Source organism: Tiliqua scincoides, chromosome 4 (assembly GCF_035046505.1).
Source record: "Tiliqua scincoides isolate rTilSci1 chromosome 4, rTilSci1.hap2, whole genome shotgun sequence".
NCBI classification, from domain to species: Eukaryota; Metazoa; Chordata; class Lepidosauria; order Squamata; family Scincidae; genus Tiliqua; species Tiliqua scincoides.
In genome coordinates this window covers 208,058,437-208,130,525 of record NC_089824.1, presented here as the reverse complement: position 1 = coordinate 208,130,525, position 72,089 = coordinate 208,058,437, and the positions used below count along the sequence as shown (strand labels likewise).

General features: G+C 43.2%; 2 pseudogenes; both read right to left on the bottom strand.

Annotated features, from left to right (window-relative positions):
* Positions 1 to 35,772: 35,772 nt before the first annotated feature.
* LOC136650808 (5S ribosomal RNA) lies at positions 35,773 to 35,889 on the bottom strand (annotated as a pseudogene).
* Positions 35,890 to 59,514: 23,625 nt separating this feature from the next.
* On the bottom strand, positions 59,515 to 59,634 carry LOC136650176 (5S ribosomal RNA; annotated as a pseudogene).
* Positions 59,635 to 72,089: the final 12,455 nt, after the last annotated feature.

Sequence of the window (72,089 nt, the reverse complement as noted above, 5' to 3'; positions counted from 1 at the left end):
AAGGTCTGGTCTAGATGGTAGAGGCATCATTAAGCCCGAAGACAACATCTGAAGGTTGCCAGTTCAAGAATACTGGAAGCTTCCGTGTGTGTTGAGATTTGAAGCTGAACTGAGCCTTCTTTAGTGAGAGACAAGAAGCTGGATGCAGCTGTTTCTCAGTGTGAGAGGCAACACAGCCAGAATAAAGACTAAACAGATAAAGATCCACCTGAAAAGTAGTGTGTTCTTGAAAGACAGAACTTCTTTATTTATTGGGGAAAAAACCCTCAGGGGTTTAGAGAAAGCCTGCCCATGTAAACCACCTTGAATAAAGTCAAAAGAGCAATCCAATGGCCAGAAAGGCGGTATATAAATACCAGTATTATTATTATTATTATTAGTAGTAGTAGTAGTAGTAGTAGTAGTAGTAGTAACTGCCCTTTTATGTATTTAATGAAGAGTTGGATTTTAGTACATTTTAAAAATATCAGTAGATTAAGAGAAACTGCTATTGAGTTTGCCCAATCAGCTGGACCAAGAAATACAACTGTTGCAACAGGTAATACAGCTACAGGAAGTACTAATTACTTTATAGTTTCAGATTTACAATCATGTGTACATTGAACAAGGAACCAGCGCATATGCCTATAACATTCATGTTTATGGAGAAAGATTTGTCACATTCACACTTCAACATTTTTAACTAGCCAATCTTATACCTGGGGAATGCCAGCCCACCACTAGATGCACCAGTGCAAAGTCAGCCCCACCATTCCAGTAACCCCTCCACAGGGACTGTGGCACAGATGCAGTGGCATAGCTAAGAGGGGAAGGGGGTACATTTCTCTGGGTACCATGCCCTGAGGGAGTGACTTAGAGTTCTCTGAAAGGCACTTCTGGTTTTCGCCTAAGACACCCCCTCAATGTGTGGTACCGAGGGCCTCTAAGATGGGAGGTGTTAAAAACTGGGGAAGCTGTTTTGGGGGTCCGGAGGGGTGTTAAAAAACTTTCTGCCCCAAAGTGCCAGATTCCTTAGCTATGCCACTGCACAGATGTCAATGCCGCAGTCAGAAACCCATGTGCTCCAATTATTTTTTAAAAGTTATTGACTGTGTTACACCTCTTTAAACTGACAGGATATGAAAAAAACGTTAAGGCTTTGCTAAAGATCCATTACTCCTGCAGAATAAATATCAGGTTAGCGGATTGCATCAGCAAGGTATCCTGTCATGCAATCTGCCCAGCTTCTCTCAGAAGTAACACTGTTACTTCCTGCTTCTTAAATAAAAAGGAGGTGTAATCAATGCAAAAGGACTTCCTTGCAGAACAGCCAGTCAATTTATAGTAACCTTATTGCTGTAAGATGCTGTGATCTCCAGCAGAATTCTAAACTGAATGAAAACATGGGGTTTGGGTCTATCCACGGTTAGCCAAAACCACATCAGTTTTCAGAGACTGCCTATAGTTTGCAGGGATAACAGGAGAAGAGGAATATTAACTGTTGACAGGAAAGCAGTGGGGAGTTCAAGGGAAAGTGAATTGAGTTTCACATATTGATTGGAACTAACTAGCCAAATATTTGGCTGCAGGTATAACGTTGAAGCAAATGATCACGTGCATTAAGTGCCCAACAAAATTCAGATCTACAGTTATCTTGGTATTTGCCATCCACAGGGACACTGCTGGTAATGAAATTTTAAGGAGCAATGCTTCTTTGATAGAGATCAGGTAATAATAGTCAGCAATCATGGACCTTCTCTGCAATTCATTAGACTGGCAAACAATTAGTCTACTGCTAGTTAATGTGAATGTGTTAAAGATCTAACCCAAAATTGCACATGTAAATACCATAAAAAGGCTGTGCAGCAGCAATTGGAATGGGAAAGAAAAGTAACAAATCCAATCCCATTTTAGAAGACAACTTCACATGTTTTTGTGTTTATGTTAGTGAGATCAGTTTTGTGTTTATACTGTACTGTCCCATTTCCTTGTGTGTGTGTGTGTGTGTGTGTGTGATTTTTTTTATCCTGTCTTCCCCTCACCACCATGGATGCCCAAGGCAACATAACATAAAAGCAAACCATGTTATTATTATAAAACAATTAATTTAAAAAATATATAAAAATGCAGCAATAAAACAGCAAAAAGCCAGAGGCAGCAGCACAGAAGTCATAAAAGCATCTATAGTCGGTTAAAATCTAAAATATAGAAATATAAAAAAAAATAGCAGCACAACAGCACACTATATTTGGACTGCTATGAAACAACTTACTATAGTGTTTGTGTAGGAGTGTAGTACTACAGTCGTAGTAGGCTGCCATGGCAAGGAGAAATGTTTGTGTTCACTGCACAAGGAGAATTATCAGAAGACCAGCTAGAGTAGGAGCCCCAACAGTGGGCAGCTCACTACCAAAGGCAGAGGAGCCAGGAAGCCAACAGGTAGGAGGTAGGTTGGTGGAGGGAACAGTTTCGGGAATGCTTCAAGTGGAGATTGGGCCAGGGATCAGGCCAAGGGGTGGCTCTCAGTGACAGAGGTATAGTCAAGGAATTATGTCCCTGATCCAGGCCTACCAGATGTACACCAGCAAAACAGATGACATGGATCTGAGTAGGCCCATTGGGGGCAGTAGCATACCTACCATTGAATGAGCAGGGCAAATGCCCCAGGCGCAGAGTCTCGTGCGCTGCTAGGACCGCGTGGGAAGCCTTCTGGGGCTCCTGACACAGTCGGAAACTGTACTTCCAGTTTCCCAGAAGTACAGTTTAAGAGTCCGGTGAAGCTTTAGTAGGCTTCCCCAGTGCATCCTGGAGTCGAGCAAGGCTCCATGTGCTCCAGGTAAGTGGGGCGGGGGCAGATTTGTGCGTGGGGGGGGGAGACAGCATCCCACAGGGGGTGCCATCGCGAAACTTTGCCCTGGGGCACAGGGCAGGGGAGGTCCACTACTGATTGGGGCCCAGGAAACAGTGCAGTAGTAAGGAAAAACTTTATTTACTTAAGTCTTCACTACTGCCTGTGTCCCGGCCAGCTCACAGGATGCAGCGGAGGCTGTTTTGGCCAGGTGTAGGCTGACCCTGGATAGGATTGGGCCACCAGGCTCAGTTTTTCCCCAGTCCTACCACCTGTTCTTTTTAATTGGAGACGCCTGGGATTGAAGCATGTGCTTATTGTTGAGCTATGGGGTCCCCCATGGTCCACAATGTAGTCTGGGTGACATACCATGGATTGGTTGTCAGGGGCTGAGGTGTGGAAGATTCCACCTTGGGCCCATGACTCGAACTCTTTGGGCTCTTTCCAGCCCTTGTGTTCAACTACTCACATATGTGGTTGTTACATAATGTTACCGCTGACTGTGAATCATCTCTGCCCTGCTCAGCATTACAACTGATTCATCCTGAAACAAAGGAAAATCTTCATATGCTCACATACACCCATATTTCACACACAGAGTGATAAAATTGTATTTTCCTTTGAAAAGGAGTCGAGTAGAAACATTTTGACATTTAATTCTTTTCAGAGCAGAAATTGGCATCCAATTTCCAAATCTGTCTACAAAGCCCCCAAAATGAAGGGGATGGCAAGAAAGCATGGCTCCAGGGAAAACTTTCACAGCTGCACAGAAGAGCAAGTGACCTGTACAGGTATTCCAGATCTCATCCAGAACTGTAGCCCCAAGAGGACCTGTGGGGGGCTTTCCCCTCATTAGGGAGATTCCAGGCTTGCTTCCTGAATTTTTTAGCTTCCATAAAAACATACGTGTGCACACACAACTGTAGCCCTTTTACTTATGGCGATATAAGAAAAGGCATGAAGGTAGGACTCCATCCACCTGCTTATTAAGAAGTAATACATCCAAGCAGTGGTTCCCAAACTTACTATGGTCCCGGCACCCTTCTTTCATGGTATCCTCTTCTTCCGGCTCTCCCAGGTACCGCCATCTTGGAACGCACAAAATCTCACAAGAATTGCATGAGATTGCTCACACTCCAAAAAGGTGGCTCCCAGGGTGCCACAAGGAGAAGCTGCCAGGGGGTGTGCCCTCGAGTGCCATGGCACACAGTTTGGGAACCAATGCCCTCAAGTATTCTGACCAATAAGTGAAAAACCCCTCGGAAGGATGATTGATGAAGACTTTAACACCTAGGTTTAAATCTTGTAAAATGAATTTTACTGTTAAATGAATTTTAACATAGTTAAATATATGTAAACATTTGCAAGTATTTGTGTTTAGGTTCTGGCTGCTCTGCATTCATCATGTTCCCACAACCATCACCTGTAGGCTTTTTTGCAACAATTTCTGGCTATAGGTTCAATCCCATGTATGCTTTAGGCTATATCAGGGGTGTCCAAAGTTTTTGGCAGGAGGGCCACATCAGTTCTCTGACACTGTGTCGGGGGCCGGGGAAAAAAAAGAATTAATTTACATTTAAAATTTGAATAAATTTACATAAGTTTACATAAATGAATATATTAAAGATGAACTTATATGAATGAATGAAGGTCTTGCAATAGCTCAATGCCTATAAAAGGCCTTGTACAAAGCAAGGCTGGCCTTTCCTTTGCTGCCACTGCTGTGTCACAGATGTGAAAGAGCAAGCAGTGAAGGGAGCTCTCATCCCACAGCTCACACGAGAGGTCAAACAGTCGCCCTCAAGCTGAGAGAAGTTGCGTTGGGCCAGTGCAGGCTTCAACAAATCTCCGGAGGGCCAGAGGCTCATTGGAGACTGGGGGCTCCCTGAGGGCCGCATTGAGAGGCCTCGAGGGCCGCAAGTGGCCCCCGGGCCGGGGTTTCGGCACCCCTGGGCTATATGATGGCACTTCTTTGGGGGAATTTTTTATTATTATTAAATGTAGCCACAAGAGAGATATTCCACCTTGCATGGTGCCAGCTGGGTGCCAGGCTGAATACTTCTCATTGCTCAATGTATGTGATATTTCCCTGAAGAATTCCATAGCTCAAAATCTACTGAATATTTCTGTAGCTCTTCAAATACTCCGTGCTGCTCCTACAGTTTGCTGTTTACATCAGGGATGGTCAACTGGCAGCTGGCAGGCCAGAACCAATCAGTAAAGCAGTGTTTCTCAAACTGTGGGTCGGGACCTACTAGGTGGGTCGCGAGCCAATTTCAGGTGGGTCCCCATTCATTTCAATATTTTATTTTTAATATATTAGACTTGATCCTACCATGGTATGCATACCATTGCATGCATATGCATGGACTGCATTTGGGGAAAAGTACAGACTTGTACTTTTAACAAGCTACTATGTATATTATTTTAACAATGTTAGTAAATGGGACTTACTCCTGGGTAAGTGTGGGTAGGATTGCAGCCTAGGATTGTCATGACATCACTTCTGGTGGGTCCTGACAGATTCTCCTTCTAAAAAGTGGGTCCTGGTGCTAAATGTGGGAGAACCACTGCCCTAAAGTATTTTATCTGGCCCCTGGTAAAGTAACCAAATTTCAACCAAGCTGCGGTAGTCAGTTTGGCCATTGTTCTCTCACAATTATCTATTTCTAACAGCCAGTGTAGTGTAATTTTTAGGGTCAAACTCATACTTTGAGGAGTGGGGAGACCCAGCTCCAGTCCCCATTTCATCAGGAACATCAGTGGGTGGTTTTCAGCTTGTCACCCAGCCTCAGCAAACCTCACAGGATTCTTGTGAGGACAAGATGGAGTGAGGACCATTCTACAGCAGCCTGGGCTCCTTGGTAGAAGGGTGGGATAGAAATGTATTTAGTGAAATCATTTTCAACTGTTTTAAGGAGTAGCTAGAAAAACCTTGTTGATAATACCTAGGATCATGTATTGCACACTACACCACATGGTACAACAGCACATGGTTTCCAAATTGTATTTCACTAAAGCATGATCTACTACCTGGACATATGTGTGCTTTGTAGTTAGAAAAGTTTCACAGAGGTAAAAGTTTGTCAGCTAAAAACAGCTCTAGGCTGACATTTGATTGAAGGGGTCAAAATAATTCATACATAATGCAAGTCTCAAAAGCACCACTTTACATCACAGACCTGTATGTGTAGACCCAATAATTTAATGTCTAAGTATTTTGATTTTTAAACTGATGTAGAGATCAGGCACAAAAGCATGTTAGACAGGAAATTATATTAAATATATGAAATCAATGCAATATTCTGATTATTTGGTCTTAAATCAAAATAGAGACTTTTATCCTTAGGCATAGATTCCAATTTTATATTTATTAAGGGTGTATCCAGCCAAAGGTGAGCACTTTTGAGTCCCACAGATTAAACTAAGCGTTAAGCTAAGCTTAGCTTTCTCTCACTAATGGCCCAATCCTACTCCTCCCCCATCCCCGGAACAAATGTTTCTGGGGGCAGGGCATGCTTTCCAGCCATCACAAATTATCTTCCAAAAGTGCATGGGGACTGTACTTCCGGAACGCTGGAGATGAGGCTAGAGTGGCCTCATAAGCTACGGTGGGATGAAGGAAGTCCACTAATGAAGTTAAGTCAGTAGGAGAGGTGGGGCAAGGTGGGGAAGGGTGGAATGGGACTTCAACAGGGTGGGGGAGGGCAACTCAGGGTCAGGAAGTGGGTGGGTTAGGCGGTAGCAGCAGCTCTGGAATCCAAACCCCCTTCCCAGACCTGATCTGGCAGCCCAGGTCCACGTGGATCTGAACCATCAATTTTTGTCTCATGCATAAGACAAAAGAGACAAAAATCACCCCTGCATCAATGCAAGTAGTAGTTGAGCACTTTTCAGCTGCTGTGTGTCTCCTGGATATCACAGAGCTGAAAATCATGTTCTCCCTACATCCTTCTCTCTAACTGCTAGGAAGCCATTTTTCTTAGTTGGCATCCTTCAGTCTCGGAAGACTATGGTATCGTGCTCTGAATAGTGGTTCCGGAACAGTGTCCTCTCCAGTGCGCGAAGCCTGGCTAAGGTAGATAGGGAGGATAGACTGTTACCCATGCAGCAAATTCCCCCTCTCCGTGTCGCTGAAATGGTCCAATGGAAAGGCAGAGGCCAATACGGTTGGTTCCAGCGGCGTCGCAGGAGTTGCCAGAATGTGACTGTGTTCAGCCATGAACTGCCTCAGGGACTCCGGCTCCGGATTTTGCCTCAAGGTTGACTCCTGAAGCCTTTTCCATAACTGGATGTAGCCACAAGGCAGTGGACGTTTGGGATCAGAGTTTTCCTTCTCTCAGATGAGCTGCCTTCCCAGGCTAATGAGTCCCATCTACTCGGTGGCTGTTTAGTCGCCTCTTACGACAAGTACAGCCAAACTGAGGGCCTATTCTTATCCCCAGCCCCCAGGGGAAGGCCATATATATACAAAAAAGCTTCAAGTAATTAGACCAGTGGTTCTCAAACTTTTTAGCACTCACTCTTTAGAATGACAATCTGTCAGGACCCATTGGAAGTGATGTCATTAACCTTCAAGGGATGCCATGGCCGGAAGGAATTGATAATGTCACTTCCAGCCATGACATCACTTCCAGTGATTGTGAGGAGCTCCAGAAGGATCTCTCCAGACTGGCAGAATGGGCAGCAAAATGGCAGATGCGCTTCAATGTCAGTAAGTGTAAAGTCATGCACATTGGGGCAAAAAATCAAAACTTCACATATAGGCTGATGGGTTCTGAGCTGTCTGTGACAGATCAGGAGAGAGATCTTGGGGTGGTGGTGGACAGGTCGATGAAAGTGTCGACCCAATGTGCGGCGGCAGTGAAGAAGGCCAATTCTATGCTTGGGATCATTAGGAAGGGTATTGAGAACAAAACGGCTAGTATTATAATGCCGTTGTACAAATCTATGGTAAGGCCACACCTGGAGTATTGTGTCCAGTTCTGGTCGCCGCATCTCAAAAAAGACATAGTGGAAATGGAAAAGGTGCAAAAGAGAGCGACTAAGATGATTACGGGGCTGGGGCACCTTCCTTATGAGGAAAGGCTACGGCGTTTGGGCCTCTTCAGCCTAGAAAAGAGACGCTTGAGGGGGGACATGATTGAGACATACAAAATTATGCAGGGGATGGACAGAATGGATAGGGAGATGCTCTTTACACTCTCACATAATACCAGAACCAGGGGACATCCACTAAAATTGAGTGTTGGGCGGGTTAGGACAGACAAAAGAAAATATTTCTTTACTCAGCGTGTGGTCGGTCTGTGGAACTCCTTGCCACAGGATGTGGTGCTGGCGTCTAGCCTAGACGCCTTTAAAAGGGGATTGGACGAATTTCTGGAGGAAAAATCCATTATGGGGTACAAGCCATGATGTGTATGCGCAACCTCCTGATTTTAGAAATGGGCTGTCAGAATGGCAGATGCAAGGGAGGGCACCAGGATGAGGTCTCTTGTTATCTGGTGTGCTCCCTGGGGCATTTGGTGGGCCGCTGTGAGATACAGGAAGCTGGACTAGATGGGCCTATGGCCTGATCCAGTGGAGCTGTTCTTATGTTCTTATGTTAGGTTAATGACATCAATTCCAGTGAGTCCCAAGAGATCGTCATTCTAAAAAGCGTGCCCTGGTGCTAAAATGTTTAAGAACCACTGGTTTACTGTATATGTAATGTACGGAGAGATTGTTAGCAAACTGATGTCTAAAGTTCACAAGCTGGACTTCACCATGTTGAATAAAATAAACCACAGAAGTTTTGCCAGTGGACTTCAAATGACATCTTAGTAGCGCCAATCAATGCAGCAGCTTGGAGCCTTTTAATCAAAAATGCACTGCCCAGAGAAAGGCAGAAGATACTTCCCTACAATATCTGATCATTTTTAGGCATAGCATGTGCTTGAAAAATGAACATGGACATCTTTACAATCTCTGTGCACTTTATGATAAGGAAGCATTGTGGTTCTTCCCCCCCCCCCACGTAAGTCACGCGCTGAACAAACTGAAATAAAACCTCTTTCCTTTTTTTTATACAAGCAGCCAAGATAAATAAATACCATCTTTCTTGTTGAGGATATAGAGTTTAGAAGTAGTCAGCAACCGAAACAACCCTTTTCAAAGATCTTGAATAATTTAGAAATTCAGATTCAGATGGTACCTGAACTCACTCCCTACTCCAAGGGTGGCCAACCTATGGCAGTCATGCTGCTAGTGGCATGTGGACACTTTCTAAATGACACACTGTGAAGCCTGCGCTGCTGTTCTGGCTGACACGAGGCCTGAGGCATGCCACTAGAGGCTGCCCGCAAGAGCGAGAACTGATGCAGCGAGGCCCCAAGTAGACCAAGGGTTTCCAAAACGATGCTTGGGCCACAACACAGGAGTGTGACACAGCCCAGCAAGACACTAGAGCCAGACACTAGAATGAGCCAGGCACTCAGAGCGCCCAGATTGACTGACAAAAAAACTCTCCCTGCCTAAAGCCAGAGAGAGGGACCAAAACCAACAGTGCAGACATGCCATGAGAGGGAAGGAGCAAACCTGTGTGCTCCTCTGGAGCAACAGGACATGTGCTGCTGGGGCCAGTCTCAGCAGCACATTCAAGATTCTACACATAAAAAGTGGTTTGTGGCCTGCTGCAGGTTGGCCGTCCCTGCCCTACTCCATTCCAAACAAAACCCTTACCCAGCTAGTTTTCTTATAGCTCAGCCCTATCCCCCACCACCAGTACTGATGCAACCATGACATGGTACTTCAGCCTAGGGTGGGGAGCAATCAAGAGGGCTCCTTGGGGTAGCCAGCTGTCACCCTATGGGTCAACTCAGACATGCGCCAGCTCTTGGGCTCAAAAACAACCACCAGTGATGTGCTCTGTGCATCGTTGGCAGCCAATTTATGACTGTGGGACAGTGTCCTGCTGTGGTAAGGCAGGGGACAGAACTGGGCTGTAATTTCTGCTTGGCTAGGAGTTAGCAGAAGCAAACAAACTTGTACCATTTAAACAAAGCCTCACAACCCAAATCTGTGCCTGTTTACTCAGAAGTTTTTATTTCTGATGCAGCAACTGTTACCCTGCACATGCCTGATCTTGTCTGATCTCGGAAGCTAAGCAGGGCCAGGCCTGGTTAGTACTTGGATGGGAGACCCCCTGGGAATACTGGGTGCTGTAGGCTTATACCATAGTCTTTCGAGACTGAAGGTTGCCAACCAATTTTATTTCTGATGTTCATGCTGCTTCCTCTTGTTGGGAGGTCCTTATAGGTCCAGCACCCAATGAGTGTAGACTATTTGGCCGTGACAAGTCATGTTGCCCGGGGTGCACCACGAGGAGGCAAGTCTACATTACACCCCAGAAGAAAATCTCACTGACTTCAATGGTTCTGCTTCCAAGAAAATGTGCCTAGGGCTACAGCTTGAATGACAACAGCTTTAACATACAGATTCCCCATAGCATTGCACTATGCCTACTTACTTATGGTACAATATGCTGACTTCCTATGATTAAAAGTTTGAGAAACACTGCTATATAGGATTTCCATTTCCAATGAATATATGATTTTTGAACCTAAATAGGAACTGCGTTAGAAGGAGACATGACCTTGTAATTAGGACAGGGTTGTTAAACCTGCAGGATTGGCCAGGAGTCTCCAGGAATCAAAATCAATCTCCAGATGACTCTTGAAAGCAAGCTTGGAGATTTTAACAGGGACTCTTGGGCTTAATGACATTCCCTCATATTGAAGAAAAATATCTTCAGGAATATTTCCATCCGAGCTGACAACCCTAAATTAGGGTCATGCATGGGGACATTCTAGAAAAATCCTTTCTTTTTTCCCATAGAAGCTGTAATTACTCACAGGAGATCTCATTTGAGCACCTCTCCTTAAAAATCCTTCCACTAAACTCACCTTGTTATCAGCTCTTTGCCATTTCAGTGCTGTTTGCACCAATTCTGATACACTGTATGTGCTTCTCATTTCAGGAAGTGGCCTGCCATGTGCGGAGATTCTTTTGAGAGTGATGGTGTGTATAAATACACACCTACAAAAGCAAAAAGGAAGTCAGGGCAAACGACTCTAGGTTTCTTCTGTTCTGCCAGCTAGCGTCAAGGAGAATGAAACATGGACTCTTTTAACTGCAAGGTTCCAGAGTAGGGAACAAAATGTTTTCATGCCCTCCACCTGGTGACATCACATTGCCCAACCCAGCCTCTGTTCAGGCAAAAGCTGCAACTTGATTGTGCTGCTGCAGCTTCAAAATAATTGTGTTTGTCCCCGGATTATCCCCTTGCAGTTCTCTCCAGTGGTTGCTTCAACTTTCAGTGACAGACCAACCACCTCTCCCAAGGTTGTCCTGCAGAGGCAGCAACAAAGACATTCATACTGTACCATATAAGAATAAAACCTGATTTTACCATAAACTCATATGTCTGGAATGGGGAGGGAAATAAAAATAATTGAAGGTGTAGAAGGGCTAGAGAAAAGTCACCAGACAGCCCGGAGACAGTTTATCTCTTTGATCAACAGGTACTGGTTTTAAATCACGGGTTATCGAGCCTCACCAACATATATGGACATTTAAACTTCATGAGGAACACAACAAGTATTTTCTCGAGAAAGTGAAACTGGGAGATTAAAACGAGAGTTGATTAGGTGTTTCGGAGTGCAAGATTATGCTGTGTGTACCACAGCTACCTGAGCCATTTATTAGCATGCGGTGTTGGATAACTGGCAGAAAAGATATTGAATGTAGGGAACAATCTTTCCTGGGAGTTGCTGTGAAAGGCATACAAGTGATTTTGATAGCTCTTTGCCCAGGCATGCAGTTTGTCGAGTTTGCGCAGGGAATTCTGGTGTGCCAGATGTCTCCCATTCTTCAAATGTTACAGAATTGCCCGTCTATTGCCATATGTCAGAGCTCCACCACCAACATTCAGAGCACCATAATAGGCTGCCTAAACAAGAGTATTCTGAATGAGGCTCTTATCATTTCAGAATTGGCAGGTGGAAGGAGAAGAACACGGCAGGACTTTTCCCCTTTCCCTGCTCTTTAGGCCCCTTTGGACCACAACTGGAATCACCCTGTTTATAGGCATAGAGCAGGGGTGCCCAAACATAAGAACATAAGAACAGCCCCACTGGATCAGGCCATAGGTCCATCTAGTCCAGCTTCCTGTATGTCACAGCAGCCCACCTAATGCCCCAGGGAGCACACCAGATAACAAAAGACCTGCATCCTGGTGCCCTCCCTTGCATTGGCATTCTGACATAACCCATTTCTAAAATCAGGAGGTTGCACATACACATCATGGCTTGTAACCCGTAATGGATTTTTCCTCCAGAAACTTGTCCAATCCCCTTTGAAAGGCATCCAGGCCAGATGCCATCACCGGCCCTGGGGCCACTTGTGGCCCTGGAGGACTCCCAATCCGGCCCTCAGGGAGCCCCAGTCTCCAATGAGCCTCTGGCCCTCCAGAGACTTGCTGGAGCCCGTGCTGGCCTGATGCAACTGCTCTCAGCGTGACGGCCATCTGTTTGACCTCTCGCGTGAGCTGTGGGATGAGGGCTCCCTCCACTGCTTGCTGTTTCACATCTGTGATGCAGCAGCAGCAGCAAAGGAAAGGCTGGCCTTGTTTTGTGCGAGGCTTTTTATAGGCCTTGAGTATTGCAAGATGTAAATTTATTCAAATTTGAAAAGTATATTAATTCTTTTTTTTCCTGGCTGACGACAGTGTCAGAGAGATGATGTGGCCCTCTTGCCAAAAAGTTTGGACACCCATGGCATAGAGCACTGGTTCCCAGCTCATGGTCTGTAGACCACAGCTGGAGTTGCGTGGCTACCATTGAGCTCCCTGGGGTCAATGCCCCAGGCACTGGGCGCTGGGACCCCGCAGAAGCCTCTCTGAGACTCCCGATGAGGGTAGAAACTGTGCTTCCAGTTCACCAGAAGCATGGTTTATAGCGCCAGGGAACCTCACAGAGGTTTCCCCTGTGCGGGAGGAGGTCGCGCGAGGTTCTGTGAGCCTCTGGTGAGTGGAGGAGGGCAGATTTCTGCGCAGGGGGCCATCACGGAGCTTTGCCCCAGGCATGGGGCTGCTGAGGTCCGCTACTGCACAGGTGGTCTGCAAGATCCTAAGCAGTGGTCCATGAAGTCTGAGAACAAAAAAGAAAATCACCTTTGACCTCTTCCAACATCTCACCAAGCAAGTAATGCTCCCCACCAGAGAGGGTGGAGAACAGACCTCCCACAGCGGCAGCCCACAACAAAAGCTGTAATCCACAAATCTACTCTATAAATAATAAATATCTAATAAATCTTCTCTAATTATTACAAATATAATTTAAATTTAATTGTAATTTTTGTGTGCAGTGAATGGTGGGGAGGTTGCATATGATCCATGACAATTCCAATTTTTGCCTCACTGGTCTGCAGACTTCTGAAGGTTTGGAAGCCCTGGCATAGAGGAGGAGTGGCGGCACATACATTTCCCCCCTACTTTCCATTATTCTATCATTATGGAGGGGAAGGATTCATCCAAATAGCCCCCCAACATATGTTTTAAATACGATCACAAAGTATTGTAAGTGATTCTCAAACTGTGGGTCATGACCCAATTTTTGGTGGGTTGCATAATGCAACTCGAGCTCTGCCAAGCTTCCAGGTTGCCAAACTTTCACATTTTTTTAATGTGAAAAGCCCAGCTCTTGGAGCGTGCTTACATTAGCGAGCATGTTTTTTGTCACAATGTGACTCGGCCTGAAGCAGGCCAAAGACAATCGAATGCTTGATAGTCTTCAGCCACTCCAGGCCAAGCTGTGTTGTGTTTTCGCTGACAGAAACATACTCCGGAGGCAGGCTTTTTGTGTAAAAAAAAAATTGTAAAAGCTTGGCAACCCAGAAGTTTTGATTTGATGATCCCATCACATCACCACCAAAACTTCCAGGTTGCCAAGCTCTGCACAGAAGCTGTGTCATGGGACTAAAAAAATAAAGCACCTCCCACAGAATGTGGTGGCAGCAGACAGTGCCATTAGGAGTGAGAGGTACACCCACCCACCACACTCCACTCCCATGTGCATAAACAGAGCAGTTCAGAGTATAGTTCAAACTGGTCCATTATTGATTACGTTTTTATCCATTCTCTAAGGAGCTGAAATCAGCACACATTTGCAGCCCATGTTTATCTTCGGAATAACCTTATAAGGTAGCTTCAGCTGAGAGGGAATGACCAATTCAGTGTCACCCAGTGAGCTTCATGATTTTAGCCTTTTGCAAGTATCCGATAAACACACAGAAGGGGGAACTAGAAGAATATCCATTGTCTCAACTTCCACCTGTCCATTTGGAGGCCTGAGCAGAATCTAAACATGATGCATGCACTAAACATCAACCACATGGTGTATGCACTGAACATCTGAAGAGGTTTCTTATGTCACTTATGCAAGGTCACATGTCCCTTAATTATGTAAAACAAGGGGGTGTGTGTCCACCCTGGCAGACTACAGGTTACTTAGCAGTAATCTTCTATTACATTTTTGCTAGGAAAAGCTTAGAAGAGTTGGGCTGTTCTGGAATAGTAGACAATTACTCCAAAGTAGTTTGACGGAATGTACTTTTCAGCAGTTCCTTTTACAGGACTAGGAGACATGGGTTAGAAGAGGCTGAGTTGAGGTCTGTGGGCAGGGATCAAGAAAGGGGTTGCAGGGGTTACATTGTACCTGGACCCAGGGGAGCCTGAAAACCAAAGGAGGGGAGCCAGAAATTTCCTGGGATCTCAGAAAATGTTTGCATATATTGTGTGTGTGCACGCATATATATGTATGTATACATATATAATAGTATACACACACATATACGAGACTAGCATTCACATTTTCTGCACGCCTACATAGTATTTATGTATTGTAATTCATATAAATTATGATCCATAATATTATGTAGTGTTGGGAAATGCAGAGATATAACGCATAATATTATTTACTTTTATCACAGCATCACCATATCAGTGTGATTTAACCCTGAAATGAATAAGTGGGGTCATATTCACCCCACCACTTTTCCTTTTTTCCTATATCACCATAGCACCCACTTCAGTACTTTTTTATGACAGTGTTGTCACATTTGGTACTAATTTAATCATTTTTTTAAAGTAAATAGTGAGTTTACCTACTATTTTTCCTAATATGTCTTCTGAATCTGATCTGTAGTGTAATTTTAAAAGGCTGTTTCAAAGTGAATTCTTTCTCCCTTTCTGTATTGTAGCATAAACCAAGACGTTCACAGCAAATGTGCTTTCTCATCTCTGATCCCTTTATTTAATTTGTATTTATTCACATTTATCAGAAACTCCCTGAATATTAAATAAAAATAAATAAATAAATAAAAGCATCAGAGAGAAGAAAGCACATTTGATTTGAACATCTTGGTTTATGCTACAGTACACAAACACTTATATTCAAGATCGTAATGTAGCAAATTAGCCGAGTCCTCCACTCCATCCAGAGGTGTAGTTACAGGGGCTGACAGCCCCTCCCACTCCCTGTTGAAGTCATTCCAAGCATTTATTTATAATGTCCATCATAATCTCAGGTCCTCCTTACTTGATCCTTTTCTTCCTTCTCTTCCTGTCTCTCTTGCTGATCCTCTCCCAATTCTTCTCAGTGACTATTCCCCTTCTATCACCAATTTGGTGGCGGAATTTTTAGCGGTAGTTGCGAAGGCAAAGATCAGAAGCTAATACCCCGTAAAGTTGCATTTATTTTCTGTGTTATAATGTTATTGCTTGTGGATTTCCAGTATGCCAATAAAGGTTTATCGAAGTAAGTAAGTCATTCCAAGCAGCGACGGCAACACACTGCATGTTGCCATCGCTACCCAGAATGGCTCTGATGGCAAGTGGGAGGGGCCACTTACATGGCACATTGCGGCGCCTTCAGTACTTTCCGTACCGCCCCCTATAGCTATGCCAATGACTCCACCCCTCTTCCATCTTCCATAACCTTTTTGACCTGACGGACTACAGCGCACGGCGAAAAACCCATAGTGGATAAAAAATAGTGGATAGTTTCTTTTTCTTTTCTATTTTTTGTCTTTTATGCATTTTTGTATTAATGTTGTTTATTGTTTTTCTTTTTAATATCATGATAAATAAAATAAATATATCCATTCTAAAGGAAAGTGTGTTTAAGGCCGAAGCCTCGCCAAATGAATTCAGATGGAAGGCTGCAGGCCTACCAGCTGCACTATCATCATATCCTTAATCACACAGTTCTTTACTACCACGGTTGCCATTTTATCTATAGAATTTTTATCATTGTCTCAAATCCCTAGACCAGTGATGTTGAACCTTTTGGGCTCAGCATGTCAAAAATTCAGAAAATGCTTACCGTGACTCTGCTGACATGTCACCCCTGCTCCCCAAACAAAAGAGAAACAATTCTTTGCATAATCTTTTATTTAAAAAAATACAGTCCACTCACGTGTGGTGCAATGTATTAAAAAAAAACAGAAACCTCAAATAATGACACAAATGAAATACAAGTATAATAAACGCAGACGTGATTGGGTGTTGGTGAATGCTGGCGGATCACCCAAAGAATCGTGGCGTGTCACCTTTGGCATGAGGTAGCCATCAGGCCAATGCTAAACATGGTTGACCTGAGCTAGGTGAACACAACCACAGAGACATTTAGCAGATGATATTTCAAGAACTTCTCGTGCCATTAAGATGAGCTTTGCAAGAGACCAGCTGGAGGTGAACCTAGATCAGAATGTATAAATCATAAACTGCATTAGTCATCCTTCGGAAATGGCAGGCACGATTAGGCTGATATTTTAAAAACATACATGTAGGAGTGAGACTTATAAAACAAATAGAAGCATTGAAGTTCCTGACCTAGATTTTTTTTTTCTTTATTTTCCACATGGATGAGGGTGTGGACTACAGAGTTATGGGCAAGGAACTGTAAGAGAGGGGAGTAGCTTAAATTCACTATTACAGGATTTTGAAATGTTGACAGGCATGAGTAATGTAGTGTACAATGCCATGGTTCCAACATAAAGATTTATTCTGGTTTCTCTCTGAAGCCACACCCTGCTAAAGAGCTGATTAGCTTTTGCTAAATCATGGGCTTAAGAATTGAGTAACCCCTGAAGGTATCTTAGCATAGAACAGAGATCTGTTTTTATCCTTGTGGTCCGCAGCAGTTTCTTTAAAACAAAAAATCATTTTTAGTAACAAAACTTCCACTATGTGTAATAAATTCTTTCAGTATTGTAATTACAATACTGTAAACAAGGATGCCCATCTATGGTTGTTACTGTTGTCGTTTAAGCAAAAAACAAACCCATAATCTCAGGAGATCAGCTAGTCTTTTACTGGGAAGGTTAATCTGTCATTATGTCTGCAGAGTCTTTCACAGTTATTTAATTTTAGTCTTTTATTTTTTTGTCTCATTATTCAATATGTGCTGATTTGTTTTAAATGCAAGCTAGGTGGAAAATAATTCAGTCTTTTTTTTCTCCTGCAGCAGAATACAGTTATAAGAAAGGAAGAACGGATTGAAGACTAGAAAAGATAAAGAATGATTTTTAAAAGAGGTACTAAGAATATGAGAGATGTTGAGAATTAAATGAATAGATGGGGGTGCACCTTGAGCTGATCAGTCTGAGAAGACATGTTCAGTCCTCAAACAAGAAATAATAATAATAATAATAATAATAATAATAATAATAATAATAATAATAATAAACTTTATTTATACCCCGCCCTTCTCCCCAAAGGGACCCAGGGCGGCTTACAACATGTTAAAAACAGATTAAAACATAATTTAACAAGCAAATAAAAACATATTAAAACACATTTGGTCAACATAAAATAATACATTTGTGACTGAGCATGTACAGAGTATTTTCCTTACACCACTGAGTAACTACAGCAGGTAGCCTGAAAACATCTGGAATTAGGAGGACAGGACTCCAGACCAAGAAGCATAGCCACTAGGAGGTGGTCTACAGCTCCTGCAGCAGTTTTATTTTTTGCTAGAAAAATCTGGAAAAGACTAGAAATGCTGTATCAGGATAGCAACTATGCCCTGAGCATCTTGTTGCTTAACATGATCCTACAAGAATATAGAATAGAATATATTTGTCCACAAGCTGAGCTACACCTATGGGAACACACCATATTCATCTAATCTATTTAAAGTGTCCAAATCACTTTCAGATCTAAAACAGGAGAACCTGTTTAAGTGCTTAATTGCTGCTCTGAGAAGCTGCTGAGTTAGACTTACTTTCAGACTATCCAGCCAGTTCTGATTCTGAATGACGGCAGTTCTTACAGGACTCTGGCAAAAGTCTTTCCCAGTCTTTCCCATCCTTCTGAGCTCTTTTTTCTTTACTGCGAATGACAGTAATGTTTACTGCATTTATTTATTTATCTATTACATTTGTAGCCCGCATCCATCTTGTCTAGCAAAGAGTGCCTCTGAGCATTTGCAAAATGACTGGCTCCAGATCTCCCAGTATGCTTTATAGCTAAGTGGGAATTTGAACCTGGGTCTTCCCAGTCCAAACCTGACTCTGTCCAAAGTGATTTGTGATCGACTCTTATATCACAGTACCTCTCACTTTATATCTATTTAGATCTTAGATCTGAAATTTGTGATCTTAGATATGAAATTAGATCTGAAAGCTTAGACCTGAAATTTGTTCTACTTCCAAAGAAATACCGATAGCAAAAAAAAATAAAAAAAATTGAGGCATAACATAAGCTGTACATAATCCTCTGTTGCTCCTGTTTGTTATTATAATGTCAAAACGATCTTTAAATGCAGATGTTTTACCTGGTCCTTAAAATGGTCGCCCTGTTTTTTGTGCCTACACCCATTGGAGTGACCTTGATTACAAGATGTGGTCCCTATTTCAGTTCCCTGCATTGCCACTCAACAGACTCTCAGAGCTGGAATGACCTGCCTCAGTCTTCATAAGAACATCAGAAGAGCCCTGCTGGATCAGGCCAAAGGCCCATCTAGTCCAGCTTCTTGTATCTCACAGTGGCCCACCAGATGCCTCAAGAAGCACACCAGACAACAAGAGACGCAGGCACCTCAAGAAGCACACCAGGCACCAGGACGCAGGTTGTGTCTGTTGTCTTGTGTGCTCCATGGGGCATTTGGTGGGCCACTGTGAAATACAGGAAGCTGGACTAGATGGGCCATGAGTCATGCATGTACCTATCATGACTCATAACTTCTGATGGACTTTCCCCCCCGGAAATTTGTCCAGTCCCCTCTTAAAGATATCTAGGTGAGAAGGCATCATCACTTCCTGTGGTAAAGAGTTCCACAGACGAATTACCCACTTGGTAAAGAAATATTTTGTTTTGTCTGTCCTAACTCTCTCTCTTCTGGTGTTGTGTGAAAGCAAAAAGAGCATCTCTCTAACCGCTCTATCCATCCCCTGCATAATTTTGTATGTCTTAATTATGGACCCCCTCAGGTACCTCTTTTCTATATTGAAGAGCCCCAAACTCTGTAGCCTTCCCTCATAAGGGAGGTGCCTCAGCCCAGTAATCAGAGAGATGCTGCCAATCAGGGTTGATAATACTGGGCTAGATGGACTAATCAGGAACAGCCAAAGCTGGACATGGTCCAGATTCTGCTGCCCTTTGTATTTTGCACGCACATTAGCATATGCTGTCCCATCATCTCTGCCGCTGTCTCCCTGTCTCTTCACCACTCAGTCTTTCTTCAAAACTGCCTGAGCAGGGAGGATCTTCTTTTGTTCCCAAGATTCTCTGTGCTCAGCCTGCTTTGAAGAAGCACCAGGCAGCAGAGGTGGATCGCGGGGGGGTGGGGGCATGGGTGCGTGGCCTCCCCCAAACTGTCGCACGCTTTGGGGGTTTGCTGGCCACCTCCTGCTTCTCAGGGGACATGGAAAGAGGGCTCTCTGCTTCTTCTCCTTAGAAGCCAAAGTCACATAAGTCACCTAAGAAGAGCCCTGCTAGATGAGGCCAAAGGCAGCCCACCTAGTCCAGCTTCCTGCATCTCACAGTGGCCTACCAGATGCCTCAGGGAACATGCAGGACAACAAGAGACTAGCATCCTGGTGATGCTCGCTTGCATCTGGGTGATGAGGACTAGTGACTTTAAATGGAGATTAGGTCAGCGGTTCCCAAACTTGTTAGCACTGGGACATTTTTAAACAACACTCTTATCAGGACCCACCTAGGTTTACCAGACTTTGAAAAAGGAGATCTAGAAAGAATATTAGTAGTTATCTTGCAAACTGCAGGAACTGAGCTTTTTGCAGGGTAATTACCAACTACAGTATCCAATTTTTGAAGAGCTTGAGGCAATTAGTTATGAGATCTTTTCGTCATCTTTTGGCATCCCACCCAAAATCAAGTCAAGACCCTTCCAGTGGGTCTCAACCCACAGTTTGGGAAACACTGGATTAGATAAAACTCATGGAGGGTCTGTTCATTAAAGGTTATTGGTCAGGGTGGATAAATGAAGCCTCCACTTTCAGTCTGGCCTGAACGAGCCTCTGCCCAGAGGACCAGCAGAGGACCAGAGGACCAGTGTGGCTCTAAGACAGCTGCATTGCTTAGCATTTTGTCACCACAAAACGTGATGACAAAGGTATTGTTTTTGGCCTGTGAAGCCCTAGGTCGTCTGGGCCCTCAGTATCTCAAGGAGCATAGTTTCCCATATGTTGCCACCTCCCAAACATTTAGATCTGCCAGTGAAGCCTTCTTCTGGATTCTATCCATCTTGGGTGCTAGTACAAAACAGTCCAGTATTGTTATACCCATATTGGAGAGGGAAAGAGAGTAGTATACAACAGGCTTGCAGTATAGCCCCGTGTTGTGTCCTGGGAGTTTAGATTACTTTTAAAAAAATTATATAATTTATTTAAGACTATTTAGCTCATAAATTATTAACCTAAAAGTTGAGCACTGGTACCTCTAATATTATATATATATATATGGGATTATATGGTTACATATTATTATTGTTTGGATTATATTATTACATGGGATTTTGTTTTATGTTCAGTTCCAATTCCAAATTTAGTTTAACTTATGATTAATATTTTTTCTTTGTTTAGTTACAAATAAGGTAGTGCTCATGGCCCTCCCCCCAAACCCAAATACTGGATCCGCCCCTGCCAGGCGGTGGAGGAGGTAGAGGTTGCCTGCCACTGGGAACAGAATAACAGTGGCTCTTATCTCCTCTTGCAGTGCTGGAGGTGGAGGTAAGCGGCTCAATGTCATCCTCTTTCAGGCAGTTGGGTGAAGTGCCTGGGGAAGAGGCAAGTGCAGGGCAACGTCTGGTCTGCTAGTTTGCTGTCTTTACTCAATGTGGCTGTCTCAATCAGTCACATGGATGGGCCACCGAGGGCTGGCCCAACCATGCGGCCAATGGAAGCAGTTGCCTCAGGTAGCAGATTGGTGGAGAACACTCTTCTCTGTCTGTCTACTTGCCTCCATTGCTCTTCCTCCTTCCACTCTTTGGATTGTAAAGGGGGGGGATGGAGAGGAAGAGGAAATGTAGAGGATAGTGCTGAGCTAGAACATTGGAGAGTGGGAAGAACAGAGGCTGGCTCATTATTGGGTAACGGAATAGCATTTGGCATGCCGCCCCAGGAGGTCTTGGGTCAACCATGGGGCTGACCCTGCAATTGGAGCGTACATCAACAGCTGGTATGGTGAAAAGGTCCATATCCTTAGCGCAATGACATGGTTCTTCATCTACATGTATATAGCAGAGCTCTGGCAGTTCTAGGTTTGCTCAAAGAAAACCAACCATCTTACATCCAGCTGAACATAATTATTAACAAAGTGGCACTTGGCCAGTATTCTCCACAGCCTCATCTTATAACCTGCTCAGATTTATAAGGACTGCCTTTGTGAACTATCTAGACTTGTGGGATTCATAGCCAACAACCAGAAGCCTGGTTATTGTTGTTTGTTTTGATTTCTCATTGCTACTGGGAAATTGAAACACGGCCAAACTTTATAATAAATGTGTAATAAAGTCTATGAGTCGACGATTTTAATGCTTTCACAGAGAGACTGACTTCTCTACGTTCAAGTTGTGCCAGGACCTTTTGAATACTCAGTAATAACTGGGCAGTCCAGTCTACCAGGGCTGGTCTCTGGCATCCTGTCCTGGCAACAGCTGGAGCCTCCCTGAGTTCCTGGAGGAAGGACAGTACTGTACTATACATAAACATGAAAAAATAAATGTTTTTATTTATTCAGATCTGCAGATTCTTGTTTAATATTATACTGATAAATTTGTTGTATTTATTTGAACTATTTATATTGCTCTTTTCAGGATCATATAAGGTCCACATGTATAATGGTTGGTAGTTCATTTATCTTTTATCATTTTCATTGCAATTTTATTATTTTAATTTTCTGAATAATTTTATCATTGTTATTGTTCTACCTACTGTTAATCTATTTTGTCAGGTTCTTCTTGGATGGCAGTTTAAATACTTTGAATGTTGTTGATTTTATATTTGTTTGTCACTTCGGGTTTCTGGGTAGAAGGAAGAGAAGGATAAAAATATTAAACGGAATTGAACGAACAAGATGAGAGCTTCCTGTGTTCACACGAGAGATGCTGAATCACAGCAAAGGTCGATCATTCAGGAACTGGCTCTCCTTTCCACTTTATGCTATGGAACACGTACACGTGGTTCTTTGCCTTCTGTAGCAGCCATGGGGCCTCCCTGAATTTGCAGTTCTTTGAATCTGAGCCAAGGATTAAGGGCAAGATGTAGTTGACTTAATTGAGTCTTGTCTTTGAGCTTTTGTGTCTCAGATTTGCTCACTATAGGAAGAAGAAGAAAAAAGGAACAAGACTACAAACTGTATACAGTTGTTTAAATAATTTCTAACCCTCTGCTTCCCAAACCAGCAATGGAACAGAAGCTCTGCTTGCACAAAGGGATCAGATACCAAACTTTCTGTAAGTTAAGTGACAAGTTGTTGTTGTTAAGAATAGTTATGTTGTATATCGCTTTTCACTAAAATGTTCACAAAGTGACTTACAGAGAAAATCAAATCATTAAGGGCCCAATCCTATCCAAGTTTCCAACTCTGGTGTAGCCACAATGCAGCCTCACAGTAACGGAACATACATCCCCATAGCTTGAGAAGGTCTGAGGGACTTTCCCTCCACCACAGGATGCAGCGCATACCTCACTGGAATAATTGCACCAGAGCTGGAAAATTGGATAGGATTGGGCCCTAAATTGTCCCTGCAAACAGCGAGCAGTCAGCTCTGCGGGCCAGTGGACAATGGATCAGCTCCAGTATCAGGAGGGAGTTGAAATGAGGTGGGGTGGAAGCAATGGGGTGGTGATAGGGCAGGGAAGAGAGTGGATCAGGACTGGAAAGGGGGCGTGTTTATCAGCACTGAATCCTAACCCCTTCCTGACCTCAATCCCCTGACTGGGGTCCAAGTGGACTTGCACCCGTTATGGTACTGGCGCAGGTTTGAGTAGGTTCAGGTGGCCTTGCACAGGCTTACCCCAGGGCAATGGAACAAATATTCCCTTACTCCAAGGAAGCCTCCTGATGTTGAAACTTCCCCGCAGGATACAGCAGGAAAAACTTTGGAACGCAAGGAATTCCATTGGATTGGGCTGCCAATGACTGTACAGATGTATTATACGGAAATGGGAAACCTCTCTGGAAGTGCAAGTATGGGATTGTACAAATTCCTATCCTAATTCACAGCTGCAGTCACTTTCTTCTTACAAAGCAGTGGAATGGCATTTGTCCATATTTGTCCCTCCCTTCTTCTCCCCCCCTCCCCATTGCCTATTTTAGATTGTAAGTTTCTTGGGAGCAGGGAGTTGACTATAAAGTTGCCTATATTTTATTTTGTTTAATGATCTTATTGCGCTGTGTTTTTTGTTATGTTCATCAGCCATCCTGAGAACTATTTTGATAATGGAAAGGTATGTATTTTCTTCAGTAAAGGTATAATGTAATTCTGTAAGGTACCAAGTGTGTCCATGGTATGGTGTAAATCAGGGGTGTCCAAAGTTTTTGGCAGGAGGGCCACATCATCTCTCTGACACTGTGTTGGGGGCCGGGGGGAAAAAAGAATTAATTTCTATTTCAAATTTGAATATATTTACATAAATGAATATATTAAAGATGAACTTACATGACTGAATGAAGGTCTTGCAATAGCTCAAGTCCTATAAAAGGCCTTGCACAAAGCAAGGCTGGCCTTTCCTTTGCTGCTGCTACTGCATCACAGACGTGAAACAGTAAGCAGTGGAGGGAGCCCTTAGTGCTCTGTTTATACTCTACTGGGTTATCCAGGTCTAGGGTCAAAGGTCACTGTGCCTCAACGTGAGAGGTCAAACAGTTGCCCTTACGCTGAGAGCAGTTGCATTGGGCCAGTGTGGGCTCCAGCAAGTCTCTGGAGGGCCAGAGGCTCATTGGAGGGGGCTCCCTGAGGGCCACATTGGGAGTCCTCGAGGACCACAAGTGGCCCCAGGGCCAGGGTTTGGGCACCCCTGGTGTAAATCAACAACTTGATGTGTGTTTATTTATTGGTTTTATATCCCACTCTGTGTCACGAGCTCAGAATGGCTTTAAAACATTTTAAAAATGTCCAAAAGTCTTCCAGGTTGGAGGGGAAACGGAAGGCATATATCATAGACAATAGTTCTCCAAAACAAACTCATCAGAAAACACACATATCTATTGCAACAAGTCTGGTTGTGCTGTTGGGAGCCCCCATTCTGTCAAAAATAAGAGGAGCCAGGTACAAAACTCCGTGCAGCTTGAAGTACTGTAGAAACTTGCAAGACAAACTGAACTTATCTTGTCTATGCAAGACGGAAAAATAATGTAAGGCACCAAGAATATCGAAGCAGTATTATCCAGGAGAATGAACCTCTGTGCCATTAGAAGCACCAACAGCCACAGTGATATTGCAGTAATTCAGGGGTCACAGAGCCAGTTGGGTTCCACCTGGTCTTATAAAGCTGCTGGCTTAGGCCTAGGTGACGTGAGAAAAGCAGATAAGTAGTTCTGTTGTACTGCAAGTAAGTCAACCCCAGTAATTCTCGAGCACCGTAATGAGAAGGCTTCCTTCCATCCTTTATGGCCTATGCTTCCCCTATTCTTCTATTCCATTATTTGTTAGGGAAAATGAGCATGAAATTCACAGATGTGCTTTTGATGTGTATTTATGAGAGAAAACGGAGAAGATGCCTGCTGGGATTTCAATCAATTATCAATCAGTAAATCTATCATCATCATCATCATCATCATCATCAATAATAATTATTATTATTATTATTATTATTATTATTATTATTATTATTATTATTATTATTGTTGTTGTTGTTGTTGTTGTTGTTGTTGTTGTTGTTGTTGTTGTTGTTGTTGTTGTTATTATTATTATTTATGAGAGCAAGCACAATTTCGGTCTTGTATTTCTGCGGGCATGACTGTAACAGATTCATTATTGTTGTCCCTGCTGCTGCAACTGTTGTTTTTATTTATTTATTGCCATCAATGTACACAGAGCTTTTTCCTTTGTGAGTCTTGACTTCTCTTCTTACAAAAGATTTTAGTGACTGGATACCAGCACTCTGTGCTTCCATTGTTAACAAATGGAGATGCAAATACTGTATTGTCTTCATTTCTAGGCTCCTGGAGGGTGAGTCCCATTGATATGTTAATACAGTCCTTTCTTAGATTTTCTGTAGCCTAAGAATGTAGAAGTTTTAGCATTAGGGACAGTGGAAGAGAGCAACACAAAGAAGATACAACTTCTGTATGGAAATTAGATATTTTCCACGAACAGGAACACATGGACTGAGAAGCTGGGGTGGTGGCAACAACCCACTTTCATAAAACAGTGTATTTAATAAACACATATTTGAGGTCAAGTAATAAAATGTATGTATTTATTCTGTGTTTTAACCCATTTCTCAGGCAACACGCTTCAAGAGCCTAACAATGAAGAATTAAATAAAAGCGTGAAATCCTATCACATGAGACAGCATCCATAAAACCTGCAATGGAATTGTAATGGTTGTGTCAGGATTCCTAATTAATTAATTGTTTGGAAAGGATTGCTTCAATCTCAGTCTGATAGGAAGAGACACAGAGGGTAAAATTAAACATCTGCAAACAGAATTGTACAATATATAGCCACCAAAGCATTTTTAAAAAATCTTATTTTTATGTTGTTGTTATTACTCACTAATCAACAATAGAAAGGACTAAAACAACATTGCACAATAGTAAATAGCTATTGCCGCATAAATACAGGATCATTGTGTTTTAAATGTTGTTCCTGCTATTCACCAATCAATCAGTCTGTTCTATTCTCTTCTATTTATATTTTATCCATTTGATTTTACTTTCTGTGTTTCATTCATAGAATTAAAATTGCCGCAACACTTTGAAAGCAATCAATCAGTTAGAAGACCTCACAACTATGTTTCAAACTAAGAACAGGTTAGAACAGCTATCTGACTCAACCCTTAACCAATTATTGCATATTTTTATTTATGTTTGTGTACAGTGCCATCAGTATACATGGCACATTACAGAATGACATTGGCAAAAACAGACTGGTCTCTGCCACCAAACAGCTTACAATCTGAAATAGCCAATGTGGGAAGCGACCAAAGGAGGAGGAGAAAGAGACAAGGGCAGAGAGAGGTAAATATGCGCCAATGCAACTACAGGTACAGGTGTACCCCCGTATCCCTGGGAGTTCCATTCCGGAACCTTCCACGGTTAAGTGAAATAACTGATACGGGCAAACTCTACCCCTCCGCCCTCCAGAGGCGAAGGGAGCTACACTCCCCTTGTCTCCAGAGGGTTGTGTGAGCCCAGCAGAGTACGTTCATGGCCTCTGCCAGACTCAGACTGAGCCTTATAGTAAAAAAAAAAAAGTCACTTCTGGTTTTTCAAAAAATAGAAGTGAATTTTTTTTCTACTTTAAGGCTCAGTCTGAGCCCAGCAGAGGCTGCAGACAGATGTGTGCGGCCTCTTCTGGGCTCAGATGACCCACCGGAGGGGAAGTGAATCTTGATCCTTGGATAAGTGAATTCATGGATAAAAGATTCCTGGATACAGGGATAACAAGTGGGAGTGAATGTGTGGGCTGAAATCCAATATATCAGTGGTCCTCAAACAGGTGTGGCTCCCTGGCCAGGGGAGCCGCTGAAGGCTCGTGAAAAACTTGCCACCCTATACAATGTATAGGATTGCAGCCCTAATGCGGAGCCACAGCCAATGACCCAGTAGATCATGGAAGCCAGTGCTTTTTTTGTAAAAAAAAAAAAAAAAAAAAAAAAAAAAGGTGCAGGAACTCACGACTTGTTAATCTTTTATTTTTATTTATTTATTTATTTTTAAATTGATTTAAAATTATATATATATATATATATATATATATATATATATATATATATATATATATATATATATATATAATATGTATATAAGCTGTCAGTTGAAAAGGTTTGGGAACCACTGCTATACATTTTTCCTCAGAATTAAGCCCCACTGTGTTCAATGGGGCATGCTCCGATAAACGGCAGCTCAAAGAAGTAAGCCAAAGGTCAGACTTAAAGGTAGGCAAGTTTGCAGAGGCCTTGAAAGAAAAAAGAAAGGTTCACAAAAGATTCCATGCAGAGGGCAAAAAAGAAGGAATGTCTCAGTAAGGTACAACTTTAAAAAAATAAAAATAAAAGCAGTTGAGCATTACTTGCCACATGTAGAAACAGGCCTTCTCAGTAGTTGGCATCCTTCAGTCTCGGAAGACTATGGTGTCACGCTCTGAATGGAGGTTCTGGAACAGAGTGTCCTGTCCAGTGCACGAAGCCTGGGTAAAGTAGGTATGGAGGATAGGCTGTTACCCATGCAGCAAATCCCCCCTCTCCACGTCGCTGAAATGGTCCAATGGAAAGCAGAGGCCAATACAGCTGGTTCCAGCGGCATCGCAGGAGTTGCCAGAACGTGACTGTGTTCAGCCATGAACTGCCTCAGGGACTCCGGCTCCGGATTTTGCCTCGAGGTTGACTCCTGAAGCCTTTTCCATAACTGGATGTAGCCACAAGGCAGTGGAGGTTTGGGATCAGAGTTTTCCTTCTCTCAGATGAGCTGCCTTCCCAGGCTGACGAGCCCCATCTACCCGGTGGCTGTTTAGTCGCCTCTTACGACAAGTACAGCCAAACTGAGGGCCTATTCTTATCCCCAGCCCCCTATCTATCCTATGAGCCACTACTATCTCAGTAGTGGCACCAATCTTATAGAGCAGGGGTCTCCAAACTTTTTGGCCAGAGGGCCACATCAAATATCTGGCATGGTGTAGAGGGTCAGAAAAAAATTTAAATATAAAATTTATATAAATAAGAGATGGAATTTAGATGAGTGAATGAATGGGCTCATTCATTCAATCTCTCTGGCCCTTAAAACACCCTCCAGATGCATCCAGAGCACAGCTCCAATCATGTTCGGTCAAGTGGGCCGGAGGCTTTGAGAGGAGAAGAGCCTGGCTGCGGGCCAGACAGAGCCTCGACGCAGGCCGCGTCTGGCCCCCGGGCTGGGGTTTGAAGACCTCTGTTATAGGGCCAAAAGACGTAGCCTTTTGTTCACAAATTTTTTTAAAATTAGGTGTCTGTGGGTTTTTATTGGGATGTCATAAGGATTAGATTTTATAGGCCTTGCCCTTTCTTAAAAGATGGCTGCTGCTGCTGGTCTGTGTCTTATTTGTAACACTTTAAGGTTGTTTGAGTGTTTATATCTGCAATATTTTAAAGTTGTTTGAAAGTTGTGAACCATAGTTTTAGATGTGATTTTTATGGCTCTGTAAGCCACTTTGGGTGCCCTTTGGGGAGAAAAGCAGAATACAAAATGAGTAAATAAATACCAGTATGTTAAAATTATACCTAGCAAACATGCTGGAATAAAAACAAAAACGAAGTCAAAAGCCAATGTATATACTGTATCTTTTGAGACAGCTGTTTATGTGTAACCGCTTTCCACACTACCATTTTAAAAGGATGTAAAACAATTAAAACTAGCGACATCCATTTGGAATGGTTGGAATATAAAAATTCCAATAGATATGTATGAGATTATGCATATATATCTATTTACTATATATCCTCCAATGTTTCTTCAAGGAAACACCAGCAGTGGCATGAATTAAAAAACAGTTTCATTTGCCAACTTGACATCTGGATTGGTTTCTTAATTTTGGGTTGGATAAGATCACCTCACTACCCAGAGGAAAGTGCCATTTGTATCTTGTTTCTCTGTAAATATGATCAAAGGGCTAATGAGGGAGGTTCTTGGTTTTGCAGAAGACACAGAGAGTGAGAGACAGCCAGAGGAGGGTGGAGGAGAAGAATTCACATGGGATACCATTATATCTACATGACAACCCACTAGAGGGAATAAAGGTATCATTTTTAACTTACTCTCTTTTCTGAAATTCTCCTGCGGTTGTGATGAAAAAATGAAATGGATGCATTTCAAAAGTAAACTCTGATTGTACAAAAGTATTTGTTTGCTGGTCTAATTGTTTGGGAGCCTTAGAAATTGACAGAGCTGGAGATACTGGTCATTTCCTCCTGGGAGCTATTTTTAAGTAGGATTTGCATACTGCCACGCAACAATGCCCATTGCAGCTCAGCAGTGACAAAAACCACACTTGAATGAGGCACAGAGCTGGCATACAAAGGCCATTTAGAAATATGGCAACTTGGAATGTTGATACAAATAGTGTTTCACTTTTGGGGAGAAGTGCTTAGGGGAAATCCAGTTTTAAGAACTACAACCTGATTACCGAAATATAGAAGTGAGTGTTGCAGTGACTGCCACGCTTCCCAAAAAGTACAAAGCCTGCTGCCAGGCTGAGAAAAAAGGCTATTTTGAAGAATGAAGAGTTGTCATCCTACTCAATCCTACTCACACTTACCCAGGAGTACATCCCATTTACTATCATTGCTCAGAGCATACACATAGTAGCCTGTTAAAAGTACAGATCTATAACATTTGCCCAAATGCAGTCATATACCATGGCAGCATCAAGTCTAATATATCAAAAATAAAATATTGAAATGAATGGGAACCCACCTGAAATTGGCTCGCAACCCAGTTTGAGAAGCACTGATCTACAGCCCTCCTTCCCCAACTATTTTACTCTGAATTTCAGTGTCATTTTCAGTTTTGTTTGTATGGATTGTACTGTTGTGCAATCGCAGATAAACTGAAGCTCTGCATTATGAGAAGCCTTGCATTAGCGCCAGAGTTGTGGAACAGCACTAACAGCCCAATCCTATGGGTGCATTATGCTGGCAGAATGCATATTCCGCCAGCATAATACACTTTGTGGCTGCCATTCCTGGATGCACGCACACACCAAAACCCACAGATAACACAGGCCTACAAAATTGAAGGTCAGAAAAGTTTTTCCCAAATTTTATGGTGGTTTGATATGAATTTGGGGTGCCGATTTAAAAAATGGCATCTGTTTTGCCCTATCGCATCTAGTTTTGGAGATATAGTATAGCAGCCTCATTAGTGAATGGTTCAAGCAGCTTCCTCATGAGGAAGCCATGGTGTAGTCTTCCTCATGAGGAAGCTGCTTGAACTATTCACTAAAGAGGCTATGCTGTGTCTCCAAAACTAGACGTGATAGGGCAAAACGGATGCCATTTTTGGAATAGGCACCCCAAATATACCCAGGAATTGGTGTAACGTTTAAGGAAGCAAAATGTGTGTTGGCCTGTGTAATTGAATCTATGGGCTTGGGCCATGAGGAACTCTGGACACAACCAGAATTGTCTTCTGGGCATGTCCTGAAGTGTTCTGAGGCCCAGAGAGGCCGCGCACAGCCTCTCCGGACCTCAGTAAGCCTTCTGGATCCAACTGGAAGGCACTTCCATTCCCCGGAAGGTGCTGGGATGTCCTCCGTGGGCCCTCCAGCCACAGGTGTAAAACCCGTGTTGGGTCAAAGCTGAACCCACAGATAAAGAAGACCCACTATATTGGCATTCTTACAGTTGACTTTTGTGGGAAACCTTAATGAAACAGATTAACCCTTTTACACACCAGTATCCCCCGTACTCTGATCTTTCATAGGCAGTCTGAGGAGATTTTAACTATGAACACTTCTGAACGTACTAACATGTATAACATTGTATTATCTCTGCTGTCACATTTTCACCTCAGGTTTCCTAAATGAGGGGAGCTCTAAATCCTCTACTAACACAACAGTCTTGCGAGGTACATCAACATTATCCCCACACTTCAGGTGACCCTGAGAGAATATTGGCTTGCTTGGTGCCATCTGTTTCATTAACTTCCCAAATCCAACCTTTTTTCCTTTTATGACTTTGTTTGTTGACTTTATGGTCCTTGCTCTCCGTGCACACTCAGCTGCTGCTGTAGACAATGGGCATGGAGAGGTGGAACATGGCAGTCCTGTCCATTACATCCCACACTGTCTCCTTGCTCACCCTCCATGTAGGTCTTCTTTAACCTGGAGGAGTCTTCCGCAACAGTTCTCGGCCCCAATTCAATGTGCGGCTTCTAGCCCCGTCACAAGTCGGTTGGTCCTGTCTTGAACTGCTAGTGAGCTACCACTTTGCACACAAGTCTGGAGTAAATTTTGTTATTGTAATAGAACTGCTGAGCCTCTGAACTACGTGGCCCGTGCTGTGACCTGTGTGGCTCTGACTTGAACAGCATGGGAGAGGTCTTGCTAGAGGGAGGAGAGCTTGGAACAAGGAGGAAATCAGCAGGACTAAGAGAGTGAGAGAGCGAGCCTGAGAGTCAGTTTGGGAGGTGTAGTGAAGGCCCAGCAAAGAGCTGGAATGCAAGGTTCTTACTTGCTGATGGTAGCTTGTTGTTGCGAGCCATAGAAGGGCTAGTGCACTATTCCACCTGTGAGTGCTGCTATTGGACTGGCAGCCACAGAGGTCCAGTTAAAGACTTTGTTTTCCACCCTTTGGGGAGGTCCTCATCTTACATCCCAGCCTCAGGTCACTGCAGTCCTTTATGGCTTACCTACCCTATTAAATCATCTGTGCCGTTAGCCAGGTGTCAGTGTGAGTCTGGAAGCCACCACTGTGAGCATAGACAAGACTGTTAATACTGAAGGGCCTCCAGTCTTAGTTGCACAGAAAGTCTCCTGATTTGTCCTTGCAGTACATAAATGTATTCGTCTGCCAGAAGAGAAGATCAGGAGAGATCAAGGTGTACCTTGCTCCAGATTCATGTATAACAAGGAAGAAATAAAATAGAGCGCTAGATGAGTTGGGGAAAGGGCACCTTGACCCTGAAATATCAGTGAATGGAATTATGCTCCTACAACATGTTGCCAAAAATAGTTTATAGATCTGAAATCCTTCAGGTGTTGTAGCATACCTTCCAGGGACTCTTGAAGGCCAGAGTGTGCATTAGTCCACTTCCTCTAGCAGCCTTCTCTGTGGCAAACGCATTCCACCTCTTCAGCTAGTTCTCTTGTATAGCCTTTTGCACACCTGCAGAGACCACCCAGCAGAATTCCTCACACTTGTGGGTCAAGATATAATGCAAAGTGGGTTAAGGAAGCACTCTACTATATCAAGGACTCCTATTTAGTAAAGTGATTCTACACTGTGAATCGCTGACAAGGGAGTGCTCCTGAAAGCCATTCATTTTGGAATGCATAACTTGAAAAGTAAGAACACAGGTTTATAACCTGCAGGATAGAGTTATAAAAATATGGTGTGATTTAATTGCCTGCACAATATACTGCATTCTTTACTTTTCTGCTTTACGAAGGACATCTGTTCTTCTTTATGGTAGTGACATATCCTCCAATTCACAGCTAAAAATAGGGATCCTCTTGTATCAGCTCAGTTCTCATTCCAACAAAGCTCTATGTCACCTGTGTAGTATATTTGTTTCTCAGCAATCACCAATCTTCTCCTGATTTTAACAAGCAGGTACAGTTTCGGCATCAGGTTGCTGGAAATCCTGGGGCAAAGAAGGCACTCTAAGCCTGCCCCCCAAAGGGGGCACTGGTGCTAACGCTTCAAGGGTTAGGGTCAGGCTGGCCAGGTGGGACTTCCAGTGAGTATGGGCCCTTGGGCAGTGCCCCACCTGGCCAACCTCTGTCACCCTCTGTTCAGCAGACTGCTCTTTTGATGAAAGATACATCTGGAAAACATAAATGTCCTGTAAGAGGTTATCGGCAGCTGCAGTGTTTGACATGGCAGGCTGTGCATTGTTCTTTAATGTGCATGTGCATTTATATACAGGTGCACTACTAGATATAATCATCACCCTCTCACTCCAAGATTTTGTTTCCAGAGATCCTGGGGGATGGAAAGAACCCTGAAAATGACAATTTTAAAAACTCATTTATAATTTTTTTTAACAATCTCTAAAGTCAAAAACAGAGCAAAACAACAAGACTGATTTACCAGGGACAATTACCAAAAAAAACAGGTAAATAAGGACTACACCTCCGTTTTGCTCCCCCCCCCAGCCAGAATGACTCTGAAGGGGAGGGGCTGCTTGCACGCTGCAGTGAGGCTCCCTGCAAAACTTAGTGCTTTGCACCCCCTCTAGCTACACCACTGATAGGGACACATCCAGATAACTGTTGACCTTTATACATATAGGGAGAGAACAGCTATTGCTATTGCTCTTTTTTCTCCCCAAATTGCCTTGCTGCACCCTGAATCATGTTGCTGTTGAATGACTTTAACAAATTGGTGCTGGTTTATCTAGTATTCTGCTGCAGCCTGAGATCCTTTGGCACCAGAATCTATCATTCTAAAATTAACTTACCCCTTTTAAAAGCCATGCCAAGCTCACAGTCATAAGAGATAAAGTCAGTGTGAGGGTGTTAGGAATCTTGCAAAATTCACCTTGATGACCAGACTTTGGCAGGTGAGTAGAGTCTGGAGCAATACCGCTGGAGATCAGCAATGGTGGGGGGAGACCACCCAGCACTACTTTTTAAGCCATTTCTTCCAATGTTGCATATACGCAACAGGGACCAAATGTGTACATCTATGGGCCGGGCAAAAATGGGTTAAGTAGAAATATTCCTATGTGAAGAACAAGCTCTCATGGTTTAAATGAAAATGATCACAAATTTTAAAACCTGTGTTGTCTTGAATAAAGAACAATCTTGGGTGATGGGGTGCTACCACTGCTTTACCTGGCCTAACTGCATTGCTGTTTACGTCCACAGCCCCCCAATTCACATTAACATCTCTTCACATGTTAGGAGAAGGTGTCTGCACATGAGGCTTTTTTCAGAATCCTGCTGCATTTACCACCACATGCTAGAGCAGCATATCTGCTTGTAGGAAAAAGGTTACATGGGAAATGGGCCGCAGCATGAACTTAGAATGTCAAATATTGGAGGTTCTGTATCATGGGAAAATATCTTTTGTTTGCCCAGCATGGTCAGTTTAACTCTACAATATTTCACAGTATACAATGAGGACAGTCTTGCAGAAGACCAACAGATTGCTCACATTTTGTGGGTTCCAGTAGTTTCTGAGTGTATGTCCTCCTATCATTTGTGCACACCAGTGACTAAGACATGGCCACATAGAGAAAGGAGGGTCGTCTGAGCATGACACTATTTTAAAATACTTAAAAAAAATGTTTTATTTTGGGCTGAGGGAGGCTAAAGATGTGTTCTTACTCAGCAAAAGGCTAAGAAAAAAGATTAAATACGATGCTAAACTGGCAGTCACCAAAATAACGACTTTATCAAGATTACAATTTGTGTTTAGCCATTTTTGTTAAGCACTATTGTGCAAACATTTGAATGCTCGAGAATAATAAAGGTGAAAAGGTAATTTAGTGCAAATTAAAAGATGTCTGTTGTCTAGTGTGTTCCCTGAAGCATTTGGTGGGCCACTGTGAGATCTAGGAAGCTGGACTAGATGGGCCTTTGGCCTGATTCAGGGGGGCTCTACTTATGTTCATACTGATTTTTTAAATGCTCCTAAAATGTCACCAGTGGGAAAGGTCATGGTGAAGGTGCATCAGAGTGGTGTGGTGCAGGTGGTGCTAGATTCACCCGCTTGATGGGTGCTGCGCATATTAAAGCCACACCTCCTAAAAAGACAGACACATAGTTTGAGGTAGCAGGGCAGTTCCATGCTATCCAAAGCAGGTGGGAGATGGTCTAGCTCACCACTCTCCTGTTCTCCACAGATCCATTCCACCCCCTCCTTTTCAAATGCAGTGGGAACCTTGGAGTGGTGCTTTATGTTGCTACAGAGTAGCAGGAGGGCTCAGGGGGAGAAGCTGTCTCCACTTATCTTTGCCTGATAAGTCACTGCTTCAGGCTACCACCTCAGTTCAGTTAGCTCTTAGCCTGGTCCTGACCTACAAAATCACTCTCACAGAGAGCAAGGGGAGGGCCGTTCCTGCTTTAAATGACTCTAAAACAGTATTAGGCAAATTCATGGAGGAGAGTAGGTCAGTCAGTAGCTATTAGCATGAGAGCTAAGCAAAGCCTCCATGTGCCAAGGCAGTATACCTCTAAACACCAAATACTGTTGAAAAACAACTGGCATTGCCTTCATGCCCTGCCTGTGAATTGCCCAAAGGCACCTGTCCATCCATGATGGAAACAGGATGCCGGGCTAGAAGGATCTTGGATCTGATGCAGCAGGGCTCATGTTACATTATTGAAAAGGCTGGAGCTTCCTCTCAGGAATGATTTTTCTTTGAGCAACATTTTGTACACAGTATTCTCATTGCCAGACTTCAAACAGTGTTTTTAGAAAAGCCCAGTATCCTTTGTGGTGCAATAACATGATGTAAAATGTTCTGATTGATTGGTTGGCAACCTTCAGTCTCGAAAGACTATGGTATAAGCCTACAGCACCCAGTATTCCCAGGCGGTCTCCCATCCAAGTACTAACCAGGCCTGACCCTGCTTAGCTTCCGAGTTCAGATGAGATCAGGCATCTGCAGGGTAACAGTTGCTGTTCTGATTGGTGAGGCAGTGGTTATGGTTGGCAACCTTCAGTCTCGAAAGACTATGGTATAAGCCTACAGCACCCAGTGTTCCCAAGCGGTCTCCCATCCAAGTACTAACCAGGCCTGACCCTGCTTAGCTTCCAAGATCAGACAAGATCAGGAATGTGCAGCTGTTCTGATTATTATTATTATTATACCACTTTTCAACTAAAAGTTCACAAATCGGTTTACAGAGAAAAATCAAATGACTAATGGCTCCCTGTCCAGAAAGGGCTCACAATTTAATAAGATGCAGAAAAACCAGCAGACAGCCTCTAGAAAAGACACTGCTGGGGTGAGGTGGGCTAGTTACTCTCCCCCTGCTAAAAAGAGGAGCACCCACTTGAAAGAGTGCCTCTTACCCAGTTAGCAGGGGTTAACTGTTTATAATACCAAATGTTCATGCTAGCCAATAAATGCAGACACTTGGCCTGCCTAACTAACTAAGAGACCAATCCCATGTACTGTACTATAGTAGATATAGTAGTGAAATTACTGCCAAGTAATCAAGCTCCAATTCTCACTTTGCCTGATCTCCGGGTCAATCAGAGGGCAGAGCCTTTCAACTCTGAACAGTTTCCTTTCTCAGCTGAGCTGTTGCTCAGCTCAGGCAGGCACCTCCTTAGTTGCTCTAGTTACTTTCCAGGGACATTCCAGCGAAAGTTAACCTTTTATTCTCCTTCCTTCTGCTTGGCAAATGCTGCAAAGCAGGTCTGTTCTTTGAAACACCAGGATGGGACCCTCCTTCCCAGGCTACAATTCAGTGCACCATTACTTAAGAATAACACCCATGGAAAGCAGTGGGTCTACTTCTGAGTAAAAAGGGTTGCAAATATCTCATCTCTCTGCTGTGAATTGAATTGCACACTCTCAGTTATGGGTTGTATGTAGAGCTTCTGGCTTAACACACCAGACACCTTAAAGGTGGATTTGATTCATGGTTCTCCTGCAGTGGTTCCCAACCTTTTTCACTTGTATATCCCTTGGCAGCCCATTTCCATAAATTGTACCCTTCATATTAGCAAAATGTTTGTAATTAGTAAGACAAGCCCTCATCTCCTCCATATGAAAGCCCAGACTTCATGTATTCACCACATATTTTCTCTTTTCATCTGTTTGAAGAACAGAAGACCCTGCCCTTGCACTGTTTTGCGTCAGAAGTGTGCTGAGAAATTCTGGGTGATTGATCACTTTCCATATTATGTTTCAGCTTTTTTACTGTGATGGTTTTCAATCACTGGTTCATAGATGAATTGATGACCAAAAACTAGCTATTGGTGGGGCTTTCACAGCCAACTAGCTACCTCCCTTCCTGCCTTGCTAGTCCTTGCAAGGCATTCTGGAGCATGGCCTGCCTTTTTCTGCCATTATTTCATTCTTTTTCAATTACCCCTAAAGGTCCTGTTGAGTGTCCCTGGGAGTATGTGAATACCAGGTTGGCAACCACTGTTTTACTGGTATGTAGTTTACAGTGCACTTACTCTGATAGTGTTTACAAAAAGGTGGTGGAGACCAGAAACGTATCAAAAAATGTACCAAAAAAGAATAAAAATGTATTTTATGATCTTTTACTATGTTTTTAATAAATTAGAGACTACAGTTCTTAGGTAACAATTAGTGGTAGGTTATTTTTCAGAATCTGGCCTCGGGTAAAATCAGACAAAACTGTAGTCAGACACCCCCCTAAGTTTAACCCCTGACTTATCCAAGGGTCATAGAAAATTCCATGATTGTTGGCTCAAAACCTGCCCTCAATTTATCTGTGGGGTCGACTTATAGGCAAGTGTCTGCGGTGTATCTAGTCAGAGGTAGTCCCACTATAGTCAATGGGGCTTACTCCCAAATAAGTGTGGATAGGATTGCAACCTAATTAACTTTCTTTCTTTCTAATCCTTAAAGTCAGGATTATTTCTAGTAGGTGTTACTTTTATAAAATGTTGACTGCCTTCTTCCTCTTCCCACTTCCTCTTTTGATGACACAGTAAAAAAACCCTGGACAGCAAGTAATCATTAAAAGAAGCTGCAGCTCTTAGCACATTTGTGCATGTTGTACTTTGAGAATTGTTTAACTAACAGTTCGTGTTGGATGTATATATGATTCACAAGCCCGTGCACTGCTTGTTAAATACTTGACTCCTGGTGTGAAAATAAAGGCTGTGTCCCTATTTTCCCCCATCTCCTTAATCTTCCTAGTTAGTGTTCTGGGGTGATCACATGTATGTGATGTGATCCTATTTTGCTGTTTAGAAAAAAAACAAAAATTCAGTTTTCAATTTACTTCCAAGTCATATTACTCTTCCTCTGTTCGGTTGCCAGATCTTGCATGAACACTTATAATTCTCTTGCTTTTTAACTTTAATTAGTACTAGGCTTACTACCTTTTCTTTACTGATCCTGTTCCTATGCTGTTAATTGCAGTCTGGCACAGATAAATTAATCTGATGAAGTGTCCCACCCCCATTTCCATGCCAGAAAAAGCTTCACCTGCTTAATTTAATTTCTCTGAGGCAGGAGAGCCAGTGCAAACAAAAAAAAAAGGAGGCAACCCTAATTAATGCTACCAGTATGGTATAGTTGTGGCTGTTGAATTTGGATTTTGAAAGCTGAGCTCAAATCCCTGCTGATCCATAATGCTGAGAAGTTATTCTCAACAAATCATTATCTTTTAGCTTAGCCTACCTGACAGGGTTGTTGTGAAAAATCTAATTAAGTAAAGAAAACTGTTGAGTAGTGATTTACATCTGTGGTTTCCCACTTGATGCTGCAGTAATAATTGTGCATGCATGTGAACCTTTCCATGTTCCAGGGCAGATACTGTACATGAACCAGCAATCATCCCCGCTACACACCCTCTGTATTTCAGGATACAGAGGGTGCATGAATGGAAGTCATGCAGTTGCAATGTTTAATGAATTGGGCCAGCGATTTCCAACTGGTGTGACACAGCACACTGGTGTGCTGTGAAATGTCCTGAGGTATGCCATGGAAGCTTGGAGCATAGCATTGAAAATAGCTGAAAAACTCTTCCAGGTTCCATGACTCTGTTTCTCGGGTAACCATCTATAGTAAACAATTGTCTGTCCCTCTTCCCCCACGGGCTCTGTCGGTGGAGGAAGAAGGACAGACAATTGGTCACTACATACATTTGCCCTAGAAACAGAGTCATAGAACCTGGAAGAGTCTCCTGGAAGGGACATCATAAGAGGCAAAGACCATCGTGAAGACCATAGAGGTCAGTGAGCCATGAGAGGAAAAATGCTGAAAACTGCTGAACTGGGCCCTCAATGAACACTCCCACCCCCACCCCACACATACAAATAAACACAATAATGGCCTCTCTTTTCTCAAATCCCTTAAGTCAGTGTTTCTCAAACTGTGGGTCGAGACCCACTAGGTGGGCCTCAAGCCAAATTCAGGTGGGTCCCCATTCATTTCAATATTTTATTTTTAATACTGTATACTAGACTTGATGCTAACATGGTATGTGACTGCATTTGGGGAAATGTTGCAGCTCTATACTATGATGTATATGCTTTGAACAGTGATAATAAATGGGACTTACTCCTGGGTAAGTGTGGGCAGGATTGCAGCCTAGGATTCCTAAAAAATTTCCTGTTTAATGATGTCACTTCTGGTCATGACATCACTGCTGGTGGGTCCTGACAGAACCTCATTCTAAAAAGTAGGTCCTGGTGCTAAAAGTTTGAGAACCACTGCTTTAAGTTAAAAAAAACTATTCAGCTATCAGATAGCTATTCTGTTCTTTGATATTATTATTCAACCAGTGATTTCCACCATATGAGACTTGAATTGGGGGGATTAACTTTGATTTGTGGCTGTTTGTTTAATTTTGTGTTTTGATTCTATTTTAATTGGCATAAAACGCCTTGGCTGCTGATAAGGTGGAGTATAAATTTACAAACTAAACCATCAGATAGTCTCCCTCTCTGATGTGCATCAGCATACTTAACCTTTCAAACACTTCCTCTTTCCTCAAACAAGCCTCACAAAGATTTGCCTTCTAAGCACAAAACATATGGAAGCCATAGACCGCACCTCGAGTTGAGGAAGTCACTATCTGATTATGAGCATGAAGGCTGGGAATGAAAGCCATGGTGGACAAGGAATTACTCACGAAGTCTTCATTTTTTAATAAGTTGACGTGGGATGTTGCCCAGACACCTTGGCATGGCACTGATCACTTATGCACTGGAGCTATCAGAGTTCTTTTCAGCTGAGCTATACTATATCTCATCAAGAGGGTGGGAAAGTTCCTTATGAGATTATATGGTTCTCCTTTAATAGGTCATCTGTGGAACATGAAAATGGATGCCCATTGTTTCAAGACAGCTAATTGGATCCATTTTTCATCAACAGATAAGAGAGGCTCAACGGACAGGTGTGAGGCTATGAGCCTTTTTCAACGTGTCCCAGGAAAAATCCCTCACAAAGGCAGTGGGGGCAGATCAAATTAGGCAGCCTTGCCTCTGTTCTTGCGAAAACATGAAAAATATTGATGCCAGGATCCAGTTATTGGGAGATATGATTTGCCCTTTCTCTTGAACGGTTTTAAAAGTTCTTCACTGTAGACAGGCCTATCAAAGGTTATTCCTTCTGCTGGGTTGGCTCCAGGAAGATTTGGGGGGAGATCAAGTTTCTTTCTCCTTGCTGAACAGTTCAGGGAACTGAAACCTCCCCCATGTAGGGATGTAAATGCAATTTAGTGAGAAGTCGTAAAACAGGCCAAGCCGGTTGGCCTTCCAAGGAGGAGAGCTGAAACTTTATTTACCTTACTGCTTTCCTCCGCTACTTCATTGTACTAGAGTGACTTCATTAAGAGGGAAGTGAGTTACTTAATCATGCAGCCCAAACTGTCAGTGTCATTTTCACCTTCCTGCCTTTCTTCAGGGAACTGAGACTATGTTCTTTTTTTCCTTTTTTTTTCTTTTCGCAAATGTTGATATTGCTCTGGCTGGAATACAAGTACATTGTCAACTACTTGCCCTTTGGAAACGGTCTATAAAAGAATCTCAGCCCACTTTACAAACAATAGGCTCCCTTTATTACAGTTCCATCATAGATGGGGGGGGGGAGGGAAATCTCCTTTAATGTTTTGACAATACCAACATTTCCCTTCAATAGTATTATGCATTTTATAGATCACATTATGCATTTAGACCCATTTGCACTAATCCCCAAAAAATACCTCGGAGGGAAACCTGTAAAAAAAAAATTATTTTTACCCTTCAGCAGGAGGGGTGTAAACATTGTCAAACAGATCTAATGTAGAGGACTGGAAGCCCAGTCCTAAGCTTTCCAGCACCTGCTGGAGCAGCAGCGCCAAAGCTGCTACCGTTGAATCCAGTGAGCACTGGGAAGCTGCCAGGAGTCTCCTCAGGGGAAGGGGACTTTCATCCCCTTCCCCCTGGGAAAGCCCCTGCCCCACAATGGGGCTTTCCAAGTCCGTGCTGGTTTTTCAGCCAGACATGGAGTTCAGGATCTGACAGAGCAGGGCTCCACTGGTTCCACCCCCCTCCCACCCTGGTTCATCCCCTTGCCCCCCTTGTTCTGCTCTCCTCCCACCCTCCCCCACCCCAGAGGCCATACGGCCACATGGTGGTTTCACTTACCCCCGGCGGCGGCACGTCCTTGCTTGACTGGCACAGACCCAGTGCCAGTGCTCCCTACTCCCTGGGTGCCATAAATGTGCTTTACGGCATGTTCTAGGGCTAGGGCTCAGTGCTGGTGCTGAGGGAATTTAGGATTGGGCCCTTATTGTGCTGCGCCCAATGGTATACCGGCAGTACAAGAGGTGGTGTTGCATAGTGAAAAGATGGTGGAAGTCCCCAGTTCAGCTCTTACCTCTCTCTGCTCAAGAACCCACTTGGTGGCCTTAGGTAAGCCATTCTCTCTAAAGCCCCAATTCCCATTTACAAAATGCACATCCTTAGGGTTATATTAAGGTTTTGACAAGGTCTTGTAAATTAAGTGCTTTTCATTCTTGAAAAGTCTTCATAGATGGATGGCGTATTCCCTTATGAAAGGACATTACACTGAGCTCATTGCTGTCTACTCCGGCTGGAAGCAGCACACCAGTACCTCTGAACAGGCAGGCAGACATCAGCAGGAAGTGCTTTGTTTCTTTGCTAGAACCCTACAGTAGCTCAGGGAATGCAGCCAGAAGCAAAGTAGTGTGCTAGTAGTGAATAAATTGCCTACTATATACTAGGAGCCATACAGTGGGGAGTACAAATAATGTACAAATCTGTATTTGAGATGCTACAGATCAGGGATTACGGTACAAAACTCTGACTGACTGAGATGCACAAAATCTGGTGAAGGCAAATTAATTCTCCAGTTTTACTGGTGAGGAACACTGAGGTGGATCAAGAATTAAGTAGCACAGGGCTGTCAGCCATGACACTGAATCTGTTTTTCACTTGCAATTTTATTTGCTATTGTTAAACCACAGGGATCTGCTGCAAAACCAACTACAAAACACCCAGAACAGTGTTGCTCAAACTGTGGGTCGGGACGCACTAGGTGGGTCATGAGCCAATTTCAGGTGGATCCCCATTCATTTCAATATTTTATTTTTCATATGTTAGACTTGATGCTACCATGGGATGTGATCGCATTTGGGGAAATGTTACAGACCTGTACTTTTAACAAACTACTATGTGTATTCTTTTAACAATGACAGTAAATGGGACTTACTCCTGGGTAAGCATGGGTAGGATTGCAGCCTAGGTTTGTTAAAAATTTTCCTGCTTGATTATGTCATTTCCGGTCATGACATCACTTCCAGTGGGTCCTGACAGATTCTCATTCTAAAAAGCAGGTCCCAGTGCAAAATGTGTAAGAACCACTGACCCAGAGAACCTGATCTATCTACTACACAATGCCTTTTTATAAATCATTATTCACACCATGGAATATCAGAGGATATGGAAGCAATGTGAAAAATGTAAAACACCTTTTTCTACTGGTATATTTAAAATTACCTCTACAGGTACCTATATATGCGAAGGCAGGCCCAAAAAAACAACATAGGATTCACATACACAAGGGAGATGAACCAAATCAGAAGTAGTTTAATAGCAAAAAAGAAGGTGAAATGTATTATTTCACAAACTGGGATTATTTTAAAAAAACAATAAAAAAGAGAGATGCAAATTAGAATATTGGGTTTAATTATGAATGCAAATGAGCTGGTCAGTTTAGGTTTGGTTATTATACTTCTGACTGAAGGGGATAATCAAAATGGAAAAGAAAATCCACAGGCGCATTAAAATATATATAGAAGAGTCTATCTTTGCTCTACATTCTTGTGTGCTGTTGTTGCTAGAATGCTGGACTTAAATGTGGGAATTCCTAATCCCTTAGCTCATCCCTTGCTCATCCATGAAGCTCAGGATCCAACAGTCTCAAGAGATCTGTCATTGCTCTGTCTCTCTCTCTCCCCTCATTTTATTAAAATAAAATTTGTTGTGGTGGGAGGGGGGGAGTGCTAATTTCATTGGGGAACTGACAAAGGGCTGTTTAACTCTTCCCTTCTTCCCCCCCCCCCCAATCTATGTCCACACAAGTGACTCTTTGCTTGATGTCTTGGCTGGGAAATAGAGACCTTTCTCTCCACCAGAAGGAGCAGCTTGAGGGGATCTATACAGAGCAGGAAAAGAGCCCAGAGAGAAAGTTAAAGGCTCCTCCTGTACTGCTTCTCTGATAAAATTAGCATGTCCATCCACTATGGCTGCATTTAGTAAAAGAAATGGGATGAACTAGGCAGCTGCCTAAAGGCACAGGCCTTGGGGGGGGGCAGTACTGACATTTGAGGGGCACACAGTTTTTGAAAACTGAAACTGGCAATTTGGGGGGGGAGTGGTTGTAGTTAGCCTTACCTAGGGCACAAAATAGCCTGGCACTGGCCCTGCCTGTGACGTATGTTAGGCTGATAGTGGCTGGACTAAAGTAATTCAGTGAACTGAGTGGGGTTTTAATTCTGATCCTACTTATAACCCATTAACTTTTAAACCACCCTACAAAGGTTACAGTGCTGGTGCAAAGCCCTGCACTGGGCAATGCTACCACTATGACCAGTATACACTCTCTCTCTCTCTCTCTCTCTCTCTCTCTCTCTCTGTGTGTGTGTGTGTGTGTGTGTGTGTGTGTCAAATATGGGCTGCCCAAGAATTACAGGTGACAAATACAACAACAGTTCATGTTGCAGTAAAAATAACAGTCCAGGTTGGGGGAGCAAGGAACAAAGAACAGTTCTTACATATTAAAACTCCAGTGATCTTATGTAGACCAGCTGCTCATAATGTCTCTGTAGAATGTTGCCCATGAAGTGTGCGAACACTGTGGCCATTGTCTTCTAAGAGGGCTGGGTAAACCCGGGACAATTGGCATGTAACCTTCTCTATTAATAGTGCAGACAGATATGTGAATTAGCTGAATGCTGTGGACATACGCCATGCATTAACTCAAAGGCCTTCCAATTCAAATCACAACTGGGCTAATGATTACGCCTGTAATTATTCTGTAGGGCTTGATAACATCACAGGAGTAAAAGCAAAAGAAAAGATCAATAAATAATTGGTTGCGTTGATGAATAATCGGTCAGGTAGGAACATGTCACAAAGGTTGACTCATATGGATTATTTGGTTTTTAAAGTGTATAGCTTGAGACATTTAACTGCTGCTGATTTGGATTTCGTTTTCTTTGTTTCAACCAGGAAGAGAAACTCAGGAAACCAAAGGATGACCTGAATCAGAAAGCAATGCTGATTTTCACATAAACAATTTTTAAAAAAACCAACAGATTTTGTCTAGCCTTTCCTACAACAGCTGGACACTGCAATTGGTGAAGCAGGAATAGGAGTTGTAATAGTGATAGCAAGAAAAGTACACTATATATCAGTATTCTGATCTTATTCAAAAAGTCTTTGGGCAGCTGATAGAGCATGTGACTCAGCTTTCTGGCCATATGGAAAGAAAGCAGTATTACAACACAAGAAGACGAAAGGAAGCTCAGTTTCAAAGAACTCAGAGCCCCAGAGCAGAGCAAAGGTCGGAAGTAGCAAGCTGGAAAAGTGGCTCAACCTGTCTAGGAGTGTGTTAGTCAATGTTAACAGTCTTGGGTAAACAGAACATGCTGACCTGGAATACAGGACTATACAAGGCAGGAACATCAATAAAGGACTGTTTTCTGGAAAAGATACAAAAACACCTATATGTGCAACCATTACAATGTGCTTTTGAGTGAGTGGGAGTATGTGGTGGGCAGATCTTAAAATGTTAAAGCAGTCATTCTTTTGATGGTTTGTGCAAGCATGTTTTTGTGAAGTCTACTAAGTAGTCCCTACTCCTTCATCACTGTCAAGTTTATTACGAGGGCCAAAATTTAGCACATAGCAATTAAGTGTGTTGAAACATGGATTGTCCTCATCATGTAGGAAGTGAAGGGTGTGGGCAAGATGTTAATGGCAAACTGGGTTCTTAGGTGAGGGGTGGAGAACTCTTCCCCCAACACCCAATAGTTTATCTCCCTGCAGCACCATTCCTCAAGTGCTTTACTCCCAGCTAAGAGCATGCATTTGGCATTGGAGCAGAGCTGAGAGAAGCATCAGTGAGAACAGGTCAGGTCGAGGCAGGCAGGGGATGAGTTCTCCACTCCAACCTGTGCACCACTTTTCCTGGTAAAAATGGGCTCTACTATCTACACCTTTGTATATGACTGGGCCATGGATTGGCAAAAGATTCAGGAGAAACCACATCACAGTACCACATCACACAATGCATGTCTCAGGCCTGCATGCATTTTGTTGTCATAAAAGTTTGACCCATTTTGGGTATGTCTGGGAGCTAAATCCAAAAGTGGTATTGGTTTTGCCCTATTCACTCTAGTTTAGGGGGTATGGCATAGCCACTGTATATGCTAATTCAAGCAGCTTCCACGTGAAGAAGCCATGGTCTCCGCTTCCTCATGAGGAAGCTGTCTGAATCAGCATATAAGGTGGCTATGTCGTACCCCCAAAACTACAGCCAATCGGGAAAACCGATGCTATTTTTGGATTCGGCACCCCAAAAATATCCTCAATTAGTTCAAATTTTGATGTTGGATGTTTGGCATATGTTGGATGTTTGGTAGTCCTGTGATAATTACTATATGGACTTCACTGCCACTGGCTATGCTGATGGCCACTAGATGGCCTATGGATGGATTTGAAAGATGACTAGACAAATTCATGGAGGCTAGGATGGCTGGTGGCCGATAGTTGCTTGTAGCCATGATAGCTAAACAGAATCTCTGGGCACATATGCACTATTCCTGAACACCAATTTCTAGGGAGCACAAGCAGGAGGGGGCTGTGGTCTTCAAGTTGGGGTGGCACATCCAGTAGGCGAGGTGATATGGGTTACATTAGTGGCAGATTGGGCGGGGGGCAAGAGGGTAGTGGATTCACCTGCCCTTCTGTAGAGGTGGCAGACCTCTACAGAGGTGGTTGAGGTGGTAGCAGTTGGCATTTTGGGTCATTTTACCACTGCTTCAAGCCTATTCTGTGTGTGTTGTTTTTTTTAAAACTTCATTGGAGCCAATGATCTGGTAATAGTTAAGGCACTGTAAGGATTTTGAAATAAGAATGGGTTATAATTATACCAAACAAACAAACATATTGTCTTGGGCATTGTGGAGCTGCCAAAGGTATTGCTGTGGCTTCCTACAACTGTATTCTAGTCAAACTCCTCTTAGACAGCAAACCACTTTTGCCCTTGCTCCTTCTGTGACATTACAAAGTCCTTTCATTTTTCTATGCTAATCACAGACAACAGGTACCTTGGGCAGGAGAAACTATGTATTCAGGGCTGGCCCAAACATTAGGCCAATTGAAGGAGCAGCCACAGGTAGCTGATTAACAGGGTACCCATCTCTATCCACCTACTTACCTCCACTGGACTGGAAAGGAAAGGGGAGCAGAGAGGAATTGTAAATGTGGAGAGGAGGGGTGAGCTGGAACATTGGAGAGTGGAAGGAGCAGAGGCTGACACATCATTGGATATTGGCATATCACCTCTAGTGGCATTTATTTGTTGATCAACTTGAACCTGACAGTGCATTCATACCCTAGACCAGGGGTCTCTAAACTTTTCTGCCAAAGGGCCGCATCAAATATCTGGCACGGTGTCAAGGGCCAGGGAAAAAAATTAAATATAAAATTTAAATTACAGATGGAACTTAGATGAATGAATGAATGGGCTCAAATGCCCAGGATTTCTCCAAGCATGAACATAGCCAAGGAAATAAAGCACACACAAGCACAACTCTGGTTCTGTTTGGTCAACTGGGCCAGAGGCTCTCAGGGAATCAGAGGCTGGCCCTGGGCCGAACAGAGGCTCTCCATGGGCTGCATCTGGCCCCCAGGCTGGGGTTTGGAGACCCCTGCCCTAGAGTAAGGGAAAATACACCACTGAAAGCTAAAGTATATGACATGTCACAAGCTATTTCCCTCACAAGTTATATCAGTCCAGGGAATGTATCTTCTTGTACCGTGAAAACCGACATTTACACAAGACAAATTTCCAGCACTGATATTGCTTGCTTGCAGGAAATTGCTTGTGGGCCTGTAATGTGCGATGAGGTGCGCATATGTTTATTCTGCCATGTATACATGCCTTGGGAAAGCACCACCAATCAGGGTTTCTAGTTGTGTATAGATACATGTGTGTTGCACTATTGCTATCTTAATGGTAATGAAAAGTTATTTTTTATGGGATGTAGACCTAAGGAGAACTTAATCTGATTTCACCTAGTTGAAGAGGAAATGTCTTGCTCTATGGCACATTTGTTTTTGTTTGGATTGACATGTTCACTTACCTAATGCATCTGTCTGTGCAACCAACCCCATGTTTTGCAAGACATATTTTATTTTAGCACTTGACTTGTTCCTATCTGATACTGGTTTGTGGGTATGACTTAAAATTGTAGAAAAACTAAGCATTGGTGTTTCTTTGGATTTCCTTTAAGGTAGAAGGAAAGAATCACAGTATTTATTTTTGACTATCATCAGCTATATTCAGCTGTTAGTTTCCATGGGCTCTTCAGTGAAAGGCCTGCCAGTGCAGAAAATCTGGGACAGACCAGCTCTCCTGAGTCAATAAAATAAGTGAACAAGATGAAGGCCTTTGAAACCAAATGTAAATTGGAATTTCAAAAGTCATTGATACTGAATCAGTAAGCAGCAATCATGCACAGAGGCCAGGATCAGCTCATGGATTTTCAGCACTGCATATGGAAAAATCTGTATACTGTGAGCACATAGGGTTCCATTTAACTTTTAATGTGCTTTGACTAGTGTACTTCTCTTATGAAGGCTGATTACTGTACATGTGACTGGCAAATAAATGTGTCAGTTGATTCCATTGGCTGGCAGCTGGATATGTGCACCAATTCCACTGGAAAGCAGCGCATCTGTGACGGGTCATCCACACATGCAAGTTGATACCTTTATGATTATTACTTTTTATATCCTACCTTCCTTCTCAGAGCAGCATCCATAGGATTCTCAGGAAGGAGATCTTCCCTCCAGGAACCAGAAGATTGAGGACTGCTTCATGTCAGCAAGGCAGCTGTATCATGCTCTCAGACCAGGTCCTGGGACCTAAACATGCGTAAAGATACATTATGCTTCTCACATTCCCCCTGACAGAACTGAGGAATCAAACCCCTGACCTCAAGTGTGCCAGACAGCATCACATAGCCTGCAATTGAGTTATATGTGTCAAGTTATATCACTGAGGCTGCAATCCTAACCACACTTCCCTGACAGTAAGCCCCATTGAACAAAATAGGACTTACTTCTGAGTAGACCTGGTTAGGATTGTGCCCTGAAGCCGCCATTAATAATACTTAATGTTTAGATAGCACTTTGGAGTGTTTGGAGTGCTTTACATCAGTATCCTTCAACCCTGGGGTCAGGATCCCAATGGGGTCGCGAAGCCTCAGTTGTGGGATCTCAGCAACTTATGGGAATGAAAATGGTTGAAGAGCAATGGATTAGCACACCACCTGGTAAAGGAGAAGGTTTACCTAAGGCCACCTAGTAAGCTTATGAAGGAAATGAGATTTGAATTAGATACTTCCTGATTCATAGCTCAGTCTTTTAGGGTGCAATCCTAACCCTTTATGTCAGTGCTTTCCAGCAGTGGCACAGCGGTGCCAATGGGACATGTGCTGCATCCTGCAGTTGGGTGGCACTTAGGGAGGCCTCCTCAAAGTAAGGGAATGTTTGTTCTCTTGCCTCAGAGCTGCATTGCCCTTATTGCAATGCTGGAAAGCACTGACATAAGGGGTTAGGATTGCGCCCTTAGCCACTACACTATACCAGTTCAGATGAGCGAGGGAAACACAGGGGTAAAATGCAGGAATTATGTTTCTATAGCTTTTTTCACTGTGTTTTGGCTTATTTTCACAGCATGTGCGTTTCAGTCACCTGATCTTTTATGTGATGGATTTTTCCTCCAGAAACTTGTCCAAACCCCTTTTAAAGGCGTCCAGGTCAGACGCCATCACCACATCCTGCCTTCCTAGGTTCTTATCCTCCTAATTCAGTTCTCTTAGGCTGGACTGTTTTTTAAACTTCAAGCTAATTTTTATTTGAGTTTGTTTGTTTATGTGTTTGTTTATTTAGTGCTCTCACCTAGATCCTGTGTTCCAGTTTACTGAACTTTTAGATTATGTTCTAACTTAGATTAAGTTTAACTTGGGTTAAGTATAGGGTTAATTTAAACAAAGTAGAAAAACTTGCTTTCCACTGTATCCTCCTCTGTTTTATTTGTTTTTCCATGTGCCTGACCCTTGGGCCCTTACTCACGAGTAGGACTCTGCTGCTGCTCAGAGTAGACCTATGTACACACTTATGTATTTATTTTTATTGCCCTAACCTAGCTCCTGTGCCCCAACTTGCTGGACCTTAGATTCCCTCCCTCAAGTTAGATTAGGTGTTCACTTAGGTAAAGCTAAGCTAAAGGTAAAGCTAAATTTCAATGCTGATTTAAGGTTGATTTAAAGTTAGAAGACAAAGAGTTAGAAAGACGAGTTAGAAAGAGTACACTTACCTTCTCCTTCTCGTTGTCGTCCTCCTCGCCTCTTCACAACTCAGAGAGTCCTCCCTCTCCTTCTCCAAACCTCAGAGGTCCACTTGCCTTCTCCTTGCACAGAGGCTAAACTCGCTGTGCCTTACCTGGCACTTTGTTCCAGAGGCACTGCTGAAAGAAAGAAAAATGTTATACAAGGACGTTAGGCTGCCTGTTGCCTTCTCCAGAACAGCTTAGCTGACTTGAGCAGAAGCGTATTTGTCAGAAGGTTAAGAGGTAGGCAAAACTAATACAGACCTGTCCTCCTAATGCATGGATTTGAGACCTGCGAATTTAACTCATCATGGCTTCTGAAGCTGCAGTGGAAGGCCAGACCAGGGCTCCCAGAAGTGACTGGAGATGTTTTCTGGTCACATCTGGGAGGATTTCTGAGGGCTGGAGAGGCTATGCACAGGTGCCAGAAAGGCACTTCTGGTTTTTATGAAAACAGGAAATGCCTTTCCAACAGCTCTGGTGGCCTTTCTGCAGGACTCAAAACACCTCTGGACACAATGAGAGAACATCCCCAGTCATTAGTGGTCTGACCAGCAGATTCACTTATCCGCGGGTTTCAATATCTGCAGGAGATCTGGGAATAGATCCCCAGATACTGAGGTCAAACTGTAAATAGTTTGGGGACATGTAACCTTTCACCTTGAAGTGGCCAGCCCTCCAAAGTTCTCTGAAGTCCTAGGAACCATATTTAGGCAAAAGGCTTTCCCAAGGCAGAGTTAGAGTCTGTTCTGACATCAGCAACCAGCAGACCAATCCCCTCCTTTTTCTCCTTTTGCATGTTGAAAAACTCATCGCTGAATGGCAAAGCAGACTATGATGTAAATCAAACATCATGTAAATCAAACTTCCCCATTACTAGGTCAGCCCTTTGGCAACATTATGTCATTTATTCATATCTTTTCACACTGGTTTTGGGTTGAACCGAAGGCATGAGTTTATGGCTGTAATCCTAACCTCACTTTCCTGGGACTAAGTCCCATTGAACACAATAGGACTTACTTTTGAGTAGACTTGGTTAGGCTTGTGCCCTATGAGTAGTAGACTTGGTTAGGCTTGTGCCCTATGAGTAGCAAATCATTAGATAATCATTAGATAAAACCAGGGCCAACCTTTAGACTCTAGATTAGTTGGTTGGTTGGATGCAGGGAACTACCTGTTTTGACAGTCCTTTGAGATTTCTACATGGAATGGAATAGCTGACCCAACTGAAGTGGGTGTCAATAAACAGTACATTCATTTTGAGGAGCCTTTTGTCTCTTTGTTTAGGCTTTGCAGTGGAAACTTGCAGTGGAAACCTCATTTGGAACATCCAGCCTCAAAGTTCGAATATTGAATTACAGCCACTTACAGCCGAAGTTATGCGCTTTAAGTACTAGTGGATTCCACCAACACCGGCTGCCAAAAAGCAGCTGTAAAGCACCTTCCAGTAGTGCACTACTGGGGTGATGGCAGAAAGGGATGAGCCTTCCCACCTGTATCACTGGAGTGCCACCCACCCACTGGAAGATGGTGGAGGAGGCAGGAGGGGGTGGGGACTGGGAGGAAGGAATAGTGGCAGAGAGGGGGCAAAACTGGATGGGGATGGGGAAGAACAGAGTGAGGATGCTGTGGGAGGGAGTGGGCAATGAGGGTGCACACTGGATCCTATCCTCTCCAGCAGCAACCTTCCCACCCACTCTCTCTCCTCAGACTTACACTAACAAAATCACTATCACAGGTCCAAGAACACTCATTGCAGGGTGGGATTATTAGGGAGGGGAAAGGGGATTTATAGTCCCTTTCCCCCCCTAAAGCTCCCCCCCCAAAGGATAAGTCTTCCAATTTTAGTGCTTAATTATTGGTCAGTTGATTGAAAGACAACAGATGGGGTGGGCCAGCTCTTTTTAAAGGATGCCATGTTGCTTGGGCTCTATTCCATTATAATTCTCATCACACCGCCTCAAGTGGAGGTCACATACTCCATCACAGCTAGAGAATTCATCTCCCACCCCTCCTGCTGAAGTATTTCATGACCTGCTTCATCCCAGCATCCCCTTACAGAGACAGAAGCAGGAGCAGGAGCACCATGCACAGGATAACTCACTAAATGCTTCAACAAGACGTGTGGGAGGGCTCACCCCGCTTATGACTTTGTGCAAGAGAAGAGAGAAGCTGCCAGGCACTGTGGGGGAAGGGTGGAAGAGGGGATTGCAACACAGAGAAATGCCTGGAGCCAGATTGTGGCTAGTCAGGATATTCAACCAATTGGCATACTGATAACTAGCAAGTCAAGGAGAAAGATGCTGGGTTAGCCTTTTCTCTGACACACTAGTTTTCCATCTATGCAGATTTAATGACCCACCACACACTCAATCTGAAATGTAGAGACATAGCCTAGAAAAAGACATACCATCTTGCCACATGAGTAGATCAGAGCACTCCTTTGCACAGGTAGTATGGCAAAAGTAAGGGACAAGTTGCATTCAGTATAAGCTAGGCCCAACTTCTTAAAAAAACTATATAACATTCAAACCAAATGTTTACTGCAAGTGATTTATAGGTGACATTCAATGGCATTGGAAGCTCTTTCTGCCTGTCTGAAAAAAGGCTACAATCCTGCACTCAGTTACCCGTGCTTCGGTTTCTTGACTCTAATAGAGTTGATGTGCAGTGATTTTGCAAAGGAGTTCACAAACAAAATATTCAGCATCCTGAAATGCTTTGCCTCCAATAAGGACTTGCCTTCACCATGCCCATCTCAGGAGCAGAGTTACAGCCTCAATAAATCCATACCCACGTGGTGATACAAAGTAGAACACATCAATTTCCCAGATCCATAAATATTTTAATCCAAAGCAGTTCTTGGCATGAAAAATCACAATACTTCCGTTCAGCATGGTTTGGTGAAAAGACCATAGTTTTATTACCAATTATGGACTCTGCCTAGGCCTTTAACACAAGTAAATTAAAAACAGCACCATAGAGTGTCCGGGGGAGGAATAATGGAGACATTCCTATTAAATAACATCTTATGGCAAGAAAACAGTAAAGTCACAATCCAGCCTAGACTAAGTACTTTAAACTCCTTTTCAACAAGGGAGATTATTAAAGCACATGCTTGACTCGCATATTAATGTCAACAGGCCTTCAACATGTTTAACTCTGACTAAGTTGCACCCCAGATGGTTAGTAACTTATTAAAAGATTTTGCACTACCTTTTTTGCCTTTAAAAAGGCACTCCAGTCAACATAAAAGAGTAAGACAACCAATAAGTTAAAAATCCAGAGTCAGACCCAACAATAAGCCCAATGCAAAAGGGTTGTTTTCACAATTCTTCAAAAGGCAGGGATGATGGGGCCTCCCAGGGGATGGTGTTCCATAACTTATTATTTATTATTATTATTTATTAATTTATATCCCGCCTTTTTGCCCCATGGGCACACAAGGCAGCCTACAACAATTAAAAATACAAAAATAGCAATTAAAGACAATAATTAAAACAGTTGCACATCATTAAAAAACCTAAAACAAGCCCCGTGGATTCTAATATAAAAGAGAAAAAAGAGAAAGAAAGCCAGCCAGCCTGTCAGCAATTAAAAGCTTTTTGAAATAAAAAGGTCTTCAGTCCATGCCAAAATATTAACAAAGAGGGAGCAGTTCTCAATTCTAAGGGAAGGGTATTCCAGAGTTCAGGGGCCACCACCGAAAAGGCCCTGGCCACTGCCCCTCTCACCTCTCTTGGTGGCGGCACAGTCAAAAGGGCCCCCCCAGATGATCTAAGAATACGGGCAGGATTATAAGGAAGGAGGCGGTCCCTCAAATACCCCAGGCCCGAGCCGTAAACTTGAGTGCAACTTTGGAGAAGGCCCTGTCTTGAGGCCTCACCAGCCTCACTTCATAGCCCCACTTGGTGGAGGACTGCCTGGCTGCCCAGGGCTGCATCCTCCCAAGCCTGCACCGCATCAGGAGGGAACTCCAGCAGACGCCCTGGGGATTGTGCCCGGGCCAAGTGGCTCCTTAAGGCACTGCAGGCCACCCTGGCGATCAATGGATAGCCACATGTGCCCCATTGGCTCCTGCCATGAGCAGCCTCTATCCCACCCTGCTCTAGAAAGACCAGACAGTGTGGCTTAATGTAAAACAGCTTTGTTTGGGGGTACAAAATTGGGGGCAATAGGGGGCATCAGGGGAGCTCAACTGTGGAATGGGGGCCATGGGAGGGGGAGTGACCCTGAGTGTTGGAGCAGGCCTGTCACTTGCCAGCCTTCCCCCCCCCCCCACAGCCTGGCCGGGGGGGGGGGCTATTGGAAGTTTCCTTCTCTGCTAACAGACAGCAAGTGTGATCCAGTCAAAAAATGTATTGGTTCATTGCTTTTATTGCTCCTGTTTTAAAGAACTTTTATTGTTGCTGTTGTAGTTTAATTTTTGTGGTGTTTTTATAGTATTAATGTTTTAATTTTTTTGTTTGTTTGATTCTTTTTCGTTGCCTTTGGCTACTTAGTGGCAAGGCAGAGTATATAAATCTTTTTATTACATGATGATGATGATCGATGAAGAATAAGTTTTATATAGGAAATACTAGTTTGGGTTTGCCCTTGTAGCATTTCGTTTCACCTTCCCTGTTTAACATTTTGATTTTCCAGACTTGATGCAAATGATTGCCAAAGGTGCCACCCACCTCTCCCTGTTTCATTCCCTGTAAACATCTCATTGATACTTTCAACCCTGGCAATCTTTGCATTCATCTCAGCTTTGTCATGATCGCCAGGATCCCTGCAGCAGCATCAAGAGAGAGTGACTGAGATGTGTTGTCCCCCAGATCACCTTGTATATATGCTCCTGTATTTCAAGAAGCCACATTCAATTACTCTTCCCTGGCCTTATATTTATAAACACCAAAGACTCTCATTAGCATGCAGAATCTCATTTTGAATGTTTGCTGGGCCAACAAAATGCGATGAGTCACTATTTCAGCAGGGAGCCTGTTGCAACACACTTGGCTGGATGCCTAGTTTCAAAAAACGAAAGCTGGTCTTGTGCCCCAAGCCAGGGGTCAGCTTCTCAAAGTCCTCCTTCTGCTTCTGTGTGTGAGGGCGCCAAGCCCAAAATGATACAGCAGTTCCTGGGCAGAGAAGGAAATTGAAAGTTCAAGTAAAGAAATTGAGAGCTAAAGATTTGGATGGTAGGTTTGTTTGAATCAGGGTTGTCAGTACAACTCTTTTCCCTCTGCTTTTGCTGCTGTGTTCTTGACTCCCTGACACCTGCTCTACCCTACCCCACCATGTCTCAGATTTCCAGAGCTGGCTTGCCTCTTCAAGCCCCAGACATTATCAAGCAAAACTGAACTGTCCGTTCTTTTGAGTCAGTTCTTGGCATTTCCCCCCTGATAAGTCAGAATGTTTGAGATAATTTAATATGACATATATATTTCCCATAAAAACCCAAAGGCAAACATTCAAATTTATATGCCATATAACTATGTAGAGCAGGGATAGGCAATTTACGACCCACAGGCTGGACCCAACCCACCACTCAAAATTGTCCAGCCTGTAGTTCCATAAAGCTATATCCACCCAGCCTGCAGTGGTCTTAAAAAAGAATTCAAATTTGTACTTCTATCTCTATGTGTCCTTCATGCCATGCCCATCTCTTTTTTCTTAGCTCTATGGCCTGGTTAACGCGTGCCTATCAAACACACATGTATTCTCACTATTGATGGATTGGATACCTAGCCCCTTTGCAGAAGAAAGTTGCCTACCTGCGGAAGTTGATGCAGGGTCTTACAACTCAGCCTTGGAAAATGGATGTTGTCTACAGCAGCAAGGTGTGGTGTTGTCTATAGTGGTAACAAAGACAACAAAGGGTCTTAAAGACTCTTAAACTCTTTGTTGCTTATGGAAAATCCTAACATTTTCAGAATGTCTAAGTTCAAGGAAGCTAGCCAAGTCATAAGATCTAATTCCCAGAAGAGAGGATACTGTTGGAGCTATAATGATGCTCCAGTAGTAAATGCTCCTTTGATAAACATTAAGGAACAGGGGCTGCACCTATTTGTATTTAGGTCTGTATTTAATCACATGGCAGTATGTCTAAAACTGCTTTGTCATAAAATTGATACAACAAAACCCAGGCACTGCAATTTCATAAAACGGATATGAGGTTCCAACCAAGGTTTAGTACATTTATGTTTGCCAGGATTCTTGGGAGGAAACTATGACAACTTAGTGGGTTGAAGACTATTTTAGGTTTCTAGGTTTGTAGGGCAGATGTCTCCTACATTACCCAATTTTTTTTAACCAGTAGACCTAATTGAAGATATTGATTTGCACCATTTTTTCCAGTTTTGCAGCTAGCATGAATTGGTGTAACTCAGTCAAGTGCTCTCGCAGACAACCTGGGCATATTGTGTTGCAGATTACAGCTTTATATTCAGTTTCTGAGTAAAATGGGTTTAGTGGTAGTGCCGGGATGGTTTGGGAGTTGGACTTACACCTCGAAGATCCAGGTTCAAATCACCACTCAGGTATGAACCCTGGGTGGCCTTGGGCCAGTCACTATCTCTCAGCCTCATCTACCTCACAGGGTTGTTGTGAGGACAATAGGAAGGCCCAGAGCTCCTTGGTAGAAGGGCAGTATAAAAATGTAAAAAAATACACAAACCTATAATTGAAGATCCATTGTCAAGAGTGATGAATCCAACCTAAACACCTGTGGATTATACTCCACAATCATATGGGTGTGTGTTGAGCCAATACTTTCCCTGCCATACCTCCTTTCATGGCTAGACCAGGTCCTTTCATGGCTAGCCCAGGTGTGTTCCAGTGATGTTATGGTGACACTGAAGGAATGTCACAACAATACCCAGCCATTAGAAGTTCTGTACCTTCAAACTATATAAACAACCTGGATTCATTACTGAAAACAATTAGAGCTCCAATGAGGTTTCTCTAGGCATGTGTTTATGAGAGAGAGAGAGAGAGAGAGAGAGAGAGAGAGAGAGAGAGAGATGGGTGTGTGTGCCAGATCCCTGTGCATTCAGGTCTTTCTGAGGTTTAGAAGTCTGACTGCTTAGAGTTCTAGAATACCCTTTCAGAAAAATGCCCAGTGCTTGCCCAGTACTTCCTCCACCAGCATTAAGTGAATGCAAAATAATACTGTCTTCATAGAACTAGAGTGTGTGTGGGTGGGATGGAGGGAACCTAGTAAGTTAAAAAAAAAAAAAGTACTGTTTCATGAAGCCTGTGCTGTTCTAAATCTAATAGTTAGTTGGCATCCTTCAGTCTCGGAAGACTATGGTGTCACGCTCTGAATGGTGGTTCTGGAACAGAGTGTCCTCTCCAGTGCGCGAAGCCTGGGTAAAGTAGGTATGGAGGATAGGCTGTTACCCATGCAGCAAATCCCCCCTCTCCACGTCGCTGAAATTGTCCAATGGAAAGGCAGAGGCCAATATGGTTGGTTCCAGCGGCGTCGCAGGAGTTGCCAGAACATGACTGTGTTCAGCCATGAACTGCCTCAAGGACTCCGGCTCTGGATTTTGCCTTGAGGTTGACTCCTGAAGCCTTTTCCATAACTGGATGTAGCCACAAGGCAGTGGAGGTTTGGGATCAGAGTTTTCCTTCTCTCAGATGAGCTGCCTTCCCAGGCTGACGAGTCCCATCTACCCGGTGGCTGTTTAGTCGCCTCTTACGACAAGTACTTACGACAAGTACAGATTCTTTCCCCTGGGGGCTGGGGATAAGAACAGGCCCTCAGTTTGGCTGTACTTGTCTAAATCTAAAAGCATATTTAAATTAGGATTATTATTTTTTTACAAAGTTCTTTAATTTGTACATAATTTTTATGTATTTTTATGTACAATTTGTTGAAGGGGAGCAGGAGGATGCCAGAAATTGGAAATATATTGTCTTCATTTCTAGGTGCAAACTGAGGAAAGAGACAGTTTAGAACTAATAGATAAGTAGGGATGGGACTGTTTGTATGCTGAAATTCTGCAGGACAACATAAAGAATTTAATGTGGCAGAATATGGCAATTGATACAGAATCCAACCGCCTGAGGATCTAGGCTTGCATTGATTGAAAAAAAAAAAAAACATGTTTCTAGGCCTTATGACTTTGAAAGTGGGCAGAAAATGGCTGCTCAAATCTCAAAAGCCAGACTAGTGCCTGAATATGATTTTCAGTGGTTGAGAGCAGGACTTTGGTTTTCTTGACTCTCCCATGATAAGCAAATCCAGAATAAGTGATGCAAAATGGCAGAATAAATGGTAGAAAGCAAGGCTGCAAATCCAGCCTTTCTTAGTGCAGAATTTGCACTGTGTGGGTGCAACAGGCATATATTTATTATGCGATATGTACACACAGCCATGACTGTGGAGTTATGCTCCACACGTGTCAAAACAGAAGGTCAGGAGAAGAGATGGTGACATTAAAGAATGATTCATAAAATGCTGCTGTGTTCTGTCACTGATGATTTACTGTGCTGCATCTCATTCCAGACTCAAAGGCTAACCCAACATAACGAGATGTGGATGAGGTAAAGAAGAGTGACGATGCTTCTGCACACTGTGTATGCTGTATGGATTATGAATGCACCGGACAATAGGATGTGATGAGGAAAAAAGCTCACTTGTTCTTAGAACAGCTCCTTGCTTTGAACAGTCCCCCTTTAAGATTCAACAGATACAAGCCCTCCTCTCACATCTCTCCAGGTCCATTAATGCAAGGAGAGGGGAGTGAAATCATGGCAGCTAGACTCAACCCACTGAAATAGGTAAGGGGGTGCAATGGGTAGCAGTTGCACCAGGCAACAAGCTTTAGGTGGGCAACAAGCTGAGCCTGACACCAGAGGCCAAAACTGTGAAAACTTTTGTATGTACAAATAATGCCATCATGTTATATATCATTGGAAAGGTAATTTAATACTGAATGCTATGAAACAAACCATGCTGGAATATCTTGTATTCTATCAAAAGTTATGACCAATTAACCAGAAAACTTTTTAAAAAATTATTTACTTAATAAATTAAAATTTGATTTTCGGGGGGGGGGGGCTACAAATTCTTCTTTGACCCTGGGTAGCAAATGCCTTAGCTATGCCACTGCCCCATTTTTCACTTTTTAAAAAGTCTGGGTATGACATGACTTCAGGAAGAGACATCACTTCCGGGGCATCATTTTGCACTTGGCACTGGCTACACTTTCATTAGTATTGAGTAGTATTATAGATGATCAGCTCTAGTCAGGTTCAGAGGGTCCAGGTGGGCCCCCCCTCGGGTTTGAAATCTGTGGATGATAAAATCCACAGGTACCAAATCTGCAGCTAATGCAGGCCACCTGCACTTGTGTGAACAGACTCCCCTGAAAACACAATGTATGTGGTAATGTGAATATTCTTGACTGGATTGCATGATCCATCTCATAGCATGAATGGTTGACAACTTTCAGTCTCAAAAGACTATGGTTTAAGCCTAGAGCACCTGGCATTCCCAGGCAGTCTCCCATCCAAGTACTAACCAGGTCTGGCCCTGCTTAGCTTCTGAGATCAAATGAGATCAGGCATGTGCAGGGTAACAGTTGCTGTTAGATAGCATGAAAGAAACTTGTGTATGGAGAGCTCTCCCCTGCTCACCTGGTGCACTGTCCCAACAAACATTAGCTGTAGGGGATAGTTTCTCCCCCAACTCTTTGATCCTGATTTGTATCATGCCCCACTGCAGTTCTATTTAAAGAGAAAGACAGACAGAAATGCATGTACATTTTTAACACCTTGTGTAGTTTGACCTGTAGAAGTTGGAATTTACAGTTTCAATCTTACTAGCGCATACTGAAATTCTGAAAAGCAGTGCAAAGTGTCACACGAGGATAAAAATGCCCCAACGTCTCTCAGTGTCTAAATGTGTTTCCTGGACTGTATAGTTATTATGCTGATGTTTTCCAACTGATGTTTTCTGGCACAGTTTGCACTGAATTCCAGTGAAGTGGCTCATGTTTGCTCACTGCCATCCGGGGACGCCGCACACACTCAGATGGCATGGCAGGGAAGGAAAATGTGGGTGGTGATGTGGTTTTAGGAGGTATGACCTCTTCAGCTGTGCTCAGCATTTTAAGCCTAGCCATGGCCCCAGTTTTGACAACATTTTTCTAAAGGAAAATTATTTTGTACTGCTAATCACTTACTTCTCATTTAGAAATATGATTCTCTTACTCTTACATCTCAGTCTTATACTTCCCTGGGCTGATGCAGATACACTAAAAATGGCTTGTGCTGCATGGGGAGGGGGGGCAGAAAGTCCCCTCTGGATAATGGAGCATTTGTTCCCTCACCTGGGGGTAAGCCTCTGCAGTGGGGAAGGATCTACTCAGATCTGTGCTAGTGAAACCGCTGGTGCAGGTCCACATGGAACCAGGCTGCGGGACTGGATCCAGGAAGACGGCTTAGATGCTGTGGCCTCCACTGCCGCTGAACTCACCCCCTTCCTGGACCTGATCTACCCTCAACCTCACCACCTCACTGTCCCATTCTTCCCTCCCCACCCCGCCTTTCTCACAGGATTACCTTGGTCAGAAGGCAATCTGTCCTCTGTCACCTTGTGCTAGGCCACTCTGCCCTCCTTATTAGTGCTCCAGCAGCATGCAGTTTCACACATTGTTAAGAGTGTCTTTTGTGACTACTATAAGGCAGTCACCACTGATGTCACATTAGTTCTGCTAGCAATAGAACCAAATAGAACTGAGCTATTACTCTTACTATCTACTAACTAAGCCTTAAGTACATACAACAGCATTTGCCCATATTCTGCCTTCCTATGTGTATCTCTTCCCACACCTCTCTTAAAATTTCTGTTCTGTTTTAAATTGTAAGCTGCTTGAGTGCAGGGACCTATCTAACTCTGTGAAACATCATACCCATTGTGGTTTTGCAATGGAACAATGTCTTGCAAATAAGATTGATGGATTATTTACTTCCACCACTACTACACTTGTCTTTGATTAATCAATAGCCACTTGCTTACTTACAACCTGATCCTGACTAACCTTGCAGCACTGATGCAGCCATGCCAACAGGGGACACACAACATCCTGCAAAAGGGGGGGGGGCAGTCACAGAGGGAAACAGAGTCTTCTCAAGGTAGGGAAACATTTGTTCTCATTCCTGCATTGTAGCTGTGTAGCTACATTGTAGCTATGTAGGCACTGGAATGTTGGTTAGGATTGGGCTGTTAATTGCCTTTCTCACATTTGTTATTTTCAGTGTAACAACTCAATATTGTTTATGCCTAATAAAGGTTTGATTGATTGATTGATTGATTGATTGATTGATTGATTGATTGAACTCAATATTGATGACTTTCACCACAATTAAGTGCCTAATTATACACTGCAAAGATCCTTCCCTTCCATCTGGAGCTAGTGAGTTTTTCAGAATGCATGTAGAATTGAAGCCTCAGCAAAGTTGGATTAATGTTGTTTCAGGGGAGCTAGGCGGGTGGTAAGGTGTGAGATGCCTAAACGAAAACAGAGTGTATCAGTTTCTGCATTGCATTAGCAAAGGCTGATTTGATATGCCAAGTTGATCAGACTGGTGGAGCTTGCCGAAGGCTGTATCTGCAAAACTAAATGGATGTTTTGTTTTTCATTTGGAAGAGAGAGGAGTTCAGATTCTAACTTGTCAAACCCATGTGAATAACTATACTCCATAAAGTGCCATAAATCAGCAAAGAAGAGCTGCTCTCTTACCCTTGAGTGTATGATAACATATGCAGGACTGGTGTGAAAAACTAGTTTATTTCCTATGTTCCTCATGAGAAGCTGCTGCTTAGAATTCTCACTGAAGCTGTCTCCCATAACCCCACTTAAATGCTGCATTTCTATCAACCATTGTAGAAAGGAGAAATTAATCTATTAAAAAAAAAATCTGCTGTTTCCCATTTTGGACCCTCTGGCAGCAAAAGTGATCATTTGTAAAAGCCTAGGAAATGATCCCTATTCCATATTAGTCCTGAGAGGGGGTTTTCCTCATTCAGCACTACACTGGAGGGCTAAAAATGCAGTTTTCCAAATCAGGTGGGTCCCTACAAGTTAGGGGAGTCCTTGGAGCAGATGTGAGAAGACTCCTAGCAGTCGCATAGCTAGAGGGGGTGCAAAGCGCTAAGTTTTGCAGGGAGTGTCACCATGCCCTGTAAGTGCCCCGTTTTGCTGTAGTGGCCTGGATTGGCTCTGACGGGGAGGGGCCGCTTGCACAGCACAGTGAACCTCCCTGCAAAACTTAGCGCTTTGCACCCCATCTAGCTACTGACTGCTAGCAAGATGCAGGGTAGTTTCAAACAGCAGTTTGCGATAAGGCACTGGAGGCTCGTGCCCAGTATTCCAAATCACAGGAAACCAAAATTTTCAGCCCTTAGACACACTTCAAAGTGATTCTTCAGACAGCTGAGGTAGGGAAAGATAGGGGTTATGGCATGCTATGCAGGAGGCATGCGCACACGGTAGAGATGTGCATGCACACATATAAAATCATTTGGAAAGAAATTCATTTTGGGGACTCCTGCTCAGTGGTGTCACTAGGGGGGTGTGGGGATGCGGAATGCACTGGGTGACACGCATGGGGGGGACGACACACCACTACTTGCCAAAATTTTTAAAACATATTTTTTTTGATATTCGGAATAACTCGATCAATGTGTAATTTCATGCAGAATGCAATGAAACAAACCGGGTTGAAATATCTCTATTCTATCAAAAGTTATAGCCAAAATAACAGGGCGGTGGTACATCACCACACCTACCATCCAGGGAATTGCCCTGCCCACTGCACGGAAGGAGGTCCATCATAGGGTTGAGATGGTAAAGCAAACCGTAGTGATGCCACTGCTCCTGCTGTCATTAATTTTGGGTTCATACAGACCCTTTGCTGTTCACTTGGGGTCTCAATTTGTTTCATGTCCCCATTCAGGTTCATTTTAAAATGGGGGAAAAAATGTATTCCTTTATTGTGACTTCCTGTGTTGGCAGTGGTAGCAGCTGCAATGCCTAGCCATCACCTGGCAGGTGCCACCTTGAACACCCATACTGTCTGGGATGAACTATTGTCATAAGGTAGTGTGGACTGAAAAAAAAAAGTTGCCCCATTAGGAAGCATGGCTGCCGCACTGCCTTTGAGAGTGAATGCACAGCACACCCACATTGGCAGTTCTGAGAATGATATTCTACTCTTGCCCTCAGGTTCTAAAACAGGAAATGATTGAAGTCACACTTTCATTTGAACACTTCTGCTTAACTGAGCTATACTATACAGTGCTGTTTGTGTACCGTACCCTTTACAGCTTTCCTTGCTTCCTCACAAGGTAGTTAGAAAAATGCTGCTGGCCAAAATACACCGCACAAAGCAAGAACACAACTCAGAGCTGCCTGCTTCCTCTCGGCTTGCTTTGGAGTCAGCTTTGTGAGCGCTTCTTTTTATGACAGCAAAAAATGCAGCTTCCTCCCTGATATTGTTGCCTCATGAGAAATATCCTGGCAGCCTTCTCTGTGAAGATTCTCAAAGGTAGGCGATTAATTCAGTAGCAAACACGTCTTTGTAAGGAAAACAGCCCAACCCACCTCCCTCTGTGCCCAAACAGCTGCCTCATCGAGTTGGGAACAACATGGTGTCAGCAGATTTGAACACCACCGCCACAAGTGAAAAAAACTAATTGAGTGTTCGGGGGTGAATCCTATGGGAGCCAAATCCAAATCCTTTCTCTGTTTGTTTTAAAGTCCAGATGGGCACACAGGAAGAGCCTGTTATATAGCTGAGTGCAAGGAGGATCTGGCCTTGATGTGGTCAAAGCCAGCAATAACAAGATGACCCCATATTCTGACTCAGACACCATGCAACCATCAGCCCAGGCAGTTCCAAGCATTTACTTGCCTAAAACAGTGAGAGGGGAAGAGAGAACCCTGTCTGTGGGCCTTCTCTGTCTATCCAAATAGTAGATTTACAGGACAACAGTGTACGTTTTTAGTTGGAAGTCCCATTGTGTTCCGTAGAGTTTAATCACAAGCCCTTGGGCTAAGATCTTATGCATCCTTACCTGGGAGTAAGCCCCACAGTGGGAATTACTTCTGAGTAAACACCCACAGGACTGCTGTGTTACTGTCAGGCCAGGCTAAGGCCATGGGCTGAGCCTCACAACCAAATAGAGACTTGGCAGAGGTGAGGTGATAATTGCTTTGATTCAATATTTTCGTCTAGGTCTTCCTTCAAGGAGCTCAAGGTATCTTGCATCACTCTGCACTCATTTTGTCTTCACAAGAGCCCTGTCAGGTCAATTAGATGGAGACATCATGATTGGCCCCTTGGAACAGTCCACATTTTTTTCTTTCTCGGAAAGTAGCCAAGGGAAAGGGAATGCTTTGGACTGAGGCTGCAGCAAAGGGGGAGAAGGGTTAAACCCTTTCCCTTCCAACATGATAGGCCTGATCCCCATCGCTCTGTCTTGCAGCTGCGGAGGGGGAAAGGTTGGAAGCACATTGTGCCTACCTTCCAGGGTTATTGTGAGGACAAAAGGAGAGGAGGAACTATGTACACCAGGGTTGTCAAACATAAGGCCCAGGCCCCCAGAAGCTTTTTATCTGGCCCCTAGTCTCTCAGCTGCAGAGGTGTTACAGCTGAAATGGCAGCCCACATGAAAATTGGGCTTTCCCAAATCTTGAAATATGATCAAGATTTGCATACTTACTCTTCTGTCATTTGCAGTTAATGAGTTTCTATATGAGAACAGGGTCTGATTTCTGGCCATTAGCTGCATAATGATGTCACTTTCTGCTTAATGACATCACTTCCGGTCCTCAGCTGGAGCCCTGAATGCTAACTTTGGCCCTCTGTATGAAAGGAGTTTGACAGCCCTGATGTACACCATCCTGAGCTCCTTGGAGAAAGGGTGGTATTAAAAAACCTGAAAAATACATTTCTCCCCTCTGTCACTAAAGGCAGCTTGGGATGGGCATTTGCAGTTGGGGAATTGGCATCTCCCTCGGCTTTGGCCCCAATCTAAATGGGAGGGGGATATATTTTTAAATTTGCAGTTTTCTAAGAGGTCAGGTGTTATTTTAATGATTTGGTTAGCATAAAAAAAAACCAGTTACAACTGACCAGGGCTACTGAAGCAAAATTTAAAAACCAGTAGAAATGTGTTGGGGGAAGTGGGTCACTGGAGCAAGAGGCCTGTGAACCAGAACATGTCCCTTGCCTGATGTGGCAGAAGGACTGAAAACCGCTGTTTGAAACCTTTGCCTGAGCTTGAAGTCAGCTGGGAAATGAGATTAGCACTGCATCCTGGAGAAATCCAGCATGTGTATTAGTTTTCACAGTGCTGGAGGAGACCCTTAAGCAATCTTTCATCTTTTAAATACCTCTACCCCTTTTCCTATCTTCCCACAAGTCCACTTCTGCTGCTGCTTCCTTCTTTCCTTAATAGATTGCAGAAAAGCCCAGTTAACATTTACCAAACTTCCCTCTCTATCTGGCCTGGAAGGCAGGTTTTCAGTTTCATTAAGGTCCAGGTCATGGTGACCATATTTCATTCATGTCACTCTTGCAGGTGCTCACACACTGTGATCCCCTCTTCCTTCTAGGATTAGGCTTACATTCCCACTTCTCTGGGCACCTCCACATGGCTCCAATTTAGGGGGTCAGATTAATACCTGAGAACAACTGATCTCCACAGTACAAATGGACAGGTGCTGAAGCTCAGGCTGGTTGGCATGGCAGAGGCAATAATGTAACTAAGGTAGGACAAAGGGCACCTGCCCTAAGAGTTACCTGGGCAAAGGTAAAAAGAGGGCATCAAAGAAATATTGACAGTTATTTGATCATTTTAAAGATGTTTACAGTATGGAATCATTCTGGCACATTTTTGAAAAGGTGGACAAAAAGATGGGAGGCAGCTTGCTCAGAGGCTTAGTAAGGGCAGCAAACCAGGCGCAGTGACATAATTGCAACGTCTCATGTGTCTGCAGCATGATGCAGAATAGCATTCATCTCCTAAATATTGCTAGCAGTACAAGAGAAAACTAAGGACATGTGATACATGTCTCTGGCACTGGCAGTAGCAGCCAGTTGGATTTTCACACAACAGTTTTGGAATAAAAGACACCTCGGTAAAGGTATCTGTTTTTGTTGATAAGTAATAAAAACAAGGGTCACATTTCATACATTTTTGGTAACATTTTTGCATATTTAGGGCATCAGAACACTTGGGATGTGAATCTAAGTGGCAAAATAAAGTGATTTTTTTAAAATTGCGTTTTAATTCAACAAATTTTCAAAACAATAACACCATTTTCAAACACCTCTGCTGATCAGTAAGGGCCTCAATCATTCTTATACCCTAGATTTTACCAGTCATGTGCCACAAGGTCAGGGTAGGGTTAACTCCAGTTATATAATTTTTAACTTCCTCAACTTTCACATATATGCAAAACCTTCCAGGCAGCCTGTGCATGAGGCTAGTTCTTAAGGCTTTGAAAACAGGGAAGACACAGCATTAGGTACCTGACCCAGGTGTGGAAATTACAAGTTATAGCACTGGGCTGAGGAGGAAAACTGCAAGGTCTTTACCCTGCTTGGCTTCCTGTGGGAATGTCCTGGGGAAAACATTCTGGCCTTTTCCCAGGATGCACCTGCCTAGTTCTCCCTGATGTGGCAAACTTGTGTTTGGGTTGGTCTAGGAGAGATGGGTATTCACATGGTGGTTGCATGCTCTGCTACACTGACAAGTTCTCTGCATGTAGAAAATGAGCATTTCGGAAGGGTGGTGAGACTTTATCCCTTCTTCCTGTTTTTTAGTTTTCTACATGGAGAGAATTTTTCACATTCAGTTATATAAACTCTTACCTGCAGTGATGGATCCTAGACACAGGTATGTTGAATGTTTGGGAATACAAGGTGCAATGCTTTACCTTACAGAAGAAAGGCAGGAAATTAATATACTATTCTATCAAAATATTTATTATAATGTTCCCTTCCCCCCCCCCCCAAAAAAAAACCAGAAAGTAAATCATTGGCATCCTATTGCAAAATGAGCAGTGATTTTTTTTTCCTCTTCTTGTTGTTAAGCCGAACTGATAGAAGTCATTCCAGAACTAGTATTTGTAAATATTTTCAGATGAGATTAAAGGAGAAGAGGTTGGTACAACTGTGTTGGCTCTCACTTTAGGAATAAGATATCTGACTTTAAACAAAAGCAAATGCTTTTTTAAAAAAGTGTTCACAGTGTAAGAAGACTTGGCAAATGGGATGACAGTCAGTTGGCAACACAACATCCATTCAGAATAGTTGTGACAACTGGTAAATTCCATATGGTGCAAGTGGGCTCTCTTAATATAGTACATTTGCACATTGCTTTCCAGTTCATTCATTTGGAAGGGTAAAATTGCTAAAAAACAAAACAAATTTACTTCATTACAGGTTGGATCTCATTATTCCCCAGGGTTCTGTTCCCAGAACCCACCTGGATAGCAAAAAACAATTTAGCAAAATAAAGCAAAGAATGAAGGTGATAATCACTACCATTTAGCCTTCTTTCACATGCTCAGGGGGAAGGAAGGGGTTTGTTTGCCTTGTGCCTGAAGAGAGAATGATTGATGGATTGTCAGCCAGCTGCCCTCTCTCCCATTAATGAGGCTATTGTTAAAGGACTGTTTTCCTTTAATTTAAAGGGTACTTCTAATCACGTTGAGATAGAAAAATCTGTAGATTTTTCCCTTGGGTGAAAAAATCCGTGGATAATTAAGTTAGACAGGTCCAACCTTGTTATACGCTGATTTTTTTATACACGGATGGCCACTGCAAATGAGAAGGAATGTGCTGATCCCTGGAGAAGGGGGAAAAAAATCCATCCCTTTATAATCATAGTTTAAAAAACTGCTTTTTACTGTTGTAGAGAGATAATCATGCAAGTGATTACAGGTATAACTTAATTATCCACTGATTTTTCACCCAGGGGAAAAAATCCACAGATTTTTTTCTACCTCAACCTTCAGAACTGGTGGCAGGATTACTGCCCAGTGCACCATCAGGAGATGGGCATGGGTGTGGGCATATTGGGAGACCCAGTGCAGAGCTTTTCCTAAGGCTTCTGGCAACCTGGCACCAGCAGCACTGCCACCCATGCTCTGAAGTGCTCAGGTGAATGTCCTTCATGATGATGATTCCATTGCCCAGAGATATTCCCAGAGCTCAGACAAGCAAAATGGAAGGATTACATTTCATCCTCACAACAGCCTGCAAGGCAGGCTTGGCAAGGTGGGGAAGGGGTTTTAAACTTTTTCCCCATCATAGTTCTATAGCCTCCCTCACAACTGCTACTTGATTTGAATGGGGAGCCCCCCTTGTTATCAATAGGGGCTTCCTGATGGGTACAAATCGCAGTTCTGGAGGGGGGAGGAAGGTAAGAGAACAAACATTACCCTCCCTTGAGGAGGCTTCCATGACCACCCCCTACTACAGGATGCAAAGTGTGTCCCATTGGCAAGGCCCACAGACACTTTAGTGAATTTGTGTCCTCATTCTAGTAACAGGTTTACAGCACTCTGCATGCTGAGTTTGTTCTTTTTACCCCAGGAATGCAAGCTTATGTCTCTCGCCATTCTGTGTCTTGGCTTTGAGCAGGAAAATATCAACTACCAAGTTCCCTTATGTGGGATTTACAATAATCTCTTAGAGCTGTTTCAGTTATACTTTCACGGTGAATCACTTTCTCAAAGAGCTCACAGTGGTCACGCAATTCCCTCTGTCTTCACACCAGCTCAAATGCTGGTGCATTCAAGCAAATCCACTTCTTCAGCAGCAGTATGTGGCGCACATCATAAAAAAGACAACACTTTCCCCTTTGCTCCAGCTCAAAATGTCTTGTTTCACAGTCCTGTTTCCTAGAGAAGGAGGAGCTGCCGGGGAAAAAGTACTAGAGACTTGTGGTGGTTGTGTAATATCTAGTTGCAAGTGAGCAAAGTATATCTATGCTTCTTTATGCCAACCTCCCGGGGTGGGGGTGGGTCAAATAAGCTGAATTACAGTCCCCCAAACTGCCCAGCACTTGGAAGCAAAGAGGTACCTTTAAAAGTGGTGGATCTCTTATATTCAGCAGGGAGCAAACAACTGTCTGTGTTTGCCCCAGTGCAATGACCCTTCTAGTGGCTGTTGCAAGTTATTCTTCTGGATCTTTTTTACAGTGAAAGCCCTTTCAAGACAGACCATTTATTCATTTATTTATGCTACTTTTTTGTGACCTTTTTTTGTTGAAAAGCCAGACATAAATTAGTAGTAGTAGTAGTAGTAGTAGTAGTAGTAGTAGTAACAACCACCACCTCTATTGTTGGTGCACTAGGTGCAATTGCCAAGACCCTTAAAATATATATGGACAATACAGGCATTGACAAGATAACAGTTGAACAACTGCAACAAGCTATACTACTAGGAAATTATACGGTGATATCTCACTAGTTCTTAAACTTTTGGGTAGAGTTTGAACTAGTGAGAAGCAATCCCAGTTCAAGCATCTGGTGGGTTGTGACACCACTGGATAATAATAACTTAGCAATCCAGGCCTGTGTGGTTACCAGGCAACCAGACAACAACCCTGAGATTGCTTCTCCTGAGACTCTTACTTACCTCTGGGTGCACATGACACCCCTTTCCTATTCCACACTATACCTGCCTCAGAGCATCATACCCTTAAAATAGTCTGGGATAGCTGAAAAAATACCTCAAGAACATAAGAATTGCTCTGCTGGATCAGGCCAAAGGCCCATCAAGTCCAGTTTCCTGTATCTCACAGTGGCCCACCAAATGCTTCAGGGAACACACTAGACTACAGACACAACAACAACAACAACAACAGTATTTATATACCGCTTTTCAACTAAAAGTTCACAAAGCGGTTTACAGAGAAAAATCAAATAACTAAATGGACACAACCTGTGTCCTGGTGCCCTCCCCTGCATCTGCATCTGGTAATCAGAGGCAGCCTACCTCTCCCTTGCACATACCTACCATGACTTGTAACCTGTGATGAACTTTTCCTCCAGAAATTTGTCCAATCCCCTCTTAAAGGCACCCAGCCAAGATGCCATCACTACTTCCTGTGGCAAGGAGTTCCACAGACTAATTACACACTGGGTAAAAAAATATTTTCTTTTGTCTGTCCTAACTCTCCCAATGCTCAACTTTAATGGATGTCCCCTGGTTCTGGTGTTATGTGAAAAGGGAAAAGAGTGTCTCTCTACCCACTCTTTCCAGGTCCTGCATAATTTTGTATGACTCAGTTGTGTCCCCCCTTAGACACCTCTTTTCTAGGCTGAAGAGGCCCAAATGTTGTAGCCTTTCCTCATAGGGAAGGTGCCCCAGCCCAGTAATTTTGGTTGCTCTCTTCTACACCTTTTCCATTTCCACTGTATCCTTTTTGAGATGTGGTGAGCAGAACTGGACGCAATACTTTCCCAAGCTGAATCCAGTGAGAAACATCAAATATCAACTTGGCTTCACAATGGCAATGGGCAAGCCCCAGACTGCCCCGATGGGTGGGTGAGAGGGAATCACTAATGGGTTCAAGACGAAGGGACACCAGGAAAGTGAGCAGCCAACATGGCCATGCTGGGTCAATCCCTTTTCTCAACCACCCAATGGAGTGCTGGGATTTCCTACCTTGCCTCCTATGGTGGACAACAGGGCAAAGATGTCCCTGCCTTCAACATGAACTGGGAAACGAAGAATTCTCTGCTCAGACTGACACAACATAAAACTGTTGTCTATCTGGGTGGTTCATGTCCCCTCTGCAATAGGGCTTTAGATAAAGACTAACCTGGTGGCACATCAGGTAATATTGTTTATTATTATTATTATTATTATTATTATTATTATTATTATTAACAACAACAACAACAACAACAACAACAACAACAACAAACAGGTATTTATATACCGCCTTTCTTGGTCTTTATTCAAGACTTTATTCAAGGTGGTTTACATAGGCAGGCTTATCTAAATCCCTTATTAAATAGGGATTTTTACAATTGAAAGAAGGTTCTTTCTTTCAAGAACCACTACATTCAGGTGTTTCATTCCGAAGATGGAATAGCTCGGCTTCAGCTTGTCAGATGCTTCAAGGTCGCACGGTGCCGGTGGCCTCGAACTGGCGACCTTGTGGATGTTATCTTCAGGCAGACGGAGGCTCTACCCTCTAGACCAGACCTCCTGCCCACTCAATTTACCACTCAATTGTTATGCAGAAACCCAGAAAAAGCTGGCATAATATGACCCATAACAGCTTTGTTTTTCATTATGGTTTATCTTGTTTGAGGGCCTAATCCTATCCCACTTTCCAGCTCTCATGCTGCCGCGCCTCAAGATAAAAGAACAAACAATCCTTTATCTTGAAAAAAGCCTCCATGATTGTTCCCCCCACACAGGATGCAGCATGTGCCCCATTGGCATTGTTGCATCAGGGCTAGAAATTTGGATAGGATTGGACCCTGAGTCCATACAGTATGCATAAGCTGCATGTAAGATCTTTCTAAGAACTGTTTCTTCAAAGAAGTGACCACTGCACAAAGAAGCTTTAGTGTGGAAATATCCTCCTTTATTAAGATAGAGAGAATGGATGCTAGTAGTATGTATGGTGCTCACCTAACACTAGTTAATGATAAGGATCCAGGGAGCCTCACACCTCTCTAAGCCTGTTGAAACTCAGTGCATAAACCACCAACTTTCTTGCCAAACATCACTCAGTTCAGCACATGAACAGGTGGGGCATTTCTAGACTCTGCATGTTAGTATTAACCCTGGGGAGTTTCATTAATGTGGTGAATAAGGGTTGTCTGTGCCATTCTATGTGTATTAATGTACTGCAGTTCAGAATAAGGCTGTATCGGTTTAGAAGTGACTTAGAGCCCAATCCTACGCGTGTCTACTCAGAAGTACATTCCATTATAGTCAATGGAGCTTACTCCCAGGTAAATATAGATAGGATTGCAGCCACCATCATTGAATGCTGTCCTGGTT